Here is a 72089-nt window from a genome sequence, read left to right on the forward strand (position 1 = left end):
AACCTGACTTCAGATGAGGCTGCAGAGGTGCTATGTAGGCTGGTAACGTGCCTGGGTAACATGAATGCAACCCTCCTGCTTTTTAGCAGAATCACTCTATTTTAATTCAGTGATGAATGATAAGTGTCAGCAGGGCTGGAACAAGTGTTTTGCAATGTGTCTACCCAACACACGCAGTCACCGCACGCACGATAACCTTAGCAAACTGCTGCACGCTGTACGTGGAGGAACACCACGTTCTCTGGTTTCTCACGGCGCACTTTGAGCTACCTGCCTCTGAGTGGAGGGGAAATCAAATGCTGTGCTTGAGCTGATTTTCTGAGAAGACTGAAGGGATTTTTTTATTTGTTATTTTATTTTATTTTTCCTGTGAAAAGGCTAGGAAAGGTCTTTTTCTTGTAAACTGTTTCCTTTCAAAATTTTACTTGCTCCCTTTCATTGGGACATCCATGTGAAGCCTCATCTGAAGAAAACCCTTTTTGTGGAGCAGAACGGAGCGGCCACGTGGAGAAACAGGACCAGCTCTGACCCCAAGCTGGGCTTCTCTCACCTAACTTTATCCAACTGAAACCAAAGTGTCTCACCTAGCCCCACCATTCAGCCTTTTGCTGAAGATCCTGCAGGATTCCCGCACCTTCTCGGGGCCATTCCCTCCGTCTTCAGGCAAAATGATGGCTCTAGGGAAGCAGCCAGCTCTTTCCACTGGCCAGAGCAGCCCATGAGATGGGCTCTGTGCAGACCACCAGCCCAGTGAGGGCTAATTAGGTGAGATGAATCCCACGGTGAGGAAATTGAGGCAGCTCATGAGTTGCTGGAGTTTGTGTTTGCGGAGAGCTGGCACGTACAGAGCGCGGCTGGGCTGGGAGCTCACTGTAAAAGATGAGGGCTGAAAAGTTGAGCATTGCAAGAAGTCTTTATTATGATTATTACAGCCATAGCAAGCAGCTTTGCTTGAGATTGTCCACTGAATCAGGTTGTGGCATCCCATTTTGCACCTAAATTGTAAGATCTTGGGGAAGTTTTAGGTGTGTGAGAAATCAGCTAGTGCCCTAACCTGTGTTTTTAGACATAACTATGATATAAATCAGCAAAAATCTTTTTTATTATTATTTTTTTAATTCATTTTTATTCTCAGCTCCTTCTGAGGGCAGAAATTCAGTATCTGATCCCAAACAAAACCCTTATGTTTTGCGAAGCACACCAGTAGGATAAAACTGCAGTGCAAGTCCAAAATGACTTGATCCGTTGATTTTTGTTCTTAAATTTACCCCTAAAATTGCATAATCCGGCTACTCCTTGTTGAAACAGGATTAAGCACTTTAGAAGAGGTCTGTTTTGGGTTGTTTTTTCTTCCCTCCACAAGTGTGTGTTAATCTAACCTGATCAAGCCCCCGGGCCCCGACGGATGTGTCTGCTTTCACCACTTCGTGCGCTCTGTCTTTCGAGTCCGAGGGCACGCAGCCTTTAACAAGCAGTTTGTCAAGCATTTGTTAGTTCTTCTAAAAGGTGATTATTGCCAAACGCACAGTCCAGTCGCAGTGGCTCATTAAAGGCTCTCACGTGACAGCTGCATGCTGCATTTTGTGTGTACGAACCCAAGGCTGTCACCATATCGAACAAAACGCTAAATATTTACTGGCAAGGCAAGCCACGAGTATAAATATTTATAACAAGGTACAATAAAAAAGTACCATAAAACTGATATGTTATAAAGAATTTATGTGCTGAAACAGCCAAGACCATTACAAAAGATGTGCCATTTCATGATTGTATTATGTGCAGAGATTGCAGTGTTTAGGTGTTTAATTTACTACTATCTGACCTTCACTGTTGGACTCATTAATCTGTCAGGTGAAGGACCTCTAATTATATTTCTTGTAACATGGCAAAGTACAGAGAATCGTCGTCATATGGGGAATAGATCTTGAAGATTTAGTGTTCTGTTGCTCACGATCCCACAGGGCTAGAAAGTGGAAAGCGTATACAAAAAAGCAGCAAATATTTAGAAGGGGAATCTGTCTTCCTAATTATTGCGCTGAAGGTATCCAATTGGGCTGAGATAAGGGGATCATAAGCAAGAGGTAAAGCTGCAGTTTCAAGGTGGTAATTGATTTGGCTTTGTGCATGAAACTGCAAGCAGCCAAAAGCCTCCCAAAATCAAGCATCCCATCACGGTGTCACCGAGACTTTCCCACCTGCTGCCAGATCCCAGTCTCCCAACCTTTGCCGAGGTGAATCCAGGACTGTGTAACAATGGTTGTTGATTTTCTTTTCTGACTTGCAACTATTTTGTATTACCACCATGCTAAAGATCGACTGGGAGGCCTGAAAAATGCTCCCTATACAAGTTATTTAGTGGAGATAAGAAGCTCAGGGTTAAATAGTAACCTGGCAGGGGTTGGTGCAACCCAAAGTTTGCAGTTCCTCCTATATGGATTTTCAGCCCACAATTGTCCTTACAATAAAGAGTCCCAAAGCCCTCAGCTGCAGCACCCTTGGGAAATATCAGAGCCTGATCCCCTTTTCTTGTATTAGTCATGCTGGCCACTGTCAGAGGCAAGACACTGGACTAGAGGGATCTTAGACCTGGCCCATTTTGGGGTTACTTACATAAAGTCTTATATATGTCATTTCTTCAGGTGACGTTAATGGGCAGAGTCTTGAGCGTGCTCCCGGTTCAGCAGCAAAGCACGAGGTTTATAAAAAGAGTTAAAAAGAGGAAAAGGAAAGAAGTCAGAATCTGGCAGTCAGCTTTCCTGGACAGGTGGAAATCTAGATTTCTGGCTTGTTACTTGTGATTTTGGACCATAATAGTGTCCTTTCCCTTGCTTTTTTAAAAACATATTGCTTGATATTGCAGGCACATGGGGTCATCTGTCTGTGAGCTTATGATTTTATAGATAAAAAGCACAGCACTGATGTAGATACCTTGTTGATAGGATGAGATATCAAAAGTAAGCTTAATTGGAAAAATTGTTCGTACCTATTGCAGGTACCTTGGACTCCTCATCCCTCTCATTCTCGTCTTGTTGTTGCTTTGTACTTGTGGTTTCTGTTCTATATTTTAGGCTTTGGGGAAATGCTCTGTGGCCTGTGACACCCAAGGGTGGCAGGAACAGCTGTTGAGTGAACACTGGTGCTTACGATCTGGGGAGGCTGGCAACATTTCAGGCAATCCTAGAAGTAGACCCTGCCACCTGCCATAGAAGAATCAAAAAAAAAAAAAAAAAAAAAAAAAAAAGCCATCAAAAAAAGCCATCAAGACCTCTGGGAAATTCCTTCCTGGCCGCAGCTCTGACGAGCAGTTTCACTCTGAGGAGCTCGGGGTCGTGTTTTTACGGTTAGCGATGAGCACGGCACGCTGACAGCGCAATGGAAAACAGGTGCAGGGACTCGTGCATTCAGCTAGAGAGACCCTTCTGGGGGTGGGAAAACCTATTTCTCCTCCAGTCTCTTAAAGTTACATATTCACACAGCGCTTTTGTAGACAGCTGTGGAAATCCCTGCCTCAAAGAACTTGCTGTCTAAACCTTTTACTATAATGTGAATAGGAAAGTGAAAATATGTAGTGTCTAATACACAGATTTTTCAAAAGAGCTGTCAGCATAAAGTCTGTGGACTAGACATTCAGCCAATATAAACCGAGGTAGAGATACTGAATTATTCCATTTTATACCAGTGAAGGGTCTGACTCTATTATTCTCTATAAAGGGTTTGATCAATGTTTTCCTTTGGCTCAGCATTTGATTAATAAGATGGCCTAGCCCATAAAGCAGACTTTGGAACTGCATGATGTGATCCGTTTAATCAGTTTGTCATTTTTATTTTGGAGACTTACTGAAAAACAAAACCCTCTGCATAGCTATTGATTTAGTATGCTTTGCCTTGTATTCCCATGAAGGCAAGTGAATAAATATTTCTGATGCATAAAGTGCTGGAAGAGTGTTATCGCTGCGTTCAGGAACAATCTGTGTGGGAGGACTGTAATGTGCACCGTCAGTATATGGCTTTCGAATGCTAGCAGTGAAATAGATACTAAAATAACATTAATATGAAAACAAATGCAGAAACATATGTTTACATTTACACAAACATACCTCTGGGAGCCTCTTGCATCATGTTCATTTTTGGAGCTATTTAGATAGCATTGTTCCTCCAAAACCAGTTCTTCTATCTCGGGCTGATACGAAGCTGGAAGAGTTAGGCTGGTGATTATCTAAAGAAATGTCTATTTGGGCCCAGGTGCTGTCAGTGATTTTGGAGGAGCAGCAAGTGAACTCACCAGACAGCAGAGAAAAGCTCCACTAACCCAGCTTGGGAGTAGACAAAGCATCGCCATGAGAATGGGAAGGTTTTAAGCATGCTGCATTACAGAATAGCCATAGCTATTTATTTAGAGGCTGAGCTGGGCACAAGACTGGACGCCTCTCTGGGGGTAGGATGGAGAGCCCAGGAGGTTGCCTAGCTTGAGTCTGGTGTTTCCACTTGACCAGAGAGCATTGCTCCTTCTAAAGGGAGGGCTATGAAGAAACAGAGAAAATGAATGAAATCAGTTGGCAGGCTACAGCAGTACCAACACGAAAAACCGTCTACTTTTTAAAACATTTTGTTGTGGATGTTTCTTATGCTTTATTCTCAGCTTAACCGAAACTGCTTGGGGACTAGTTTTTACAGTTACATTACAAAAACTGATTCATAATTACTTTTGACGTAAGCTTATTAGCCTAGCTAAACATAAATAAGAGTTTCTGTTTAGATGTATACCGATTTAATAAAGTCATTAGAAGAATGCTACTCTGATGGAAATTCCTTACCCAAGACTATCACACAAAAGCAAACTTCAGTTGATTACTGAAGGCAAGCACAAGTTCTAATTAAACATCAGATTCCTTTTGTCCTGTAGCTTAATTTATTGTCAAAAATATCAAAAGATTGTAGATCATGACGTATGAATAAGTATCAGTAATCCCCTCTGTAACATCTCTTGCTATTTTTGTTTCTTGGAGCCAGTGGGCAGTAATCATAGAGCCAAGCCACAAGATACCTCTAAGTGGGCAGCACTAGCAGTAGTGCTGTCCATGATAATCGTCTTTGAAAGCCCTGGCTGAACACAGGTTAAGCTCTTGAGTAATGCTAACGTCTTTGGAAGGATTCTTTTGTGGGCTTGCAGCATTGAAACCTGTACTGCATGACTCAACATGTCTTTTTGCCATTTGCTCAAGACAATTGTGCTAAAGGGTGGTCACCTTTGAGAAAAGTGGCAACAGAAACTTGATAGCACTGCTTGAGCTGTTTCTGTAGACCTCCCCCACAAGACTTAGTTCTAATTTATGGGCGTCTATTAAAGGCCAGGGCACTTCTGAGAGTGGAGACAGAAGGATGGAGCAGTCTGTCAGGAAACAGCCCCACTGATACGGGGTGTCTTACTCTCTGTGGAAAAAAGCAATCACTCCTAGAAGGAGTTTTCTACATAATCTGGGTATCTGCTTTGTAGAGAAATGGGGCACTGCCACCTTCTCTCCACTGACTGAATAAGTCGTCTAGGATGACCAGAGGTAGATATTGTACTGCAGTTAGATAACATTAATACTACCAGTTGTTACTATGCAATTAATAATACTATAGTTTAGGCTTATACCTGAATAGCATCCAGGCATTGAACTCCAGGGATATCAACTGGAATGTAGATAGGAATTAGATGCCAACTTACTTCTGGATCTGAATTTACTTAGCTTCTAAAAGTTCAAAGATGGTATACCTTGAGATTAGAAATTATAGTATATTTTCAGAAATAACCTGGTGTAATTATTTCTGGAGCTCTCTGGAGCAAACATATATATTGATAACTAGATCTTGCCTCTAATACGTAGTTAATTTATTTTCCCGAGTAGCCACAATGAATTCAATTCAATTTGTGCAAATGAGGATTTGCATCCTCATCAGTGAAAGTTAGCTGCAGCTAAACTCTTGCTTAAAACAACCTAATGTTTTGGTGTGTTTCAGTTTGCAATCTTAACCCTGCCTTTTGCCAAAAGGTGTGGGGAATCAAGAAGAGAACAGGAAATTCTCTACTTGACTGCAGGTTCACACCCTTCCTTACGTTTCCTAACAGCAAGGAGAGGTCCAGACTGCTCTCTGCATTAAAAAATCCAATTTCCTTTTGTTCTGATGATAGTCTTGGTGGCTGCACAAACTTCTTTTTGGTTGGGTAGGATGTGCCTGGCATCTCAGCTGTTGATAAGGACACACATATTGGAGGACAGCAATAGTTTTGTTCTGGCTTTAAGAAATGTTGTTTTACCTCTTCTTGCAACTGCAAAGGCCCCTTCATTAAATCTGCCAGCTGCATCCTGCTTTGTAAGATCTGAATTAAGAAGCAGATGCATCCCACAACATGCGGGACGCATCCTGCACAAAGAGATTGCATTCTGCAAATACTCTTAAATGGAAGAAAAAAACACATTCCTGATAGATGGGCAGCAGGAAACGCTTACTCATTTTGTCCCATGTGTCCATCTATGGTCTCTGTCTTTCTAATGGGAATGAATACATTTGCATCTAAATTCCACAGCAGTTTTGCTCCTGAAGGGCTGCTGTTGGAACAGGCTGCCCCAAGAGGGGCCAAGGGCTCCTCCTTGGAGAGCTCCCTAAGCCCAGGGATGTGGGGCTGGGCACTCTGCTCAGGCAGGGGGGGAGAGGGGCACCCAGGGGTGCCCCCCACCTCAGCCATGCTGTGATGCTGTGATTCCATGGTCCCCATCACTGACAGCCTAAGCCACAACCTCAGATTATACAAAAACGAGGCAAAGGGTTTCTCTTGTCTCTTGGCACTCACAATTTTGGCGTAAGGCAAGCCTGGACAGCTGGGCAGGGGCAGCGGAGGAGGAGGAGGGTGAGAAACCCTGGCTTGATTCATGTGTCCCGGTGTGGCTCAGAGAGCAGCCCAATATCGGCGTGTTTAATCATCAGCTAATTATAAACAGTTGTGGAACAGATAGAGGAGCCTCCGTCAGCATCCAGATGGGAGTAGGAGGTGGCTGTGTGGTGTCGCAGGGGCAACTTCTTTCACTGTAATGGCTTTACCCCCTTGGCTTGCTTAAGTGAGAAATAAAAGGACAAAATATACTGCACGTAGTTCCAAGTAGGAAAAGGTAGTGTCATTGTCGGGTTTGGCTAAAAAGGGCAGGTGTGTTTAAACCCGCAGTCACCCTGCTGTCTTCACTGCTGACACTTGGTACCCACCAAAATACCTATGGGCAGGGTGAAGCATGTCTTAAATAGGAAGGATCAACTCCCCAAGTCCTGGGCAGTTAGCAGCTATTTAATACTCGAAGACAATTCTGCAATAGCTTAGGACAGAAAGTGAAATTTATTACCCTATTAGATTAAATGGCATGGGGATATAAAGTGCATAAAGTAACATAAAATAAATAAATGTAAGCACACAACTGGAAGTGCATCAGACTTAACGCCTTTTTTGTGCAAGCAGTTTCAATGTTTAAAATTATTATAGAAAAACAACTGTTTTTTTTTTAAATTATTATTATTGCTCAGCACTGTGAACAAAGGAAATATTTAAAGATAAAAAACATCATTTGATTATTAATCAATCGTACCCAGCCCAGCAGTGCTGAGCCACCAGCTGCACCATGCTGGGGCACACAAGAGCTCAGCTCAGACCCAGGAGGACGAATACGACCTCCTACCTGCGTGGGATAAAAATTTCCAATGAGATGTAAGTAGCTTGGCACACCCAAGAGCAGCCGGTTTATGGGATCTGATACGATCACAGCACACAATCTGCAAAGGGGCAGGCAGATCCTCTGACAAGAAGCACCTGAATGCTGCGGCAGAAGCGATGGTTGGTTGGAGCATGGTTGGTGCGTGCGGGATGCAGGGATCTGATCCGCTGCAGGAGACCTCTGTGATAAGTGATCTGTTTATTTTGCAAATACTGTGCTAAAATTCATTATGTTCCCTCTAGTCTATGCAGCTCTGTGCGCAGCAGTTCTCAGATTTTAGCTAAGAAAGTCTCTGCTTTTGTTTGACTGAGGTCATGTTCTCTATAGCTCGTGTTTTTATTATCCCCTTTTCAGCCTTATGCTCTGCTGTCTTGCTCTTTTGCTTTCTGTTCAGGCTTGTTTATTATAGCCATAATTATAATATCTGAGCAATGAAATGAAATGTAAGTTGACTGGGTTGCTCAAACTGCTATTTTTAATTAGAAACAAACAAAGATTTCTATATTTTTTCCCTTTATTTCCTCCTTATATCCTCTATCTTCCATTTCCCATAGCTGTTCAAAACTGAACTACCAGTGCTTTGGTAAGCTCATTAACCAATTCCTTTAAAATTTATCAGTGTATTCAATTTAGGGCTAAAAATGTGTGTACAGTCAATAAATACTTTTATATTCTTTTAAAAGGATTTTTTTTTTTTTCTGCCAGCTACCCTGATAAACTCTAGCTCTGTAATTCTAAGTCTACCTAATTCCAAGTTTCTTTATTTCATTTGCATTGTTAAAGGATTTCTGGAGTGCAAATGGGATTTTGGGTACTGAAAGCTCCAGGCACAGGAGCAAGTTTGGATATTTCAGAGCAAAGCAACTGCTTGCTCTCATCTTTTTCTACTGCATCTAAAGAAATGGGATTTCATGGGCATATTTCTTAGTTAATCAGGATTACACTCAAGAAACAGAAAAGTTTCTTCTTCTAATAGAAACATCTCTGCAGGAGCCCAGACTATTGACTAACTAGTCAGGACAGAGCAGCCATCCTATTCCACATGTGTTGCCTCTGGATGTGATTTTCTCATTGGCTTAATCCCTGTTGTTCCCACTGAATTCAGACTTCTGGGAGCTCATTATTCTACAGATGAGTCTGAGACACTTCTACTGTGAGCCAGGGAATCCACAGTTCTCACAACTCTACCGAACAGTCTGAAAAGCTATTATGGGCCACGCTTTGGGGATTAAAACAGATTTACATTATTGAAGGCTTGGTGGTAATTCCTAGAACATGGGCAGAGGAAGCACCCTGAGGCTATTCCAGCTTTTCTTGCTAAGGGACAGCTCCACCTCTCCCAATGGTGTGTTGGGAGATGCTGAGCACCACCTGAGAACAGGACCTGTTGGAATACAGGTCTTCAATTTGGTGTGGCAATGCTTAGATTCCCAACACCAAGCTCTACAAGCCACAGGCCCAGACAAATATGCAGGGAATATGTTCTTTTCCTAAAGAGGAATCCTGGTTGAAAAGAACCTCTCCTTCCTTTCTGCCAGCCTCCCTCTCAGTGGATAAGCTCAGAAATGGTAGAAGAACCCAGGTAATTACCTGCTGCAGCCTGGGATTTTTTGATTTTCAGCTTCACCAGCATCCCTCACTGCAGCAAGCAGAGTGGCAGCACTTCTGCTTTGAACTTCTTTAATTTTAGTTCATGTCTGAAAATGTGATCGTTTCTTACCAGAAATAATTATGTGGAAATAAATGGTATCTCTCTTCAGCTGGTGACTGTTATCCCTGTTGTGTGTTGGCTGGTGGAGCAACCGTTGGGATAATTTATGGTTCCTTCCTCAAGTATGTGGTCCCTAGTTCCAGACCAGAGCGCATCAGGGAAAACTCTGCTACAGGGCACAGAAGGATGCAGAGAAGGATTGCGTTTCTCTCTACCAGTCCATCTGGCTTCATCGGTAAGGAGTAGGTTTGAGTGATATCATCATCCAGCCCTTGTCCCACCTCTTCCTGCCACTGCCACTTGACATTTCTTCCTTTTTGTCCTTACCCAGAGTCAGCAGTGTAATTCAAATAGAACAGCTTTAGTTTGCAAAATCTGTTTGCTGGTGATAAATGGTGCACATGACGGATGGCTGTGGTCTTGAAGATGATGGAGGGTGAACAGCAGGGTGCTGCATGGATTTGTGCTAGCAGCAACATTATTTAATACTTTTATTAATGGTCTGGAAGGAGGTGTAACCGAGTACATTAACTAGGTCTGCACACGACACTGTGCTGGAAAGAACTGTAAACCAAGTGAAGACAGAGAAATAACACTAATGGAACCAGAGGTTAGAAATATGAGCAGGAAACAGAATGAGATTCTGTCTGGAAAAAGGCAAACTAATAAATCTGGGAATAATAATCCAAAACACAGATATTTAATAGGAGAGTGAGATCTGAAAAAACAGTAATGTTCTAAAAGACCTAGTAATGATGGTTATGGGTGACTAGGAAATGGTTGTACAATGGGAAATGGTGGAAAAATGCAATTTTGGTTTGTAGAGTAAGATCCAAATGTATCTTGCCTTGGCACAACGGCTTGTCCCTCATTGTGGGTATGAATTATACAATACTTTGAGCCCTTACCTCCAAGCTTTATCTGTGTGTAGAAACCCACAAGTAGAAAAAATGTCTTTACTCTTCATAGAAACACAGGTCTGCAGGGCATCTGCTGGCCCATTGAGTCCCTCTCTGCTCAGCCCCACATTCCTGTGCAAGGAGGGTGAACCAGAGACTGGCTTCTCTGATGGCAGTTTTGAGGACTGGTGATTTCAACATCAAGAGCAGAAAGATGTTAAGGAGAAACTGAAGTTATTTCCAATAACATGGTATGAATAGATAACGAGATGAAGGATAGAGCTTTTACACAGAACAATACAGACAAGAAAATGAATGTTTAATAGGACCATTACCTCTCACTCAGTGCAGCTAGTCTATAGGTTCCATTTTCTGACCCTTGTAATATTTGCATGAGTTAATTCCATGGCATAATTTGAAATCAACATGACATGTGGAAATGGATATTTGCCAAAGGAGGACTTAGCAACCCTGTAGGAATCCGCAGGTGTGAGCTGTTGGACCCACAGGGAAGGGATGTTGCATAAGCCCTCGCTGAGATTGTGAGAGCCATGTGAGCAGCAGGGTCACTGCCTGCTGTGCTTGGTAAAAGCTCCGTGCTGGGCAGCCAGTGCTCTGGCAATGGGAATGAAGTTATTTAAAGTGGTAGCTTGTTCTTGGTATCGATCATAAAATGGATAAGAATGTGTACAATACGTCTGCTATGAGCTGCCTCTCCAATGAATTCTCTGTCAGTGTGCAGAGCTGACAGTAATAAAATCAGGAGTTCCTACTTTTCCTAATGAAAACTTATGAACACTTCTGCTCCAGGCCCTATTTAGCAGTAGAGCTGCCCGTATGCATGGCCTACAGCATTATTTGCTGTGGAAAGGTCATCGTCTCGTGCTGGAGCCCACCTGAGTGGCTCCCAACCATCCTGCAGTTTGTGCTATGAGGAAAGTGGGAGGGTGGGATCCATGGGCTCACCTCCGCCACTTACACAAACTCCTCTCAGACCTGGTGGTGCCTCAGAGTTGTTGCATTTTTTTGTTTGTTTGTTTGTTTTACATGCTGATTATTAAGCAAAATGCAAGAATAAAAGGAAGAATACATTTGGCTTTCAACAGCAATGACATACCCTCATGAATCTCCTCACCATCCTGAGAACTGAGAAAAAAAATGAGGAAAGTGTCAGAAGCCAAGTCTATGTTGACCCAAAGGAGAGAAACAGAAGGGTCACACTGCAACATATCCCCAAATACATTGATATGTGTTCACCAACTCAGGCTAAATGTCCTTCACATGCTGTGAGGTGCTAACCACCCTGTAGAGCTGGGGAATTGCTCCCACATTGTACGGTAAAATAAATCCGTCTAGCCCTGAGTATGTATCATCTGCTTAGTCATGGAGTGGAAATGCAGCTACCTCTGGGGTGGAACAGAAAAACCACCCCATGTGAGCTTCCCTGCAATGTTAGCTCTCCAGGCTGGAGCTTTTCATTGCCCTGCTCACAAACCTATTATTAAAAATATTAAGTTATAAGGAGCTGTGTTTGTGTCAAAGGGCGACTGCTTGTACAGGAAAACCTTTGTTAGAATATTTTCCTTCAGTCAAATCTCTTTATTCCTAGAAGTTCTCTGATACAGTTGTTAAACAATGCTGTTTGTAGTAACATCACAATTCCAGGGAAAAATATATGGCCACTGTATGAAACACCTGGATATATCATATGTTATGAGTTTTGATTACCATTTCAGTCTGTTGTAGACAAGAAGGCCAGCTAGAAGCAAGCAATGTAAATGATTTAGTTTTGGAGCTTAGTTGTTAAAATAATCCCCTATCCAGTTATCCCTGGGTGATCGTTCAAAAAGGAAAAAATAGTCTTAATGAGAATTTGAAATCTAGGAGGAAAGTGAACAGGACGTTGTGTTATTCTCCTGGCATGAATGGAGAGGTTGACGTGATTGGCAGGGCTGGGTTTGTAGCTCCAATATGGGAACCACTACCTCCTGGTAAACCTCCTGAGACCCAGCTGATCCTCACTGTGTCACACAGGTCAACAGCGTCGGTCTGGAAGCCAGGAAGCTGCAGGATAAGAAAAACCTGAACAATGTCCTGTTAACTAACAAAAGCCTGCTTTGGGGATTTCTCCACAGATGTCCATTTTTGCTACCGAGAAAAAAAAAAAATGATATTATCAACTATGGCTGGGTTTCTGTGGCTGGGGCTCTGAGCCCAGTCAGACCCAGGAACATGAGCATCCTCATGCAGAGTGAATCCAGCCCTGCAGTCTGGGGCTCCCTGTCTGTGCTGCAGCCCATGGGAACCAAAGGCAATCAGTACCTTCCCTAAGTTCTCAGAGCATTGCAGGACTGGTAAGTGCATGTAATTACTCATGCGAGCATGTATTTTCAGGATCAAGGCTTAGCCTTTTAGCTACTGGGCATTCCTCCTCATTCGTATTCTTATTAAAAGCAATGATTTTATTAAAGTAGCATTTTGGCACCTGTTGTACTAGACATCTACAATTACCTGACCAAGGTGCAGTCCTGTATGGGGAAAGACCCTGGTGTGCACCAGCCACCTCCCTGTCCCAGCCCTGCCCAGGAGGGAGGCAGGGCTGTTCTGGCTGGTCCCCAGTATGGCAAAGCAGGGGACCAGTATGCTACCATGCATTTATTTTCAGTATAAGTATTCTAGAGAAAAAAGAAAGAAAAAAAAATCCGAGCCCCAAGCTTTTAATCACAAGTGTAGAGAGTGAAGCTGAGGCACACAGAGTAGATGTTTCCTACAAAACATGAAAACTACACAAAACCTGGCTTCTTTTATTAACTATTTATTTTAGGAAAGGTGGGTTGTACCCTCGGTGTAGCTATTTCTCCCCACTGGCTCTAAGCCTAAACCCAGGTGCAGGCAGCTACAGTGCAAATCTCTGCTTTTCATTGCATTCATCTTGCTGCATATTAGAAGAAGCAACTGAAACATCATGAGCAGGCAGAAGGAGACCCAAAGACGTAGGACAGCTACCAGGGCCTGGGAGGACTATCAGAGGTATCAGGCTGGGCTTCTCATTAATTCATCTCACCTAAGCTTTGCTTAAGCTAGCCCCAAACTGTTAACGCTGTGCTGTTTTTATGGAAAGGTGACTCTTGCTTGGATATTTCAGAGCAAAGAAGAGATGGAAGGTGGCAGAATTGGGAAAAGTCAGGTAGTTTTCTAATGAAGGAGAGCTGGAGGGTGGAGGTGACTTCTAAATACTTTTAAAGTTGTTCACAGTTGTCAGTGCAGACCAGGGAATCTTACAATATGCTAAAATGTATAATAATTAGTGGCTGGTGCATTGATTGAACCCAGCTCCTTGCTCCTGCTGTGCACCAGCACAGTGGCCTTCCCACATCGTGCAGCCCGACACACATTTTGGTGCCTGCCCTGCTAGTAACTGGACATCCAGCACTTGGTGTGCCCAGAAGGCTGCAGGTTGGGTTTTAGGGGAGAAAAGAAAAATCTCTGGTAACCATTAGTGTAAAAATAACCTCCAAAACTTTGTCTTGCTAATATCTGCCTGCACTCTGGCTCTTGCCCGTGTCCAAAACGGATGTGTTTTCTTGACCCTGGGATGTACAACTCACTTCCTGGAACTCATTAGAAAAGTTCAGCAGCTAACTCTAAAATTGGTACAGTTACAGCTTGAAAACAGGAAAATTCTAGCCAAAATCAGTTGGCATTGGCTAAATGATACTGCAAGTCGAGAGAACAGAATTTGGCCCTGATCCGAAGTGCTGTAGTCCAATCTCAGGGACCACCGAAACACTCATTTCTCAAAGCAGGACTCATGTTTCCCCCACATTCCCAGATGTAGCAGCTGGCTTGCAAAATTGTTCGGCATCAGGGCACGTATGCAGCCCATATATGATCCACACCCAGGTCATGCAGGTTAGAGAAAGCCAGGACTGATTGTCTACTGCCCCCAGCAGCTGCAGGGAAAAATAACATCTGCACCGACAGCTCCGAGCTGGTGGCCGTGCTTCACAAGAACTTCGCCAACGTGACCCGTCGCTCAGCTTGGGAGGGATCAGAGAGTAGGAGCCCGCTGTGGAAAATAAATCTGAGTGCAAGGTTTGAGTTTGTAAGCTCACATGTTCACTTTCAAAAGTTTCCCTTCCACTCCTCGGTTTGATGCGCGAGCACGGCAGAGTCACCTCGTGCTTCCTGCGGAGATGACTGTGTAGGGAAGGACCTTTGTAGCTTGCCATCAAAGCAGCAGACAGACAGCTGGGGAACATCCACATCTGGGTGTGCTGGTGTTTATTGCATACTGCATTCCATATAAATTCCATATGGAGTCAAAATCATTTTGGACTTGGTACCTCCTCCGAGCCAATAGCTTAATTAGGAGTGTTTTGTTTTGTTGTTTTCTGAAAGGAGAGCTGCAGTCCAAGTGCCTTATTATAGGTTTATACATTGCTGTGCTCTTAATATCAAAGCTTTCGTTTGGCTCGAGGCTCACTTCCCCGTGGGGGAAGGGTTGCTGTGCAACTGTAGTGAGTTACACAATATTTCTCCAACAGAAGAGCAAAGAGCGTGAGTTGGAGACTGTTGTGATAATGCACGAGAGGAAGTCAAATGCAAGTCCGTGCGGTAAAGGGAGCCTACGAATGAGATAACACAGAGCCTCATACAGATTGCAGTCTGATGGCCAGTTCCTGTAAAGCAAGAAACGGAAAATCAGATAAAATAGAAACATTCATGAGATGTCCATTTACAGTTACAAAATGGCCACTTTGACGATACAACTGTTGGCGATTGGATTCCAGTGGCCATCGCTTTGGATTAACTGCACACCCACGAGTAGCACTGAGAGGTCTGAACTGGTTGTCACACTGCACATAGTCAGAAGAAGACTCTGCCCAGAAATGATGGCAACCCGAGTAAATAAAAATGAAGAAGAAATTAGTATTTTTGTTTTTCAGGCTAAAGATGATAAAGAGAGGTTGTTTGGCTCTGTCTTGGTTATGTAAAGCTAGGAAATAAATCCAACCTGTCCTAGTCTCAGCCCACTACATTATCCTTCTCTGGGAAGTGAGGGTGACTACCAGGAGAAGGTTCTTGACAGTGGCTTTTAATTAGATGGTACAATATTTTTTTTCAAAGGAAGTAACAATCCATTTGCAAAGGCTTCTCCTATTAACACAAAACATTTTCCCCCTTACTAATATGTTGAGGCTGACACCAAGATCCTCCTTGTTTTTGATCTGATGTTACTCATGCTAATTGGGGTTATAGTGAATGTTGTTAGAAAGGATTATTTGCATGAAATAGTCAAAACAATCAAAATCAAACATTAAGAGTGGTGGAAGAAATCTTCCCTTTCTCTCTCACTCCCTGATCACCACTATAGGAATCCTGTACCTAGACACATCTCTGCCTTTGTTCTGTAGAACAGAAATGGGATCCAAGAAAGTCTTTCAAAATAAGCAAATATCCCTCACCAAAAAAAAAAAAAAAGCAGTGCTGAGATACTGTGTTCTCATTGAAATGTGCCATGCACAGTTTCTGCACCACACATTTACTTACAACCATCTTCACCAGAATGGAAAATCTGACAAACAATTTTCTGTGGGGACATAAGAATGCAGGATGGAAACATCCAAACTGCGTGGTCTTTAAGGAGCAGTCATGCATTGAACTAAAACTATATCCAATATTGTAGTATCTTGCTGATAGATGACATAAAACAAATTTGTTACTTAGAGAGGCATGTTGATTGGCTTCACACTGGGCATGAATGAAGAGAGACATCTAGACTCTCTTTTATCCAGATGGAATTCCTAAGTCAATCAAATAAACATAATAATAATAAGGTTAATCTGGTCTTTACTCATTCAACAGAGAAAAGAAGAGATGTGGATCTAATTACATAAATATTGTAAAATCAGTTTGCATTTATCTTTTTCCACATCTCCTTGGTACAGCCCTGGTTCAACATGCTTAACACAGTCCTTTTTGGTCTGAATGATTTAATTCTGGGTCTAAAACCATTCAAGATTTCTCTGAACAAGAAAATCTTGTTTTCTTTGGAACATTTTGAAGTAGACATAATTACAGTGTTGCAAATGTGATGCTCTGCTTAAAGAGCTGTCAGCATTTCGATATTAAACCTCTGTTTTCAGGGGTTAACAGAATTGCCAGAAAAAAAGGAAAAAGAAAAAGAAAAAGAAAAAGAAAAAGAAAAAGAAAAAGAAAAAGAAAAAGAAAAAGAAAAAGAAAAAGAAAAAGAAAAAGAAAAAGAAAAAGAAAAAGAAAAAGAAAAAGAAAAAGAAAAAGAAAAAAGAAAAAGAAAAAGAAAAAGAAAAAGAAAAAGAAAAAGAAAAGAAAAAGAAAAAGAAAAAGAAAAAGAAAAAGAAAAAGAAAAAGAAAAAGAAAAAGAAAAAGAAAAAGAAAAAGAAAAAGAAAAAGAAAAAGAAAAAGAAAAAGAAAAAGAAAAAGAAAAAGAAAAAGAAAAAGAAAAAGAAAAAGAAAAAGAAAAAGAAAAAGAAAAAGAAAAAGAAAAAGAAAAAGAAAAAGAAAAAGAAAAAGAAAAAGAAAAAGAGAAAGAAAAAGAGAAAGAGAAAAAGAAAGAGAAAAAGAAAGGGAAAAAGAAAGAGAAAAAGAAAGGGAAAAAAAAAAAAGAAGAGTGAAAAGAGGGGTCCATTTTTGCCTGAAACTTAGTGTTTAGGTTTTTTAGTTCAGGAGGGAGGTTTCCAAATCAAATTGTGCAAAATTAATTTGCACTGTAGGCTTGCAAAACTGTTCATGTCACTTTTTTCATTTTTTTTTTATTTTTTTTTTTAAGGAAAAAAAACAGCCCACAATAAAGCCCACTTACTTTGCTTGCTTCTACTGTACACTGCTCTTCAAAGTTAATGGCATTTCCATACAATACCCCCAATGTAATATGCCTTAGAGGCAGCATAGATTGAATAAGTGACTTGGAGCCAGGGACTCCCAAGTTTATAATTTAGCCGCTGACTCACTGTGTGGCCTCAGGCAAACCACGTAACTCGTATGTCCTCATCTATGGTATGGTCTCAATTTTCCATTGTGTTGCACAACATGTAAGGAGCTCTGCTCATGTTCAATAGGAGCTTAACCCGATGGTGAGTGGGTTACAGGGTGCTTGTAGAGGATTTGAGACTTATGCAGCTCCCACTTGCCAGGTTTTGTCTACTTACTTCAATCTGTAGGAGATATGTCTTCACTGAGCTGGTCCAGGTGGGCATTTGGTGGAAGCATCTCCATCTGCAATTTCTGAGTCATGGAGAGCAGTCTGTCTCAATGCTGGCACTGAAATAATTTTCTTCAGAACTTGAGCAGATCTGAGAGGTTGTTTTGGCTGAATGTGTAGGGTGCTATAAACTGCACCTGCTGGAAACTCAGCAAATGTTGACCATTTCTGTACATCTTCAGCTTTCCTTGGGTCTTCATGCCATGTCCCTTCATGTCTGAAATTTTCCTCTATCATAAAGCCTACTGGCTTTTGCATACAGAGGAGAGCCAAACTCCTGTTTTATCTTCTTGTCACATGGAGGACATGGACAGCTTGTGTAGACAGTAGATGATGGATAGAAAGACTTTTTCCTGAAGAACACTAACCCCTAAGAAATATTTTTTTCAGCATTTATTCAGAACTGAAAAAGGCCCCTTCACAGTAAGTACTGGCGTGGTGTAGACCTCTGTGATTGACACCACATTTGTGGGATCATGAGAGTAGAGCTATAAAATTAGAAGAGACCATTTTGGTCACCACTTCCAGTTGTTCATATTGCAAGCAAATGCACACTGGTGGTAAGTTCAGATGTGTCTGCAGAAAGGTCCCAGGCCACAACATATCCCAGCTTCCAACCCTTATAGCCATCTGCAGGCTTGTAATAAAAGACCTAGCATTGCAGCTGGGATGTGTCACGGAAGGAGAACAAGAAAGATTCGATGGGCTGCCAGCGACCTGGGCCAAAAACAGGGCAGACACAGTGAGACTGGACAGATCTAGACGGGCAGCAGCTCACAGACAGCCTTCCCCTCTCCTAAGGGACCTTTGTTCAGCCAGAGACAATCACAAAAAACAATGTGGCTTCAAAAAACGTCCCCTTTCTTCTTCACCCCATGTCTACACAAGCTGCCAATATCTGGTCACTTTTTGACCTCATGGAAACATTTGTCTTTTACAACATCTTGCAGTGTGAGCCCTGCAGACTGACTTCACATTTTGTGAAGATCCACGTCTTTGTTTTTCTTTTCTTCTTCTTGAATCTGCCACTTAACAAAGACCCTCTAATGTCCTCAGTCTTTTCCATATTGTCCACATAGCAGTGCTCATGGGGTCTCAGTTTCCCACCTGTGGAATGGGAATGACAGCATATAATGTCTTCTAGTATATACAGGGTAGAAACATAGGAAAATATAGGAAACATAGGAAATGATCCAGTATTTCCTGACAATTAACAGAATAGTTCTGTGTATCTGAGAAGATGCCACTAGAACAAAGATTTATATGAGTGTCCTGCCTTTAAACATTCATTTCCATCCTTATATTTTCCTAGACTAGAAACTGTTAGAAACTTTTTATAAAACATGATGCTTGCAGAAAAAATGTTTATTGTTAGTGTAAGGAAAAGAAAAAAAAAGATGACTTTTTTTGTTTGGTTTGCTTGGGCTGTTTCAACCCTAAGCTATATTTTCAGAAATTGCTTATTCACCTTGTGCAGGTTATTTTCTTATGGCTTTCGTATCTTATTGGTTGGGCTTCCTTGTTGGAGTGAATCTCCATTGTTTCATAACAGATATGGAGCTCTCAGCATGTACACGTAATGCTAAAGTAGATTCATGTCAAACTGGCTTGATCTACAGAAATTTTAATTTGTTTAGACTTGACCTGAACAATATTTGGATCATATGAACTCAAAGTTAAATTCTTTCCATCAGTTTCTCCTAATGGAAAATTGAAACATTTCAGGAAAATTAAGCTTTCCTAAGAGCAGCACTGTTTTTGTACAAAACAATTTGGTATTTAAAAACAAGTGACAACAGAACAAGGAAACAACCACCACAAAAAACACCAAGATGGGAAGTTTCTGAGTAGCTGTACTTGCCTATTCTCCTGACTTGATATGAATGCCATGGAGCTATGCTACTAAATCAAAATGCCATTTTGATCCATGGGAAACAATGAAGTTTTAATTGAGTATTACTTGCATAAAGATGTTTTTCTTCAGCCAGCTAGTCAATATTAACCGGTCTGCCAGCAAGTCTAACAAGGTGTGAGACAAGTCGGATAAAATTAGGATGCTTTACCAAAACCAGGGTGGGTGATAACCTTAAAAAGTAATACCTACAAGGCAGGAGACTGATAAAAACAAGTCATCCTCCTTTCTGCTGGAAAACATGTTAAATTGATAATGTGCACGAGATTGTATAGTATTTTATGGGATTTGCAAGGCCTACTTGGTAAAACAGTACAGCTTGAGATCTCTGGACAGAAAAATATTTGAAGGACCTGGGAAGAGCAACCTCAGACATTCAGGAACGGCTCTCCGGATGCCTTGTTGGGGTAGATAAATGGTGATATAGTTTGGTTGTCCAAGTCAAAGGCAGAGGCAGGAGGCTGGGGAGGTTTGTAAATTCATTCCTTGTTGGTTTGGAGGAGAAAGACTTTACTCATACTTAATGCATAGCTTTACTCATACTTAATGCATAGATGTAATAGTAAGAAGAGCTGAACATCTATAAAGCTCAGATATTGACTTTCTGAAGTATTAGCTGATTGGTCTCTTAGAGGTGACTGCAAGATTTCTGTACTGCTGAGGTGCTTTCATTTGAAGACTTCTGCAGTGTCACTAGTGCTGAAAAGACTTTACAAACATGACATTTTTTAGTCTCTTAGAGGTGACTGCAAGATTTCTGTAGTGCTGAGGTGCTTTCATTTGAAGACTTCTGCAGTGTCAAGAAGACTTTACAAACATGGCATTTTTTTACCTTTTGCCAAAGGCATTTCCAAAGAGGATCCCAAACCTTTCCCTAAAGCCCTTCTTGCCCATAATTAAATTCCAAGCTTCTCTCCTGTAGAGATGGAGACACAAATGTGCCAGTGCTGCCGGCTCTTTGGCAGATGATGATGGTACTGGAAGAAATGATTTTCCACCACCACTGCTCCATGGTTCTGCCTTTGCATTATGGCTGAATCCAACCAGCCCAATGGCACCAAGAAGCAGAAGCACTGACGGACCAGAGCTTCACTCATGGGTATGGGTGTCACCAAGCTACCTGGCCTGCTCTGAAAAAGAAGACTTTCTCTTTAATAACAGATGGTGGTAGTGAGACATGAAAATTAGGACATATTTTCATTTGATATTGGAATATCATGAGCATCAGTTGTTTTGGGAAGGAGTCCAAAGAATACTTGGAGAGAGTCTAAAACTGCAGATGAATCCACAGGTTTATTTTATTGGGTGATTTCAGTTCTGCCAAATATTTGTAGTGTAAAGAAATCATAAAAATTGCTGGTGGTCCTCGCCTGGCGGGTACTTCTCACATATTTGAGACAGTTGTATGAACTGTGACAAGAATGTTTGATCTATTAGCTTAAAAACAAATTAGAGTCTTCAAGAGAAATAAATGAAGTATAGATGGTAGAAATACATTTCTCTTATCTTAGGGAGACCAGGAATTTTTGCCCCCAGGCTTTATTTGCATTTAATTATCGCAGCTTGGATTTCCTCTACTGCGTGCATGGAGGTTTAGTCTGCCTCATTCCATCCCCTGTTCTGAAATAACATTAGTACCTGTTAATGATTATCATTGTCAATTATGTATTCTGGTTACATGCACATTATAAGAAATATCAGTTTGTTTTAATAAATCTTCAAAAGGCAGCCTAAACCTGTGCCTTATCTTCTTTCTGCTTTGTAATTTATTTCTTTTTATGGTTATGATATATGAAAGACACTGCTTGCTCCCAGGGACTGTGAATGGGTATCTACTCAGCACTTCAATACCAAGTTGACAGGCAGAAAGGGTTTTATTTAACATAGTTTTCCAAATGAACTGAGATGGTCATGTATCTCAAAGATACATAGAGAAAGAAGTGAGGAATACAGGTCTCAAAGTCCCAAACACTCAGTTATATGCATACAAGAAAACCTAGATGCACGGTGAACCCATAGATGGTTTAGATGGTTTAGTGTGAAGCGTACTAAGTAGCTGAGTATCTGATGCTCACAGCATAGAAATTCTTCTTCCTTTTTTTTTTTTTTTTTTTAGATTATTATTTGCTAGGATAATAATTGCACTGTAATCCTGAGCTGGCAAAAGACTGATTGCCTAACTTCTCATTGGCTTGTAGGGAACAAGAGTAGTCCCATATAAAAAACAAATCTGCATTTTTAGAGAATTTTGTTCTGAGGAGTTGTGCAAACTTGATGTTTATGCCATTTGCCCATGCAAATTTTCAGGATTATTTTCATTCGCTGGACAGGCACTGAAATGTCCACTCCAAAAGGAACACTTTAACCAAGCATTCTTTATGTGGTCTTCAATTAATAAACAGGAATATGCCTTTCTAACCCTGTGGGTAATGATTTTTCTGTTTGCTGCTACTGTATGTAACCTAAATGAATGGGGCATTTATATACTGTCCTTTCATCTGGGATATCAAAGCACTTTATAAATATGGGCCAATTGGTCTGATGTGCAACCACCAAATTGTGGCCTTCTCGGGGGTGGCATGCGGTTGACATTTTGGCTGGCAAAGCACATTTGAAAATCAGGAACTGTTGGTTTTCTCAGTTGGGCTATGTTTGGAGGTAGGGTGAGACTATACCTGCCCAACACCGGGAAGCAACACCACTGCCTACTTTCCAGCTAGGTGAAGTATGGTCTTTGGCTAAGAGCATAACCAAGGCATCTTCCATTACTGTATCACTAATTTTAATCCAGCCTGAGACAGTGGGTGTCAAAAATTATTACCATATGGTAAGCTGGTAAATTGCCACAAGAAAATGAGCTTGGTGGTCCCAGATTAGTTTCATATGGACAGGTGTCTACACCACAAAACCACCGTCATAACTGCTGTAGCTGCTGGGTTTCAGAAGGGAGGTCCAGGACTGAGCAGGCATTGGTAACGCACATGGTGCTTCTAGAGGTGGGGTCTTGAGGGCAGAGAGATGAAGTTGTTTGCATCTGTTGAGGTGTTTCTTGGCATGTGTGTCCACTTCAGTTTCCTGAGCTGTCAGCTAGTTTGTAAGGTGCTCTCTCTCATTATTGTGGCAAGTGCTTTCTCTTACCTTCGCAGAGAAGCCCTATGCCTCCCCTGCTTCTACCCTGTTAAACGACGGTCACAAAAAACTCAATGGGAAGTATGTATCAAAGGTATTAAGTTCAGACCACACAAGTGGTCTTTAACTTCTTTAGTATGTCTTGGAAAAGCCTCCAGGAACACGGGGTTGGAAGAACCTTCTGGGTCACTGATCCCAACCTCCTGCTATTGTAGGCTTTCACTTTGCATAATCCTTTGGAAAAGCTGACTGATCTTCAAAAATGTGGACAATCACAGGAAACCTCATAACGTCTCCATACAAAAAAGGTGGCAAATCTGTTTTGCACTTCTTTAACATGTTTCATTCAAAAATTGTAAAGAGTTTTGCAAACATGGAGTTAAGAATCGCCGTACCAGCAGGAAGGAAGAATTACCCTTAGATAGGGACAATTTGGATGACAGAAAAATCATGAGGCAGATAGCAATCCCCATTCAGACAAAGCTCTCAGTGATCTGAGGTCTCTAGCTCCATTACAGATATCCAAGTCTATTCAACCAAACTGATGAGACAGGCAGGAATTAAAATTGGAGTTACTGACTCCTCTTTTTACCTACCTTTTAACACACTTTCTGGATACTGGTGCTAAGACTAAGGTCCATCTTTGTTCAACGTATGTCACAGGGATTTCTTAAAACTTGTTACTTCAGGGGCTGACACCACTGCACAGTCCTTATCTCTTGTGCAGATGCTATATTGGCAAAAGCTAGTGACTCTGTGCTTGTGAACTTGTCTGCGAAGCATATGGAATTAACCATGCCTGGGAGGAAGAGAAATCCTGGATAACGAGGTGCAGAGGCCGGATGTTGATGCACTGAGGATGATCATCCCCAAAGCTGTGCAATGCTTGGAGTAAGCAACTGGGATGTCTGAATGATTTTATTTGCTTCTATGGAGAAAGAAAGTAAGAAAAAAATGTCTGAGTATGTTTTCTCAGGCTATGGTTCTTAGAATTGCTCATTTCACACAGTATCTCTGCAGCACATGTATAAAGAAAACTGTGAATTCAACCAAAATTCACATGCTTTCTCAGCTTTTCAGGATAATCTGGACTTTAGTGAAACAGCTGCTTGGCAAATAGGTGGTAAGGCTTTCTAATTTTCTGACAGTGGCTCTCCTCACAGTGCACCAGGAAGACTGGGGATGAAAAGAACTGACCTGCAGAGAGAGTACAAGTGCTCATAATGGGCTTTCTAGGCTCTGCGTGGGTACAGGACATTGCACTGGACTTTTGGCTTCCCCAGACAGGCCTGGCTGTACATTGGTGTTCCAAAGAGCATTGCCTGTTGATGTTCCCTTGGCCAGCAAGAGGGGAACTGCAACCCCTGCCCCTGCTGTGCCTGGCACACTAACACGCTTCCGTGCCATTGTACTTCTCTAAGATCAAGTGCATTTTCTTTGTGGTGCTCCCCAGCCACTTCTGCTACAAAAATACTTTTCCTTACTGAAATATGGCATGTCTGCTAAGAAATCTATATGAACCAGGATGTTTCCTATGAAACATTCGCATCTCACCTTTAGCTCAAGATGCTTTAGCTCAAGAAGCTGTGCAGAGAATACTCCCACAGGCTGAGAAAGGGAGCTGTGCTACATGGTGCGCTCAGCAGGACTGGCAGATCTTACCCCAAAACTCTTGGTTTCACAGGCATCTGCCATGACTTGGTTATGTATTTTTAAATCACTTTAGTCAGTTTCCTCTTTAAGATTTTTGTTTGCTTCTTTTTCTTTTTCTTTTTTTTTTCCTTTTTCCTTTTTTTTTTTTTTTCTGTAACAAAATAAACCCTTTTCTCATCAGAGTTATCTCATTCAGACATAGACACGGAGCTTAAGTGTTTTTCATTTAGGTCAAGTTAGGGTTGCTTGAACTGGGATGTGTGCTCATTAGGGGGGCATAAGATGCTGAGGTCTATCTCTATTCTGGAAAGCTCAACTTCATGCAGCTTTTTTTTTTTTTTTTTTTTTTGTTAAAGTGGAGCTTCCAAAATCCTGTAGACTCACAGATATGTTTTTAAACACTACTGAATTTGGGACTTGGAGAGCAAGGATAAATACCAAATTTGGGGTTGTCTCTTGACCAAAATTTTGAACGTCCTGAAGATTGCAGTGTTTGGATTTCATTATAAATGACAAAATTCAGGATAATGACAATGTTGGTGTGCACGTCTTGGCTGACTCACAGCAATGCTCCGCATTTGGATTTTTGATTGAGCCCCGTCTCTAATTATAATGCCACAAGGGCTGGCTGAGAGCAGTGCCTCCATTTGACATCGTATGCAATGTGTTGGACTGTGCATTTTATTCCAAACCTCTGCTGCTATTACATTGAAAGTATTAGCTGTAGTGTGAGCTATCTGGGGATTATATGGGCTTTTAGCAATCATTTCTGAAGGTGTATCCACTTTCATAATGCCCAGAGAGGTTGAGCAACAATTTTTTCTCAAAAGGGGCTCTTTGTCTCCATGCCCATGTCTCCAGTATAATTGACACCTACAGAACAGATGTATAGACAGATGCAGGGTTTTTCTTTCTTTTTGCTTTGGAAGCCTTACTGTCTACCTTCTAAGCTGGTATCAAGCATGACTTTGCTTGTTGACTCATGTATGGACTTCGGCAGCTGCCCCTTGGCTCTTCCACATCGCTGCTTCACCAGTCCAGGTCTCCTCGTGTTCCTGGCTGCGTTCAGGCTCCTTCTGACTTTGGTCTCTTGATATTCCTGACCTAGCACAGACTACCCAGCTGAATGTGTTCCTGACTTCCTTGTTAACGACAAAATGCTCTCTTTTTACAGCTCAGTTTCTTTCCATAAAGTTAATCAAGCAGCCCTCCTTTTACAGGGCAGCTGACCCTTTGGTCTTTCCTCCTTTTGGCATGCTTAAAGTTCCCAAAGCTGCCAGAATCCCCCTCTCTCCCTTTTTTAAGGCAGTCTCATGAGTAAAAAAGCAGCTCCCACAGGAATGAGAAGTTTCTTGGCATATAGAGGAACCACCCCCAACAGTGTGCGTGCATTGTGCCCTTAAAAAGCTTCCTCTTTCCATTAAAATACATCATTGGAGACATTGGTGTATTTCTACTAGAGATGAGTCCAAACCATGAGGCTGGATCCAAACATAGTCAAAGTATGAGGTTACTTGGGAGTCGGAGCTCAATGTATGCTTTTTGGCTTGAGCTGGTCTCCTGTTTGCGCAGTGCAACTCAAAGAGCATCACGGCGCTGTTGGGAAAGCTACTGACACAACTAAGAAACCGAGTGGTAAAGGCTTGTCATCAAAATCAACAAACCTGAAGGCAAACTGGAACCTGGTGTCATGAGTAATTGTGACCCCCTGCCCAGCCACATAGAGCAAACTTTCTCCTTTCAATATTCACCAGGTTTTATGAACAAAAACAAACAAACAAACAAACAAAAATATCAGTTGCAGATGAAGGAGGGCAAGATCTCCCTGAGTTCATCTTACTGGAAAAAAAGAAAAATCTTCTTTGGACTTAGTCTGCCTGCGTCTTTGCTGTGTACTGAGCTGCAAACGGTGGCTTTTCATTTCTTTAATTGACAAACACCATCCCCTAAACATTTCCAGGCACAGTCATTTTCTTTTCTCAGGTTTACTCAGTGGTTCTTACTGAGGTTTGCATTTTTCCATGCATTTGCTGAGAATATACGTGCCCCTATAATCTCATCTCTTGTGCTGTGAGAAGTTTTGATAATGTAATTCATAAACAACTTCATTTTCTGGGTCTTTCTCTTTTTTTGCAGCTATCCTGTCTTTGGCTACTTGCTCCTCCCTTTGCAGCAAACTGCCCTATTTACTAAATACCGCAGAGCTTGCTGAGCTGTAGCATTTCATTCCATTTGTCTCTCTTCTTAAGGGGCTGATCTGTCTTAAAGAGATTTTTCTCTTTTAAAAATAATTTTGCTGTGGTTTTACAGTCAGCATGGTTTCCCCCTTACTCCCCCCCCCCCCCAAAAAAAAAAAAAAAGAAAACAACGCAAAACAAAACAAAACAAAAACCCTGCAGGGCTATTTCTTCTCCTTCTCCCAAGATTATGCTGGTGTAACGACATTGACGCCAATGAAATTATTCCTTTTTCACCCTGGTATATAAGAGACAGAGCTCTGTAGGATGGGACATCATACTCAATACCTTCTCAAAAGTATGGCCGGGGACTGGGCCAGAAGGCAATCTCCACCTATCAAAGGGATCTCAAAGTGCTTTTTCATCTTCAATCTCTCAAACAGAGAATACAACCATCTGCCAGCAGGATGCAACTACCCCCAGGCTGAAATCAAGCAATGCATTTAACGTGGAGAAGAAGGCAAAAGGAGCACAACAGAGCCCTTTAGGAATGTAAGCAAGGAGTACAGTGTCCAGTTGAAATTAGTGTTACTATTTGCCTCGTGGAAACGCTTGGGAAGCCCAGCCAAATTCAGGGCTCCAGTCTAGAAGTGCAGCCACAGTGAGGGCAGTCTCTGTTCCAGGGCGCTTGCAGTCCCAGTGACAAATAGCAATCAGACCGCGGGCCAGCAAGAAGTTGAGCCAGGCAGAACTAAAATATCCCTGTTGGAGCGCGGTCCCATGAGACCAGTGTTATGTCTTACCAGAAACAAAGAGAAGAGCACATTTCCAGTCTCAAAGACTTCTCTGTCCCATTAAGGAAAACTCCAGACTACAATTAGAAAAAAAAAAAAAAAGGCAAGAAAAAGAGACACAGCCACAGCGTGCCAGTTTGTGTCCAAAATGCAGCTTTAAAAAAAAAGAGGGCATGGTCCCAGGAGAAGGCTGCTAGCAGCCTCTCGGGCTCGTGGCTCTTGTTACCTTGCTCGGGAGGGTGGGAATGTGTCCCCAGAGGGAGACTATCCCTGCCCCAAGCCCAGGGCCCCTGGGTAAATATTGACTCAGAGCAAGGAGCGGCTGAATCATTCCTTCCTGCCCCGCCGAGGTGTCTCCCTCCACCCAGCGGGTGTCCAAGCCCACCCTGCACAGCCCAAAATATCAGATGGGAGTTGGCACTGGTGGTATTCAAGGGACGTGGACTCTGACAGAGAGACAGGAGTTCCTCTGTGTAGGGCTGACGTGTTTGTTTGCTCTCCGAGTGGGTGAATGTCTTCTCCAGCTGGTTATTCAGGGGGACACGCAGTAGGAATGGTGGGCAGGCAAAGGGTCGAGGGACTGGGGAGCTCCTAGCACTGTTCTTCCACCCTCATCACGTGCTTCACGCCCTGTTTTTTGACTGCTGGTACACAGCTGATAAAGGCATTGTGCCACCATTAATAGCAAAGGAAGGGCCTGGGTTCATGAAAACTATGCCCTAAGGTACATTAAAACAGCAGTGTATTTGTGAGAAGGGGTAGGGAGAAGGTCCAGGCTCAGTTGTCCAACTATTGGCAGCTCAGGATTCAACCATAACGCGTCATGATCGTGGATCATATCCACAAATCTGTTCAGGTCATAATCTAAGGGCAATAAAGCAAAGCACGGGGAAGGCTCAGGACCAAGTTGTGGTGACCGCTGGCTGAAGCTGTGAGCAGGTGTCACGTACATTTGGGTGGCTATTGCCTTGTGTAATCGAACAGGACGTAGGGGAAGGCTAAGGCTGTAGTCGCAGAACAGGTCTGGGTTTCATTTAAAGTCTGCTGCAGATTTCTTAACTAGGTTCCTAACACAGAAATGACACCTTCCTCCTTCACTGAGCTGCACAAGGCTCAATGTTGGAAGGTTTCAAAACTGATTGAAGATCTCAGAGAAAAAAGAACAAAAAGTAAGAACAAAAAGCATATGCTAAGGACCTCTTTATATATATGGGAAGCACTGTATTTATATATTTCAAAACTGGGCACTGGGGTACATTTTCATTCCCCAGTACAAAGGCAAATACATTCCAAACAAAGCAATGTTGTTTCAACAAAGCAAGGGTTGAAATCTCTCCAGGGCTTCATTCTGTCTCATTTAGATCGGGCATAAGATCTTAAAGCAGAGTTTAGTGGTCGGCCGATCATGCTCCTCTGGGAAATGACAGAGTGGTAATTCAAAAAGGGTAGTGAAGTACAGCATTGTCTTGGTCTGCAGGACTGTTCTTCAATAAAACCAGAGGCTCACCCGGCTTACAGGAGGACATTTTGTTCCAAAGGAGCTGTGGCTCTTCATTAAACAAAAGAATTCACCTCCGGCTAGACTTGGGTGTAAAATGAAAATGTTCTTGGAGACTAAATGTCTTTGTGAAGACAGCATTTCCATGATTCCTGCCACGATTGCCTGGGCATATCTAGCAGCTGAAATGAAAGTTAGGACAAAAGGTATATCTTCGGGGCACCATCTTGCTTTGGACATGTGTTAAAAATTTCATTCAGACTTGGGAGGGGGTTTCAGTTCAGGCCAGGAGCCCTGAGGAGGGAAATAAGCGTCCTGTGTCCTGTCTGGCCATGGGCTGACACTCACCCACTCTGCACTGAGGACCCAGATTAGATCATGAGTAAGACTAATCTTTCAAGACTTTCCCGAAAGCCTTTCCTTGGAGTAAACAAGTTCTCCCACATCTGACAGAAGAGATTGGGAAAGAATCCCAGGGTATCTAAATACAAAGAGTTGTCAGATATGCCTCCTCCCCTCCGACTCTCCCAACGCACTCGGGTAAGTTCACAAAAAGATGCAGTAGGGTCATTCCGGGAGATAACTCATGTCCAGACTGGCATAATTCAGGTGTTCAGATATGGCTGTCTCCCATCCAGATGAACTCTGTAGGAAAGATACAGCCCATGCAGTTCTTCATTGTATGAACACTCGAAAAAACACCTCAGGCTGTGCAGTTTCAGGGGATTTTTTTACAAGATTATTTTCCTAAAAATGGCACCATCCCTCTGGGGATGAAGCATACTGGGAAATATATGAAAATTTAATGGATTCTGCAAGTTAGTTCCTACTTTTCTCATATATTTAAGTCAAGATCATTCCCTTATCATCTTCACATCTAGGGGCTCTTTACTGTACAGCCAAAGTGCCCACCTTCAGCTTGACAAGAAGGTTTTGGCCTGCAGACTCTTAGGCAGCACAACAGCCAAACTGTTCTTGTAGACATGCTCTTCTGTGCTATGCCTAGTCATAGCCTCCTGCAAAACCTCTCCCTTTCACCCAAAAATTGATGATAAATGAAAGCCAACTGCCTTGGTTCCGCTAAAGGTTGAAGAAGAGACTTACCACACTCTTTTTCATTGTCTTTTGCATTTAAGCACTGTTTCAAGAGCTTGAGAAAAGGTACAAGACAAGGACTGCTAGACTATCATCAGTCTTCTATGATATAAAATTCTTATATCGACTATCAGGCTTAGCAGAAGCCTTGTGCTAGGGCAGTCAGAAAGCCAGCGAAAGACATAGTCACCGTACTTCAGAGGAAAATGCTGCTGTTACAAGTCTTTGAGAAGGGCAATCTCACCTGCAGCATAACATGACACAGGTTAGGGGGAACCCAGTCTGGACGTAGAGTATTTAATTAACCAGCCCAAGAAGAACCATGCAGCATAGGCAACAGAGGCCTGTCCACTGCTGGTTGAAAAATGTCCTTGCTGGACTCTCCATAGGAACCTGAAATCTTATTGACTCATGTGTACTGAATTTCCAGACCTGACTCACTGGCTACAAAAACCATAGGATTGCATGGGGTGTCTCATACTTTTCCTGGAAAAAAAAAAAAAAAAAAAAAGTAGATGAATATAACTAGTTGGTTAATAAATATTTGAATTTGCTTTGAAAGCTTCAGAGCACATATGTAAAGAAATTAAACAAATCTCAATCAGCAAAGAAAAGAAAAAATGTATGGACTTTCAGGGTTTGTTTCTATAATGTTCCTGGTTACCTCAGACTCAGTTAAAGGTAAAAGAGACATCTCCTATCTCTCTCTCTCTCTCTTTTTTTTTTTTTTTTTTAAATATCTTAATACCTGCTGAATTTCATCTGATTGATAAGTTTACACTAGGGCCACACGTAGCAGGAAGTGGTATTGAGAAAGGTGTGAAGAGTATCACCAAGCAGGTGGTTTTGGAGAACGTGTTATCTGGCTCATTAGTATCAAAAATCTGCTGTGTAAATGGAAATACTTCATCACATAATGTAAAAGTAACCTGGGAAACTAATTCCTGTAGCAGTTGAAACCAAAACCTCTCCAAGGAAACAAGGAAAGGAAAAGAAAGGAAAGGAAAGGAAAGGAAAGGAAAGGAAAGGAAAGGAAAGGAAAGGAAAGGAAAGGAAAGGAAAGGAAAGGAAAGGAAAGGAAAGGAAAGGAAAGGAAAGGAAAGGAAAGGAAAGGAAAGGAAAGGAAAGGAAAGGAAAGGAAAGGAAAGGAAAGGAAAGGAAAGGAAAGGAAAGGAAAGGAAAGGAAAGGAAAGGAAAGGAAAGGAAAGGAAAGGAAAGGAAAGGAAAGGAAAGGAAAGGAAAGGAAAGGTTAAAGGAAAGGAAAGGAATAAGAAAATGAAAATGAAAATGAAAATGAAAAAAAGAAAGAAAAACAAAAAGAGAAAGAAGAAAAGAGAAAAAGGGAAAAGAGAAGAAAGAGAAAGAAATGATAAAAAGAAAAAAGGAAAGAAATGGGCAGTTTACAGTGTTAATAAGAACATAATAAAGGCATTTAAAAACACAATAGTACTTATTAAGGAAAGAAAACAGGACTCAGAAGAATTAAACGTGATGGAAGGGCTATCTGCTTGAAGATAGGAAAAGCCTTTTGGGTTTCTCTGTGGTGTAGCTAATGAACAGATCCAAAAAGGTAACGGAGTACCCTCTCTAATTCCAGTTGCAGTTCATGCATTTGTAGTCCACTTTATTGATCTTAAATCAAATTTGTTGGTTTGCCTTGTACAAAAGGTGACCCTAGACAGTGTAAACATCTCTTTGGGGCCAAAAAATCTGAATCATTATTGGAACATCAGGGCAATTTCCTACAGCAGACCATGGCATTACTGCTAATGAAGAACTGAGAGCAGCTTCCTTGGAGGCAGGAGTTGCTGACCATTCACTAAGGCTAAACACAAGAGCAGAGGGACTTCTGGTCTGATCAGCTACAATGCTTTCCTCCCTTTGCTTTTTCTTCCAGCTCTCTGGAAGTAGCCGACACTCAAATTGTAGTTTCAGAGGACCTAAACCCTCTCTCCAGCCACTTCTCCATCCTCAGCAAGTTGCTGGGAAGGGAAGCCTGCATGGGTGGAGAAGAGAAAATGCCCTTGCAAGGCTAGAGTGAGCACCAGCCTTGCAGCCTCTTTGTAAACAACAGATTTCCCCACTCTGTCTTATTTCTGTGCTGCAAAGGAGAAGGAAAGATGGTTTTCCCAGTTTCAGAAGATGCATAAATACAGGGGTAGAGTAAAGGAGCCATCGCAGGGCTGTGCCTGCAAAGTCGGTTGATGGGGAAGATGAAAGCGGGCTCTGCTCCTGGCTCCGCCGGGGGGCCCTGTCAAGGCATTTCATTTTTCATGTGTCTGGCCCCCATAAAGTGAAGCCTGTGTGAGACTTGTCTGTGCAGTGCTTTGAGCACAGCAGGAAAAATGTGTTAGGCAATGAACATTGTCACGAGGAATCGCAGGCTGCCCAACAGCATTACCTCTCCAATGTGCCTACCTCCTTTTTCCCCACTCCTCCACGCTGAGATGTCAGGGCATCCGCAGAGGCTCTGCTGTTGTAGGAAGCAACAGGAGCTGCTGAGCTGTTTAAGAAATCTGGATTTGTCCCGTAGGTGTCAAAGGAGGACCTCAGGTTCCTGGAAAATCTGGTCCCAAATGAGTGTAAAAATGCACATTTTGTCAGGAAGTGAATAAAGTCTCACTGAAATTAAGCCAGAGACAAAGATGAAACAGCAGATGGCCCATGACAAATTGTGAGAACAAATTTGTTCGCATGACATGGGAATAAGTATGTACTCATAACAGACTGTTACTCAAGAAATTTTGAAACAGCACAACTCCACAGGAGTCATAACGTGATTAGTCACATAAAGCCAATCCAGCTAGGCCTGGTGTACTGTACCTGAAAAAAAAAGAGAAATAGACCCCCTTAACAGAATGCAATAATAAAAATAATTTAAAAATAAAAATAATCCAAAGAGGTGCACAAGTTTATGAAGTCAGAAAGGCTTTCTGTTGGTCCAAAACTCATAAGCGATTTAAAATCTTTAGGGTAGCTCATGGATTGTTATTAGGATGCTCAGAAAGTGAAGGGCCAGCAGAAGGAGCCTTGCTGAAGTGACTCAACCAGGAGGTTTTTAATCTCACAGCAGAGAGACAGAGTCAGGGTATTTTTGATGAAAAGTCTTGGCCTCTGAAGCAGACTTTGCCACATGCTCCATTACAGCATGGTTCTGGTAACACAATTATTTCCAAAATCCCTTTTTTTTTTTTTTTTTTAAATTGTGGGAGTGATGGGTGAGTTTGAGTTTCATAAGTAGAAGAACAGTGCTGATTTTGAATGCTGTGATCTATTGATATGGCTTTTTTTTTTCAAATTAATATTTCATACCAAACCCCTGAGATTGAGTACCCATATTTAATTGCATTAAACCTTTTTTTTTTTTTCAATAAAGGTTCTAATATCTGGTATACATATATTCATTTGGGATGTTTCCATTATGCAGAGAAGAATAGATTCTTAGGATAGAAATGTGATTTGCTTTATTTAAAAAATACTTTAGAATAAGCTTGCCTAATACTTTTATGAATTAGACACGCACTCCTAAGCTCCTCACTCAAAACCATGTCAGGGTTCAGAGCCTTTATTTGTTTGGATTCTTAGAAAATTAGGGGCTCGACGCAATGTCTGAAACCAGACTGAATTTCTGAAATCACACATATGTAGACAAGGACCAGGAGTGCTCACAGTGATGATTTTATTCAGACCTATTTTAATGCAATATCCGGCAGTGTCTTTAACCTGGTGCTGGAATTTCATCCCCTCCAAGCCTGAATTACAGTATGAAGCCCTTCTAAGCCTGACTACAGACCAACAGTAGGAAGAAACGCCACTCCGTATCCAAATCAAAACTGAGCAGCACAAAAGGATTGGCTTTTGAGAGGCCAGATTCAGATTCCTAAGATGGAATTTGTCCGTGCAAAAGAAGTACCACCCTTGCTTACGCAAATGCTGCTATTGGACTTGCATTTACCACAGGCTGCCAGGACTTCAGTTTCACTTCTAACCAGAAAGAGGAGGCAGGAGTATATTTAGACTTTCTTGGGAAGCAGCTGCAATACGAAGTGGGAGCGTGTGCACGCACTCGGGCTCGCAGGCACACACATGCACACCGCTAGCTCGAGAGCAACAGCAGAAACTGAAGCAGAAAGGAGGGTGCACAAAGGCCTCCTGCAGTTGCTGCATCACTGGATGGACCGCATTACTCCTTTCAGCACCTGAACATCCTTATCGTCCAAATAGGTCATCTGATCAGTGCTGACTCACTTGGAAGAGTTATCACCTGCTGAACCTCCAGCTCATTTCTTGAAGCACTGAGGGGGCCTGAGCCTCTACTCTCTTGCACCTTACACCTTAGCTGCATGATTTTATGCCTTCCATGGGAATGCAGAGGCAATGCTGCCCACTTACAATTCTAATTCAATAGGAATTTCCTCAATACATTGATATACAAATCACCCAGCTCCCACCATTTAGAAGTTAGTTAGCCCAGCTAGGATAGCTGATTTATGAGAAGTGCTGGAGGGGAAGGGACACTCCAGAGCATGGTTGTCGCACCCTTTGTAGGGACCTGATAGCCTGGGACAGCTTATCCCCAGAGGTGCTTCTTTCTCTGCTGGAGCCCAGAAGACTGGCTTGCACTAAATGCCAGATAAATGGCTACAGTCAGATGAGCTGAGTCCCATGCAGCATGCCAGTCAGTGGAAAATCACGCCCTTGCTTTTCCCTCAAGGTTTCTCCTTCACAGACCTTTCCCTTGTTAGCTGACAAAAGACTGAGAAATCAGAGTTTGCAGCAATTTGGCTGCAAGGCAGATAAAATCAGTAGTCAAACAAAAGCAGCTAAGATAGCCAAGACTGCCTGAAAAGTTAAATTCATGCTCTTCTCATACAGACGAATACATTTAAAACAACTTTTGTTTCCCCATTCTCACAGGCAACCCATTAATCTTTTGGTAACAACCATCATCATGGGCGGGCAACCTAGCAGGAAATCCTCTTCTCTCTCTCATTACTGTATCACCTGGCTTATTTACAGTCCTATGAAGATCCTAAGTCATCTCAGAGGTGGCAGCGTAGAAGTACTTCCCTGTTACTTGCAAAAGGGGAACACAAAGATGTGAAGATGCTTTCTCTATAGGAGAACCATTGTAGGTCATCTTATTTTTAGGCATAGGATTTCTCTTTTGAAATTTAGGCATCTCCAGGACATGGTATCCATTGCTGAGTTAGTTATCCTAAGTTATTTCCATTTTCTTTATTGTCAGCAAAGAGATGAAAATACATCTCCTTGAGAATACAAGATGCAGTTAGAAAGGGTGCTAGATGGAATTTCTATCTAGAATAGAAGTAGATATTCTTATCTACGCACCCTTTTCCATGAAAGCTTGAACTGGATGATCTTTCAAGTTCCCTTCCAACCTGGGCTGTTCTATGATTCCATGATTCTCTATATATTGCTCATTCTAGCAATAAAGAGGTAATTCAGCTGCCCTGTTGGCAGAAGTTTGCTTTAGCATGAGATGTATTAGTTGCCAGAACTATTTAATACACTGACTGTGAAGAAAGGCCAGGAAATCGGATGAGATGTAGACAGCTATATTGTAAGCTGCTGAAGCTAAAGATGACATGAAGCCCATTCCAGTAAACCAGTCCTAAAGGATGAGACCAAGCTCCCATCAAGCTTGTCCACAGCAAGAAGAATTCTCTCTGAAACTATTCAGAGAGCTACAGACTGTGTGTCTAAGACTTCCCTTGGGGACCGTATATGTACAACATAACAAATGTAGGTGCTTTCAGAGAATTTCTTCACATTGACATTTACAGTTCAGTTATTTAGAAGAGTCAAATCCCAACCCAGTATTTCTGGGTCCTAGATTAATTTCCCTAACTGGTAAACTTCCTTTTCTTCTAAGCTAGAAGCCTGCCTTGAACAGTCAGTCTTTGTATGTGGGAGCAGGCACTGCAGACTACAGGCATCTGTGGCTGGGTGTACAACAGGATACTGAGTGATCATGCACAGCTGGGTTGTAATGTTTGGAGAAGGTTGCTGTACTTGTCTGAGCACCTTGTCTTCAGCATCTCTCTTCTCTTCAGGCATCCATCCAACCCTGCTTACCTACAGCTCTGTCTAGGTGTGGATCTAATACTTCCAGAAAATGAGCACGCACCCGAATGCTCCAGTTAAAAAGAATCTCTTTCTGTGAGAGCTGTACAAAAAAAATACCCCAGAAACAATTAAAAAAAAAAAAAAAACAAACAAACAGAAGAGTTGTGATGAGTTGCAACATTCAGATAACACAAACAAAATTGGAAGGGAAGGAAATATGTAGAATTACACTGTTGTATATGACAAGCAATTGTGTCAGGCTGCTGACATGTTTCATCATGGTTAGGTCTTCATATTCCTGGGCTTCCTCAAACAAGTCCTAGCAATTTTGTCCATGGAGAAAAAAAAAAAATTGACCCTAGCTGACCCTGTTTTGAGGATTTGGACTAGACGGTCTCCAGAGGTGGCTTTCAGGCTCAGCGATTCTGTGATTCTACAGTTCTCATACTCAGCTTGGGTCGCTGGATGCAGAGCAATCAGGTCAGATCCCATCCAGACAAGCAGTCGCCCTGGGTGCACGGGCTGCACTGCATCAGCTGCGTGCACACCCAGCTGCTGAGCGGAGCTGTGCAATAGCTTCCACATGTCCTGGATGTGCCGGGCTCCCTGCGCGGGTACCCAGACGCCCATGTGGAATTTCTTAGATGGAAGTATGGGAGCCTGATCAAGCTGAGCAAGATGTGCTTAAAAGGCTACATGGCATAAATAAATCTTAAGGGGGGATTAGGGAGATGACAAGGCTGTGGCTTCTGATAGGGAAGCCATGCTATGTTTGAAAAGACTGCAACTAAAAGGAAGAGCCTTTGGTGACCAGATTTTTGTCTCTATTTTTGTCTGTGTTAGTTACTGCTCCTTGTATTTTAATCCTGATCAGACTTTAACCATTTAAGAATCATTTGTGACACTTACTTGTCACAGTGCTAGGCCAGATTATCTCAAGATTCGTTGAGCTTCCTCTGCTCTCCAACATATTGAAAAACATTACACTTAATTTAGTTTGTTTGGCCAGTGTAGACAGGGATTAGCCATGCTATATATGGACCATAAACACTGCTCTGGTTAACACTACAGTTGAGCCAAACCTGAACCTTTCATCTCACTCTGCAAGCTTTGGTGGTTTGGATGGAAGTGGCACCTGGATTTGAACTGTGCTTTATTTTTGTTTTTGTTTTCAAAAACCCAAACCCAATCAATAACACTTTGGAAAACCAACATCCAGCATCCTCAGCCCACCTCTAATGAACAGGAATCGAGCGCCTGTGTAGGCAGTGGCTTTGTGTTGGGAAGAGAGCCAATACACAAAGGAAGGAAACTGTCTCAAGCAACCTGCAGTAACTTTCCATCAAATCTCAGTGACATAAGGGCATGCCGAATTTTGTGTCATAATCCCCTCCAAACAACATGTGTGTTTGTTTAGGGAAGACATGGTGGTCTCATGTGGAACAAAGATGGACTTTTGTAGGCTGCATGTCTAATTGGTTTGGTGTTCGAAAGACAAGGAAGAGCCTTCATTTGCTTTTGACTCACAGTTTCAGTTTGCTATCTGGAGTACCAAACCAACCTGTAATAAAAACAAATTTCTCACAGCATCAGATTTTTTAGATGCCAGAAATAATAATAGCATGATGTTAACACCTCAGTATTTGGCTTTCTTTAAGTTGTCTTAACCTAGAAAAATCTACTAATTTTTGTCTTTGTACCCACAGAAGTACTTCAAAATTTGCACCTAATTGCATCAGAAGTAGCTTTAAAATCCATCTGTCTTATGCAGACCGTTCTTGTAGCATCTCACCACCTCCTGTGTAATGCATTCCCTATGCTGAAATAAAGAGCCTGGCCATGGTATAGTAATTCCATGTATGCAGATCTCCGAGGCTGCTGAAAGGCTGATGTTTTCTAATATGTTTCTGGCTCTCAGAATCGTTGTAAAAGTAAGATCATCCTTACCATACAGTATTTACCAACTGGGCACAGTGGGTACAACACCTAGGACCATAGCGTGGCTTGCCAGGTTTTTGCACATCCCCCAGAGGCTACTTTATCATCTTACATGGTATACACTGGACTCAGTCCAAGCATGAATGTTTCTGATGACTTCAGGGAACGTTGGAGGAGGTCCACTGTACTGCTCATAGACTGGCATAAGTGTCAAGCTGGGATGCACAGCATCAACAGCTTCTTTCTCAGCCTCTGCTTTGTTGATTCACATAGCTGAAGCTGCTAAATATCTACAGACAGGGATCTGCCTGTAAGTTGAATTGGGTAACCTCTCATGCTTCCGCACAAAAAATAAAATTGTTGAAGAGTTTAAGCCATCCACTAGCTTTTGCTGCTTCTATTGTTGACCTGTCAAGTCAAATCGGAATGCTGAAAACTGGGACACTATGCATTAGCAATTAACTGCAGCTCCAGCAGCAAACATACAGCCCTCAGGAGAGTTGTATGTAGGCTGTATGTATCTCTCACAGGAGATCTGAGTCAGTTAGGACACTACCATCTAGCTCCATGACAGGCCAGGAATACACAGTAGGTAATTCACCATCTAATACGTACCCATGAAATGTCAGTCAGGACAGTGTGGAGTTCTGCCCATAGGCTTTATGAAGAATGAGACTGGAAGGATAATTTATATTTATAATGTTAAGTTGCATGTTTACCTACAATGGTCTCTTGGCTTCGTTTGTCTAGTTGGCCTACAGAAAGTATCACTAGCAGAAGTTCTCCTGTGCATTAAAAATGCCTAGTCCCACTGCAGTTAAAGCAAGCAACAGTCTGTTTATATATGTGTGACTCAATGCCCATGATGTATCTTCCTTGCAGACTCGGAGCCTTGCACACCAGATGCCCCACCTGCTGCCACTTCACCACCAACTTCTGAAGATCCTGGACCCTTCACAGCTCCAACGTCACCCTCCTCTTCCTCTGATCCTGGTACTACATCATTTTCACCACCGTTACCTGCCTGTGTCGCAGCCTTACATCCCAAACCGCCTCCTATCTCACCATCAACACCAGCTTCTGCTGGCACAGTTCATGCTGGACTCCATTCCGTCCCTGCACCCCCTGCCTCTACTTCATCCCTGCACCCTGGGCTTTACCTGCCCATGGTCCCACCTGGCGGTGCCACCCACCTCATCAACTGGCTGCCCTTCCTTGCCTCTGCCACGCTCGCCACCATTCGAGGGAAGGAGGAAGACCAGACACCTGTAAGGACGTGCTCCCTGGAAGGCATGAAGCGATGCAGCAGCACACCCCCGCAGCCCTCCCAGGATGGAAATCACCAGGGGGCATCCGGAGGAGATGGAGCTCCAGAAACAGCATCCCCGCCTTCGGCTGCTCACGCCGTGCCCCCGAGCTCCGAGCAGGCGTCAGTGAACGTGAGCGACATCCTGGCAGAGCTGCGGACCATGAACAGCCATCTCTCCGTCATCGCCCGAGCCCTGACCCAGCTGGCGGCGTCTCTGGCACCACAGCAGGAGGCGCGTGGCACCCCGCCTCCGTAGTGCCCGGCCCCGCACCAGCTCACCCCACTCAAGGTCTCATTAACTGGGGACATCACAGGGGTGACATTAACTGGGGACACCCCACTGGGGACCTCTGGAGGAAAGGGACTCTGCAAACCAGCCCGTACAGTCTGTGCCATTTCATTTCGCTCTCTGACACAGGCCGTGACAAACCCCACTGTTTGTTTGTTGTTTTTTTTTTCTATTTGTTTATTTCCTCCTTGTAAACGGCTGCATATATTAAAAAAGAATAGTTTTGTGGTCTTGTTAATAAAATTGTTTATGTTTCTTGTGTTCCTTTCAGATGTGCTTGCTCCCCTCCTCTCATCCATTAACCACATGAACGTTCAGAAATTGGTGAGGTCTTGTGCAGAAAATGTGGAAAATCTGAAGAGGTGAGAAATTACCCAAGACAAAATGCTCAGGGAGGTGACAAAACCCCTCAGAGCAGCATGGGGGAACACAGACAGGAATGTACACAAAACAAATCTGCAAATAAATTCCTGTTTCTCTCAGGCCAAGCTGCGTGGCGCAGCTCTGTTGAAGCTGGAGCACTTCCCAATGCATTAAGTCTCAGGGTAATTGTAATTACCAAGACAGGTGAAGGCTGTGCTAAATTATCCAAAATACAATGCGAAGTAGCTTTCTGGGATAAAATGTCCAAAATACAATGTGAGTTAGCTGTCTCAGCAGTATTTTGTCTGAAAACTACCAAACGTCCTCCTCAACTTCTCGTCCTTTGAGAGCCCGAACTGAAGGCAGTGCAGCACTTTGCTGGAGTCTATCAAATTTACATTCTTTTTTTTTAAATGGGCCAAGCTAATTTACAGCAATTAGCCAGGCACGTGTGGATCAATCCACCATGTTTTCACTATTGCTAAGCTGCAATGGCTTGCCTACAGGTGGAACCGAAGGCATGAAGCCTTGAGCAGTCCTCTTGGTGAGACATGGGGAAGAGCTCCTGAGCACCCATATCTCTCATCCTGCCAAAATTTGTACTCTGAGGAGCAGCCGGTGAGGTTCCCTTGGCAGCTGCCTGGCTTGGCAGCAAAAAATAAATAAATAAATAAATAAATAAATAAAATATTGTCCTGAAGATGGGCCAAGCACAGGGCCATTGGAGGCTGAGCTGGGCCACGTGGCTGATAAGGTCTTCATCCCAATGAATTAAAATGAACAAATAGCAAACAAGAGAAAAGAAAGCCCTCTGTGAAGTTTGGTACGAGCTCGCCTTAATTTACTTGTGCAGCCCTCAGATATCAGGATCTGAGGCCATCTCCAGGAAAAACCCAGACAAACAGACAGATCGCTAGATAAGATTAAAGAGGAAGTACTCTGTCTATCTGCAAATATTTCTGTTACAGATGAGCCTAAGCCACAAAGATTGAATGAATATACAAACTTCCCCAAAGCTCAGGTGTATTTGAATTTGAGGTTTTGGTTACTGTATATATATTTATATATAAACCTATCCATATTTTTGTGTCTGTGCCTGAAAGACAAAGCAACTGCCCTGTTCGATCATGTTTCTTTCTAGGGCTGATCAGATTTTTTTTTCTTCTGTTGTGTTTGGCAAAAAGCTGAAAAGAAAGACATTTCATAGATGGCCTTCCTTACCTGTCAGTGTTTCAAACAAAATGAGATGAAAGGAGTGTCTTAGAAACAGTTTGGCTTTTGATTTGGCTATTGCAGTTTCCATAGGGGAAAAAAATAAAATATAAAATAAAATAAAATAAAAATAAAATAATAAAATAAAATAAAATAAAATAAAATAAAATAAAATAAAATAAAATAAAATAAAATAAAATAAAATAAAATAAATAAGAGAGAGAGTAAAGAAAAGTTTTCACTTTCCCTCCTTTTAGTAGACAATACAGGAAAATGGGAAAATAGAAAAAATTGGAAAAGCTCTATGGTTGAAAACAGACAAGCAAACAAATAAACAGGAATCTTCTTTATTTTCAACCAGCTTTCCCTCCTTCAATTTAGCATGGTAAAAACTAAACAGCATATTCTCCCACTCTTGCTGTGTTATGACTGATAAGGACATGTCAGTGTAGTTTTACTTGATTTATCTTATTTTTTCCAGTTAGTGACCTTTCACAGACTACAATTGACAAAAATCTCAGTGGAGTTTTCTGGACCTGTACAAGACATGCAGCCATGTTCCTTTGTGCAGGCAGCTTCAGGAGACCTTACTGTGCAACTGCTGGTGCTTTATCAAACGAGGTTAGAGCTGGCTTCATTTAGGTGTATAACGGAATAAGGAACAGTTTACATGATGTCTGTAAAAAGTCCAGAAAAGTCACAAATAACATTAGATATTCAGCCACAAATGCAGTGCTCTTCTTTCTCAAGAAATGCCACGACTGCAATCCAGCTGGCAGGGAAGGAAAAGAGCTCTTCTCGAGCCTCTTCCCCAAAGAGCTGAGAATTCTGTGGTGCCACAGCCAAAGATATTAGATGCTGAACACCCTTTCTGACTAGACTCCAAGCTGTCTGGTCCTGCGGCATCCTGACAACAAAGCAGGACCAGTGCCTGTAGCCAGAACTAAAGATTTTCAGATTTATTTGGCAGCCACCACTGGCTCTCGCAGGGGTACAGCCACTGGCTGGAGAGACACCAAGGCAGTCTGTCCGTGGGTAGGGATCCCCAAAATGAGCGGTGTTGTGGGGCTCAGGGCTGACGTTTGCAGGATCCACTTCTCCAAATTTGCCTGTAGGGTTTGTGTGCAGCTCTGGGCCCTAGTGCTTTTCTTGCTGGCAATGTCAGGACCATCTGGGTGAAACCCAGCTCAAATATGTCCATGCAGTCCCTGGGTAGCCCCACTGGGGCACCAAGGGGCTAAGCAAAGGGGTGTCTTGCCCATGGGCTCCTCATTCAGTAAAGTGCATTTTATATATATATGGGTTTTGTATGCTCTTCTTGGCTTTTTTCTGCAACCGCCTAAATTTGACTTTGAGCTGCCGGCCCCCCTGCACCTTGCTGAGCTGCTGCTGCACACATGCTACTCCGACGGTCGAAACCTGGAGTGCAGCTTGCAAGCAAAATCTCCTAAAACATCTGAAGTGGGCAGCAGAGCGGCTGGAGAGGACAGAAACCCCGGTGCAGCTGGCGCTGTCGCCACAGAGTGTCACAGCACCTGCGGAGGTGGCACATCCCACACAGCATGCTCCAATGTGACGGGGCCTCGTGACCCAAGACAAACAGTGCAAGAGACTTTCCTCTCTTAGTTATTCATTTTGAATTTTATTCATTTTGATTTGGAGAACAAAGGGCCAAAATTTATAATGTTTTAGTGTGTGTGTGTGTATGTCTTCAATGTCCTGTGTAGAAATAACGTCATGGGCTCACACTCTGGTCTTTGATAAATTATTCAAAATCTCCTGCTGGCCTTCTCTTCTGGGACACCTTCAGTCTCTCCTTCTTCTTCCTCTTCCACAGCCTTGTTATTTGTGAAGGACAGAGGAAGCAATCTGTGGGGCAAGATTCATTTTACAATTGACAGATGCTACTCTGAATTTCTAGTAAAAACATCAGAAATGGGCCAGATGAGCAAAACTTAAAAGCTAGAGGCCAGGATGTTATTCTTAGAGTCAGGATGAGTGACTATCACATCCCCTTCTGTCTCCACCATCGAAATCCTAAACACACTGATCTCATGTTTCACAGCTGCCTTATAAGCAAATGTTGAGGATAGGTTTCATGTCACCACACTTTAATTATCAAAAACTTGGTTTTCTAGGTTCCTCTTCAGTCAAGGGGAGACAAGGGCTCTCAGCGTGTGATTGATCCTAGTCTCAGAAAGGCATTTATAATGAATAGGATAAATTGCCTTCTGGAAGTGTCCATCCCTCTCCCCTGACTATAGACAAGAATTTTAAGCCAGGTGTTTAACTTCTTGATGGCTTGAAGTAAATGAAAAGGATCCTCTGCTTGGTAATTGCAGTTCATTTCCAACCAGTGAAGCGTTGGGATATCACATTAATAGAGCCCTGATAGACGTGTGAGGAGCTGGAAGAGAGGAACAGGGAGCCCAGGAGAATAGGACTGACAGTGAAAATGGAAACCCTGCAAAATATCCAGCTCCAGCTCTGGGCCAGGAGAGTTATCCTGTGCCAGGAGAGCACCCGGAGGGACACCCAGGTCATTGCCTTCTCCCAGAGATTAAACTCCTCAGGATGCATGACTGGAAGCTGAGCAACTTTATGGCATTTGAGTGATGTGCTCAGTGTCTGCTGCTCCAGCAGGAATTATTTATGGAGTCAGCAGGCTGTACAATATTGTATGAGACTGCAACTCAAGAAGGTGGGAGAAATCACAGGTTTACCCAGGAGGAATAGGAGGCCGGGAGGTTTTTCACTTTGTTTTCTCTAGCACACATTGTTCTTCCAATATTTGTACACACATTCGCAGTAATGACACTCAAATCCTCCAGTAAAATAATTTAGGAAGAAGCAATGCAAGGGAGGGCATTCTTTTGCAATAGCCCAGCTGCAAGCTGGTGGCATGCAGAGCTTGGGAGTGAGCTCCTTCCTACAGACAAGATGGATCTTCAGCATGGCTTTGTCTGGGACACCAAACTCAGGTACCATCTGCAGAAGCTCCTGTGGAGAACCATCTCTGCCTACAAAGCTGTATGGCCAGGGTGCCTCCAGCTTCCTCCCAGACCTTTCACTACAGCATTTTGTAGAATCATTTGGGTTTCTGTTGAATTTATTTCAGTCTGTGAGGAGTCAGCCAGGACACCTGTATTGACATATTGGTTGCATTGCTGCACCCTTAACCGCAAGGTTATATCCTGAAACCACAGCTGCAAGCTTGGTCATATATGCTCTTTGGCTGTCATGGGGCAGAAGATCCTACACTAACAGCATGACAAAGGATACCCTGAGGCCATGGCTGTCCCTGCCCCAGGCACAGTGGCTGTGCTGATGCCTGGCTGTGCATCACTTGGGAGTGGGTGGCTCTGAGACCAAAGGCAAATGCTTCATACCTGTCCATCTGCTTGCATAACCTACAGGATGCAGCAGAAACACGGTGCTTGTATGGCCTCAGCTGGGGTCAGAGACCACTGAGACAGAGAAGCACTGAAGTAGGTTGCATTGCTTCCAGATTGCACACAAGTTGAATGAACCCCAGTGGCTGAGCTGGGACACTTTGCTCTCACATGACCCTACACACAAGTTAAAAGACACACTATTTTGTGCTTGCTTTGATGCTTCTGGTAATTTCCCACCATGGGAAATGGGATTTTTTTTTCTTTTCTCTTGCTGGAGTGTGGCAGACACTAAAGCTCAGCTCTCTGCTTGGCTGTGAACTGGTAGGCTGTGAGACACGAGACAGTTGGCACTGCTCTCAAAGGAAATAAAGGTGATGTACTCTGGGCCAGGTTTTCCAAAGGTGAAAGGATGAAACTCTGTTCTTTCTTCCAGATACACCAGAACCATGGTGCTGAGCAATGTTGTCCAGCTCTTCCTCCATAACTCTGATAGCTCTCTGCCTTCATTTGTTGTTTGATACGTACATTTTACATTTTCAGGGCAAGGACTGTATTTTTCTTCTGCCATGGTGCAGAGCTTAGTGTAGAAGGGGATTTTAAACACCGTAACGGCACCAGTAATTATTAATAGCAAATGATATCATGAAACTGAAATCTTCGTCCCAACAAAGAGGAATTCAGCAATGTAGAAGTTGAAGACAGAAAATTATACCACAACTTTTTGCTGGGGTTTGCTGCAGGCTGTCTCTCTAAAATAAGCTGGGCAGAAGCAGTAACTTCTCACTACTGCTTTTGCTTGTGGAAGTGGTTCCCAGACACTTGCTGTACATCGCATAATGTCGACATCTGATGTGATCCGCATCATCCCCATCTACCATTCTGTCTGGATTTCCCATTTATCTTGAACTTTGGCTGAAGTCTCAGTTTATTCAGAGACAGATCTTATTGGAACAGCCTTCACAAAGGGCTTTACTGCTTATAGCTCTCATTCAAAACATATTTTGTACAGAAAAAATGTGGATTTGGGCCAGCTGAAGCACTTGGAGACTCATGGTGAGAGCAACAAATTGCTTTTGTCACAAAACAAAAATAAGAGGCCCTGAAAAATCTTGAAAAATGCCCAAGACTATATTTCCTTATATTTATTTTATTAAATATATTAAAACCATGTCAGTAGTTCAAGAATTAATTGAAGAATTTTGTTTCATCCGCACTGCTACTTTATCTATTTCCTCAACATTTTTTGACAGTCCTTATTTTGCGATCAATAGAAAATGACATTTCTTCTCCCAGTCAGCAGAATCAAAACACCAGATACTTGTGTGGCTCTGCTGGCAGAATGCACTGAATTCTGAAGTTAACTTGGCCATCTCTGAGCCTAAATCCAGACCTCATAGTTTCTTCCAGATCCTCCAGAGTAGTGAAAGAGTTGGTGGCACAAGTCTGGTGTCCCACGGCCTGTGCTGTATGCCATCGGTGAAGTGGTATACGTGTGATATAAACTTCCATTGGACTTTGAGCTTTGATTGACCAGCCAGACTAATTTGATCTATTCCAGATGGGACCTGACTCCATGTGTTTTAGTTAATGGTGGCATAAGTTGGACTTTTCAAGCCATGCCAACCAATGTGATAAAAGCTACCAGGAGCTTATTCATTTCTTCCCTATAAAACAGGGCAATTTGTGTACATTTCACTTCAGTTCTGTATTGACTATCACTCTTAGGAGGTAAGGGTGTCATTATTTTTTAAACATACAGGGCTTGACTCAATCAGCCTCATTTGTTTCCTCTGATGGAAGAAAAGGGCCTGAGGTAGAGAGAAGTTAAGAGCTGACTAGGAGGTTTTAACTGAAGTAGTGGGATGAATGTGAGCCAAGGAAAATTTAGGCTGCACATCAGGAAAATTTTCCTAACAACGAGGTCTATTACTACGTGGAATGGTCCCCCCAGGGAAATGGGGGAAGCCGACTAGACAAAGCAATGAAGAACACATTGTAGGGAGCAACCTTGAAACAGTTGGGGAATGGACCAAGTGACCTAAGCATATTTTCCATCTCTAATTTCTCTGACTCAACCATTACAAGGGTACACTGTATAGTACATGACTCCTGTGCTCTGCCACATCAGTACTGCTTTGGGAAGACTTCCCATGAAGCCAGTCCTCAAGATGCAAAAGGCACCCCTGCCCTGACCTCTGGGCATCTTCCCTGGGGTCTGCCAGGTGTAGGTTGCTCTTGCTGGCACCTTTGGCTACCTACAGCACTAACCCAGGGGCCAACTGAATATTTTTGACCATGACTTTTCCATTATTCAAATTTGCTTTTCTGTGCACTTCTTTCCTGACTTCTTCCTCCTGTTTTGCAAATATTTTAATCTCAGAAGCAACTAAGTTGATATTGCACTTTTCTCTAAGGGAATCAGTTTAAGTTTGCTTGGCCACAGCTTAAGAGGCACATTCAAGCTATGCAGAAACCAGAGAGAGAAGTGGATTTTCTCAGCATCTGGTGATGCCCATGTGACAGCTAACACATTGGCAGACACCCAGGATCAAACCAGGAGACTTCAGAGCAAAAAGTTGAACTTAAGATGACAAAATAGCTTACAGTGCAACCGTGATGTACCCATTTTCCATATTGGACTGGACAAAATAATGAATGGATGTATTTTGTAAATAGTTTTACTTCAGTGAAAGAAAATGTGACTCCCCAGTAATGAGGAAAAGTTATTATTCTAATTTTTGAACATCAGGGGCCTTCTGTTGGAGTTCACAGGACTGTTTTATAAATATTTTTAAAAAGTTGATTCATTAAAACCCAAAGATTTCCATGGGAAGGACCAGTTTCGTTGCATTTCTCAAGGCAGAAACTTTGAAGTATTCATACTCCAAAAGGCATCTTTAAACATTTATTTAAAGAAACAGCATTGTGGTTTTGTTAAAAAGCAGTCTTTCTTTTCAAATTTTAACTAGATAGAGTTAAAAAACCACTATTGCCATAACTAAACTTTTTTTCAGAAAAAAAAAAAAAGTTTAATATGCCCAACTACATTGAAATTTGCATCTGGATATTTTTATCACATTTCAAGACAAAAAGAAATTCAAAATATCAATATTTTCATAGTATAGAAAAATATATTTCACTTATTTGTTGTCTGAACAGGAATTAGTTGAAAATTTAGGATAGATAATGAAAGGACTTTTCTGCTATCCCAGTTCTGAAGATATAATATTTATTCTTAGTTTAAATATGGTCCTGAAACATATCTTTTCCAAAAACAGTAGGTATATTATAGGATATATTCAGTGTACTGTGACTGAGACTGGAGGAGCAGTTTTTCTGATATAGATTTCATTTGTGCAAGTTGGATTCAGATTTTCTTTCCAGTAGCTTTCATCAGGGTTTAGCTCTGTAGTCTGAATTCACATCTGCTCTTCTGTGTGCATGCATGAATGCACTGACATCTAACAATGAAAGAGCAACTTCGTGGAAGAGAGGCAGCAGCCCAACTCTGTATTCAGTGAAAGCTGACTGCAGACCATAAAAAGTAGATATGTGAATGCAAAATAAAGTTAAAAAAGGCTTATAGAGAAAGTGATTACTTCTACATTAAAAAAAAAGGCTACTGAGCAATTAATAAGCAATGACTGTTTGGAAAATGCACTAGGACAAGACAGAACAAATATCCCTTACAGGGGAAAAAAATGTCCATGTTAGTAACACCTCTATCAACACCACTTTCGTTTTACCAGTTCCTGTCTAGCCAGGAACTAATTTCTTTACATTTACTGAAGCAGAGTAACCACAAATCAAACAGTAGGAAAATGATAACCTGCTGAACTCCATAGGGACCTCTTGAGTGGGTTTGGTGACATCTGACCTGTGCTTAGACAGTTGTGAAATGTCTCATGTGGGTCAGTCAATCAGGCTTTGCCCCTGAACTTGTCATTTTTTGAGACAAAGTGGGAATAAAAAATAATTTTAAAAAAAGGTAAAAAACACAAATATTCAAAAAGTCAAACCTGTTTAAAAATTATTTATGTGTAAAAGTTGGATATTTCTTGGAAGGATACATTAGAAGCCTTTAATATATTATGAGAATATAAAGCATGAGGGGGAGTACGTAGTGCACAGAGAAACACTATTTGTGGGAGTTTTTCAAAGTCATGTTCCATTGGCTCAGAAATCACCTTACTAAAATGAAACTTAACAGGCCAATAAATATAACACTGCTGAGAAAAAAAAAAAAAAAAAAAAAAAGAAGAAATCATACTAAACTCTGATTATGCTGACATCAGCTGGCCTATAAATTATCGCCCAATAAAAACTATCAAGATGTGAACAAAAATATCCCAGATCACCATTCTGGGAAGAAAAAACAGCTTGGAGCTGTTCCAGTGTAATAATTTATAAATATATATATATGTGTATTTATTTATTGTGATCATGTAAAGGTCTATCAATTTGGTCAGCTTCTTCCCTGGACTTCTTTTACACTCATTGCTCTCTGGAAGGAAATTTCTATTTTTAGGAGCATCTTGAGCATTTTTAACTGATTGAAAGGCATGATAAAAACTGTAGCCCATATCCTTGATCAGTACAAATCATTGCATATGCACCAAAGTCAAGGTATCAAATCTAATTTACATTAGCTAAACTCATTGCCCTGGTTTTCTTTGACTAGTTCATTCATCATTATAGCCAGTGACGGCATAGACTTGTTATGGTTGCACTGATTTCTAAGAAGCTTTGAAAGTCTGTGCTGACTAAAAGTCTGTCACATCAACAAAGATAATGATCTGGAAGGTTTCTGCTACTTCTTGGAAATCCCAGGGGATCCCCTTTTATGTTGCTTATTTCTTCAGCTGCATTGCTTTGAGGAGAGATTGCAGTGAGCACAGAGGATTTGTTTCTACAGCAGCAAACAGTGGAGACCATGTGAATGAAACAAGAGGAGAAAAGACACATTTCAATATGATCTGCTCTTTGTGAGAGATCTTAGCAAGCCTCTGAAGAGTACATTTTAATTTTTCCATTGTGCTGTATCTGGGTATACAACCCTTCAACAAGTGGAAAATATATTTCAGAGTGCAGAAAAGCTGTATAGGAGGCCTACCAGTACTGGTGATGAATCTTCCTAAGGAAGCTCAGAGCACTCTGCCTACTGCCCTCACTGCAAGCTTGCACAAACCCATCCTGGGAGGCAGGATGAGGGAGCAGGCAGGAGCCTGACTTAGGTGAAGGTAGAGGTTTGGTAGAGTCTGGGATCTTCTTGCAGGATGACTTGGAGCAAACCTCTTGCCTCACTTTGCAAAGCCACTGGAATGGCAATGCTGCCCGAGAAACTGATATTATTGTAACCTGAGAGCCAGCTAAGGTTCGTGGCTAACGAGACCTTTTCCTGGCCCTGTCACAAGAGCCAATACAAGTTGAAACATGTGGAACAGAGGTGGTCATTCCAACATCTGAAACTCTTTGTCTAATGGTGGCCTTAATTTTGTACATACCTCCTGTTAGATTTCAAAATTAATCTCAAGACCACATCTGCCCACGTCCAGTCTTCACAAGGCCAAGCAGCTTGGTGTATAACCCACACCTCAGCCCAGGCTACACGTTCCTGCATGGACCCATGTTGGTAGGTGCTTCTAGAGCACAACTAGCACACAGTTGTAGATGGAGGATCCTCACAGCATGGGATGGCAGAGAGGGATTTTGGTCTGTACAACAAGCTGGTGATCAAAATCATGGAATCACAGAATCATTAAGGTTGGAAAAGACCTCCAAGATCATCTGGTCCAACCATCCCCCTACCACCACTATCACCCACTACACCATGTCCCTAAGTACCATGTCCAACCTTTCCTTGGACACCCCCAAATGTTTTTCTGGGAAGAAAAACAGAGCTCCCATCCCTGCTCCACCTGAGAGATCCTGTCTCCCGGGAGCACCAAAGGGCTTTAGAGCATTGGAGAACAAGCACTCACTATTCCACCTGTTGAAGAGTAAAAGGAAAATGCTTTCTGGTTCTTCTTTAGCACAGTATACCTGGCATTCATATGGGAAAGAGATTGCAGGGTTCCCACCCTTGCTCAGTAGGTTTTCTTTAAAAAACAAACAAACAAACAAACAAACAAACAAAACTTTTTTTTGTTTCTATTTTTTAATTGCTATTTTGTTCATTTCCCAGCCTTACTCTCCTATTAGACCCTTTTGCTCTACCTGATACTTGCCTTCTTTGAATGGCTCATGAGCAATTAAGGTAGGGAGCCAATCTTGTGTCATACCTAGAGAGATCTGGCTGCTAATAAATAGGTAGCCATGAAAGTAGAGACCTCCCATATATCAAGGGATGTAGTGTAGCCTAGTAACCTTTAGTTAAACCCATAGGGGTTTTGTCAGTGGACAGCAAATTCTAGGCACTATCAGTTCCCAGACATGATAGCCAAGTGTCAGCAGGTGTGAGATCACTGGGGGACTGTTTAAGTGGTATCAAGGCTGCAGTACAGAGTGTGTCACACTGAATGTGGTGGCAGAGTAGGCTGTACATTAGGGTTCTGACCCTTCGCTTTCTGAAAAAAAAAAAACATAATTAAAGGAAAAATGATCATGAGAAATCAAGTTATCATCCGTTCCCTTTGTCTGAAAAATACCAACCCCATGTCACCAAAACCCTCCTACCATCATTTTAGGTGATGATTGGGAGCAGGAGTGGCTCAAACTGAGAGCGTGCCACCCACTGAGTCACTGGTACTGCTTCCTGTTGGCATGGTCCTCCTTTGGTAGGAGCTATTCTTCTGCTGAGCCTCCCTCACTTCTTCTTACCAGCAGAAAGCAGAAGTGATATGAGTCACCTCACAAGACCACCTGCTAAATTCTTCTCCTGTGGTCTTGACCCAGATGCCATCTGTTAATAATGAATGTAAACATACATGTCTTCAGGATATTGTTCAAAAGCAGTGATTCTTTCTTCAGGATTAATATCCTAAAGACAATCAATAAATGCCACAAATATGAGTGCCCATGTCCCAGAAACCCGCAAATTCTCAAGTTTATTGTCTTTACAGGAGCCTAGCCACTGCTGTTATTCATCTGCAGTGAAATAAAATCCATTTTAAGGAAGTCAACCACATATTAAATATTTTTTGTTCGAATGTGAATCAAATAACTTCCAAATTTTCCTTTAATAATACGTATTTAGGACTATTTTCCATCTTCAGTCCCCCACATTCTACCCCAAACTTAGAAAACTAAGGTGTCTTGTATTCTGGCTTCAATTTCCAGTGTCTTTCTAAATACTTCTTTCATATCATCAATTACTTGCTGAAGCTATGCAATGGTGACAGCCTGCGCAATGGGAAAGACAGCCAGCCTTGGGAGCTGGTATTGTGTATTTCTCCACCATCCTCCTATTTGTAACTTCTAACCAGAAAGAAAATATTCACCTCCTCCACAGTGACAAAGCCTGTGCAACACAGGTCTGTTGGGCCGATGTGCACCCAGAGCTCTGGGACTCAAATGAACCTAGAACTTTTGTAGAAATAGTAATGTGAGAGGAAGCAGAAGAAAAGTGGCTTTCATCTTTTATACTCATCAAATGTGGGACTGCTTCCAAATCAATGAGTACGTTATTCCCTGCCCTCAGTTTTGTCTTGCTTTATGAGTTACTACCATGAAATAACCAACTGAGACCCATAGATTTTAACAAACCAGTGCAAAAAACAATGACGTCTTTGAAAATTCTTCCAAATTCATCTACAGGTTAAATGCTAGGAGTATCTTGCCTTTGAAAATCCTTAAGCAAAGACGCCTTTACCTCCAAGAAATGACATTTTATTAATGTACATGCTTATGTGTGTATACATGTGCATGAATATATGAATAAATGTATAGATAACTATTATACAAATGCTTCTTATGAAGACATAAGTTTATGGAATTAAAAACAGTAACCTCAGTGTTATATCTCTGAACACATAATGTATGTCAGCATTTACTTAATCTGCACTATTCAAGAACATGTTTATCACCCAACAGCATTCCTTATTTTACACTCTTACTTCCTTTATATTATTTCAGTCAATCATAACTCCACAGGCTTTTATTTTTATTTTTTGTGTAAGTGGGAGAAGAAAGAACAGAAAGGGTATTTTGGCTGGTCAAAGTCTGATGTCTTTACTTAGATCTTACTCTCTTAAAACTGCTCAGGACTTCTACCTCCGGAAAGACCACAAGAATTAGCCCTACAAATGCTTTCCTCACTTCCAAGTAGTAAATGTATATCTTTGTTCTTTTATCTATTTGTTGCCAGGGTGACAGGCTTATACAGTTTGAAAGTACAACAGTAAGGCCTTAGGGTGTCACTTTAAGATAACCACACACTCGGTTTTGTGTTTCGCTTCATTATTTTATTTTTAGTTTATGCATAACAATGTGCTACTGAAAAATGCCTATTGTCAGCTCCAGGTGTGTTTGCCAACATTAAAGAGTACAATCACAACAAAAGAAAAGCCAGGAGCTATTCCACCTCCCACATGCCAAAATTAACAAACCGTAGTAAAAATTATAATCAACAATGCTTTCCTTCCCTTCCTCCCTTCTCTCCACCCTCTCTTCTCCCCCTCCCACCCACCAGCTCTCAGGCTGTCTTTCTGAAAGTGTGGATAAATGAATAACATGCTGCATGGATGTTCCGCTGCTGCTACAAAAACATAATTTTGGCCCTATTGTCAAACTATTGGCTCTCCATTGACAGTGTGCCTTAGGCAGATCCCCCTTTTCATACTCTTGCAGACTGAATTCTGCATGGTTATCTGACAGAGGACAAACCCAATCCTTTAGTCTTTCAGGGGTTTTGTAGACATGGAAATCTCCATGTTATCTCTGCAGTCTACAGGACTTCTTGGGTTTTTACTCCCATTTTTTATCCAGACCTCTATTTGAGACGGGAATTTTTTTAAAGAAAAAAAAAGTCCCCAGTTGTTCAGATTTTCCAGTGAAGATATTCCACCGCAGATCTTAAAGGTTGATCATGTGTCATACTACACTTTCAAAGTCTATTTTACTTAGCTTCTATAACTGCCACTCCCAGTCTTTGTTTGTTTTAATATTTTGCTGGTTACACTGATGATTTCTCTGTTTTCTCTGTTTTCTTCTCCGTGTGGGCACCACTTAACTGTTGTCAAATGACCTGTAACATTGCCATCCTCATACAGCACTGTGAGAGGTCCTTATCCTTTAACCGTTCTTCTGATCTGATTCTTAAAACATCCTCAGGGTTCTTCTTTGAACCTTCTGCATCTTTTTCTACTTCACTGTGGAAGGCTGGAGAGCAGACCCTGACACAAAAGTCCAAGAGAACTTGTCTGATTTCTACCAAGACACACACCAGAACAGGTCCATTTGCTATTCTAACCCACAATTTTGTTATTTATATCCAAGGTCTGCATCTTCTTTTTTTTTTTGTGTAACCTACTTTCAAACGAATCCAGTAGCTAGTCTGCTTTTAATGTCCGCCTTGTGTTGCCCTCACTTAAACTCATTGAAAAACTCCCTTTTTAGCCTGAAATTTCCTTAGGTTCTTAACAATAGCTGCTCAGATATGCATGCGCCAAGACCTGTCTGGCTGGATCTCAATGAAGATTCAGTTAAGTACACAGGCATCTAACCTCTACCTAAATCCCCAAGGGAAATGTGAAATATATATATATATATTTATTTAAATAGTGAACTAATCCTTCCTTCACCTTTTCCTTTGCGTGAAATAATGGCCTAGCCTCCACTCCTAGCCCCATCAATTGATGGTCTGTATAGGTGAGCTAGATTGGGACAATGGGAAGTGAATCTGGGATAGACCCATAATTATTTCAGTTGCTCTGACATCTTTAAACAGGTCTTCAGATTCATTACATACCTAAAGGTTTCAATTTGGCTTCCTCTTTGCTACATAGAGCTGCTATAAGCCTGTTGGATGTGGGCAAGAAAATGTTCAAAAGCCACTGAAGCAAGCATCAGAGTCCTGTGGCTAGCTCTATATGGCAGAGGAAACAGCAAAAGCCCATGTTTTAACTTATGCTGGGCTGCACACATTTCTTGTTCTACAGAAAATGTGCCAGTCCATCATTGCTGGACTAAACTCACAGCAGAACCGTGACACTAACAGAAACACTCAGACTTGCGATATCAGTGAGGGTAGTAAAGCAGTTGCAATGTCCACAGCTTCTCCTCCCATCTGAGTGGATAGTTTAAGTGTACTGAGGTATGGACCCACATGTAAAAGGTAGCTTGGCCCAGGCAGTGTTCAGACATACCAGTTCAGTGCGTTTTTTCAGTAGTCTATTATCATTGGACCGCCCCGAGGGCTTGGATGCTAACCCCAGCTGCTGCAGGCCCAAAGGAAGAGCAGTCCAACCCTTGTTTGGATTCCCTTCTGCTCTGCAAACTGTCAGGCCAGGGCATAAAGTTATGAACAAAATTCAGTAAAGCTAAAGAAATCCCGCGAGGCCCCAAAAACGTCTTTATCTGAGAAGGCCGAGAGCTATGCCATCTTCCACTGGCATTCAGCCACATGTGGTGAGCCAAGACAGGTGGTCCGATGGGTTGGAAGACATACTAAGACAGTCTGGTCTGCTGGACGCGTTGGCATGAGCGATTCACTGAATGGTGCTCTTCTTGCGCATGAACGAGTCCGGTGCGATACAATGGGGTACTGTGCTGCTGAAGAAGTTGTTCTTCGGGTGAGACATTACACTCATAAAACTCAGCGGAGGTCCTGACCACTTTGTGGGCATTAAAGATCGCATGACTTGTAGCAATGACTTTGCTGTCCTGGCCACGCGCCAGTTTGGAATGCTTTGTTTCACTGTGCTCCCTATACAGCGCCTATTCAGAAATGTTGTCTTCACAAAGTCTACATTTTGATGAGCTCATGTTAAGCTGCCCTTTCAAAGTAGATGCCAAAATGTAAAAAAAAAAAAAAAAAAAAAGAATTGTAAAAACAATTAGTGATGATTACTGATAATTACCTACACATGGTTGGTGTATCTAACTCAGAAAAATACCTTAGAAAGAAAAATGTCATATAAATATACACTATTGCTATGTGTCTGGCTGGGGTTTTGAAACACTCAGAGTTGCATGTATAGAATCACATGTAGCTGGTATTAGAATAAGAAGTGCTGATGCAGTGTTTAAAATCTTAAATTCAGATCAGGCATTGGATAAATTACTGACAATGCTTGTAAGGATATAAGATCCCTATGGAAAAAACTGCCCAAAAAAATTGAACGCGGTATTTAAAGAAGCTCCCTTTGACAAATGGAGCTTTGAATCATGTCAATCAGTGTAGGAGGAGATGGCCACCAAGTTTTCCTTCACCATTTGGAAGAAAAGGTCAGAAGGAAGAAGGCAAAGCCAGGCCAGTACGTCTGCTAGGGGTCATTTAAATACAACACATCAAGATAACATTTGCTTTAAACTTTTCATTTTCACAACCTTACAGTGAGAGTGGCTTATGAAGTCTCCCATTTAAAGCCTGATTTGTGATTTATAACAACACTAAAACCTCCCACAAAAGACAAATTAATACTCAGATGCTTTTTCAGCACCTCCTTTGAGAAAAAGTGTTTTGAGACACTGCCAAAGAGTGGGAGGCAAGTATTTCTACTAAAATACAAATGGGTGGCAAACTCTGGAATAACATTTTGGCATGACATACACACTGCATTTTTTGAGTCTTTTCTCTGTAAGGAATCTGAACATTTTGATTTAACAAATTAAACGTTCCCTAATAAAATGAGTTGGTCAAGGAAAATAAAATGTTAAGGATAAGTCTCCTTAAATATTTTTTGCACATTTGTGTTTAAAGCCCTGATCTGCCTCTCAGTTCATGGTAGTTCCAAAATAAAGAGTACTTTTTTTGGCTCTAGGCTTAATATTATATTACCATTAAAATTCCAGCTAAATCCTCCAGGTTTGTAATTAGAACTATGGAGAGACCCAGGAGTCACGAAGGATGCTGGACTTCAGCAGAGGAAATTATGGTACAATTTGTTGTGAGAAGTGTTTGGTGAAATTGAATGGAACAAATCAGTGAAGCAGATGGGGAAGGAGACTATGTCCAAAGATCAATTACTGCACGATCAAGTGTCATGAGTGCTGCCAAGCAGCAGTGCATTAAGATTAAATTGGAGTTCTAACAGATGCAAAAGTACAAAAAACATATGAAGGACAGACAAGACTGATGGATTCATACTGTAGATGACCAGTGAGTCAAATACTTTGGCTGGAGTTAAAAAAAGTGGGATTATTTGATGACCAGTTAGAGGAGAAAGGTAATCAAATTTCACGTTTCAAGGTATAAGCTGGTAACCACAGCGGTCAGTAAGTAATTTTTTCCTTCTCTGGAACATTGCAAAATTGGATGACAGGGTCTTTACCAGGGCTGTTCCCGCTCTGCTTCTCCCTCAGTCTTCTGGCTTTGATTGAAACATTGGGAGCGAGCCAATCTCAGACCTAGACACAAGCTGATGATGAAATGGTCAACTAACTACAATGAATTTTATTTTCTGTCAAAAGAGATGAAAACCAATACACACGAAGAGATGAACCTCAACAAAGTAAGAGCCCAGTTCTACCTCCCTTATTCTGGAGGGATTCTTAGTGTCTTGGGTAGGAATACTGCCCCAGTGTTGACTGCAGCATTGACATTTTACTAATGACAGATGAGATTTTCTGCATATGTAACCAGGCTGCCAGGTGTTGCTGGCAGCAGTGAAGGCCGGACTATCTACTTTTTTTTTTTTTATTTATTAAAATTACAAGATAAAATTTTTCAGACAAAATAGCCTAGAAACCTTAAGAAACCAAATACTTCCCAAAGGAACCCCAGCCAATATTTCCCATTCATAAAAAGTGAACCTATTAATTAAATGGCATTAAATCAATTAAAAAAAAAAAAAAGAAAAGAAAAGAAAAAAAAAAAGACGTGGTGAGTAAGCAGCAGATTTATAGTAAGAGAAACACTGAATACCCCAGTGTCTTGGCCGGGAACCTTCAGAATGGTTTCCAATGGTCTCTGGCGGACAAATGTCTGTGTAGGGTGCCATTTCCCCTGTTGCTTCACTTCACCTCATCGCATATCTTGCTGCTTCCTCTCAAGGTCTGAGCCAGGCACAAGGGTAAAAATCCATATGATCGTGTGCATACAGCTTCATCTGAATTAGTTATCTAGGCTATCTATCAATGGAGGATAAATCAGATCATTCTAGAGCACAGAGGCGGGAAGCTGACACTCAAATGGAGAACATTCTCCTTTACCTTGTGCCACCCAATAGGACCCCTCATAGCTGAGTTGAGGCCCACCACAAGTTTCCCGCTCATTACTACTCTTGCTCAGAAATGAAGACTGATGTAAGGTTGGGAACAGAGGCTATGAACCATGTCATTACATTTCAAATGGCAACAGAATAGGCATAAGCTCTGGCACATGACTGTCCAGATTGTGATATTGTTAGTACATAATCCACAATGACTTTTGTCTAGGCCAACTAGCATGATGACAGGTAGTGTTACGCCCTGATTATTGGTGTGGATCAAAGGTCTTTCCCAACTAAGTGTTTGGACATGGACACCTGGCTCTGGAGATGAGTTGAACTGTGGCATCTTGGGATGTTCCCCAGCCACTTGACTTGAACTTTGGCCTTTTTTATTTATTTATTCATAGAGCAGCTACAGAGACTTCACTCATGAATTTTAAATCCCCATCTACTTCTTTCTGTTGTAAAATAACATCTTGTTACTGATGCACCTGAGATTGATGTCAGTTATAAGAAAAAACATTCATATGAGCACACAGAGTGACACACAGGAGAATGAACTTTGTTCATTTTTTTCATTTGTTACACTAAGAGGAGCTACAGACACACATTCTTCACATCCCCACAGACTGCAGTTTTATCCAGAAAAGGGCCAATAAAATAAAATAAGCTAAATAATGAAGCAAAGCCACTTATGATGACATCATGAGGTATCTTTTGCTCACCTTCATGCAATGTCAGTAAAAATAATGTTGCTGACGGCCCTTGTAGTGTATTCCTCTTCATGAAAAACTGATGGAGATGTCTACAACTGGTTCTCAGCCTGTCTCATGATCTCAAAGCTGGTTTTAACAAGAGAAGAGTGGTAGAAAATATCCCCACAAAGCCCTTCCCTGAATGCTCACAAAGGAGGGATAAATATCAGCATGAAGTAAAGGGACATGACAAAATAGGCACAGAATAACACCCCAATATCTGAAAAACCTTCAGGACCAAGTGATGTTTATCTCCCAATTTGGCTGGAAATGGCATGAAGGAAGGAGGTTATTTTCCTCTGATGTTTAAAGTGCTTTAGAAAACAGATTTCAATTATGAACCGCTGATAGAAAGGAAGGGACAGACCTCACACTTCAGACAGTAACGTGGATGGTAGCAGAAACCTCAGTTAATCTGTGTATCCCAAGAAATTTTACCATCACTGTTTTATGCTATTCAATTGCATAAAATAAGTGTGCACTGAAAGCAAAGTTTGGCTTCACATTTAAGAAGGGGCTTGGGAAAGATCAGCAAATTCTATGCTTGTGAACATGATTTCGGGAGCTGGTAATATAACTGGAAGACAGCCACACACATAGCAGGGGAATAACCACAATATCATCATTGATGAAAGGGTGGCTTGATAAGAGGAAGCTGCAGACATCATCATCATTAATTAAACACTGAAACTGGAGAGAGGAGGGTTTTGTGGTTAAAGCGTTGGACTCAAACTCAGGAGATCTGGGTTCCATTGCTGGCAGCCCAAACGTGGACAAGTGCCTTAACGTCTTTCTTTTCCAGGTCTCCATCTGTAAAATGGGAACAAATCAAGCTCCTTTCCTTTGCCTGTTCAATGTGTAAATTCCTGGGTAGTAGGGGATTTTCCCCTGTGTTAGCCTGCAGCAACCAGCAATGAGAAAGCCTCATATTGGCTGGAGGTTCCAGGTGCTAAAGCCATACAAATCAATAATAAGAAATAATGGTATTGCTGATAGAAAGCTTCTTTTCCTTGAAAATTAGTTTTCAATTCATTTCTCTTCAGGACGAAATTCTATATTCTAACAGGCCAAGACTTTTTTTTTTTTTTTTTTTTTTTTTCTATTCCAATGCTCACAATGTGGGAGGTGAAAATAGAGTTCATAATGAGAACTTGATTCTGTGGGCTCCCAGTGGGAGCATACACATTGCAAGGTAAGTGTCCTGCCTTATAACAACTTTTCCTGCTACCACAGCTGTAACTAGACTGGTAGAGCAGAAATAAGGACAGACAATAAGTAAAAGGGCTGCATTTTACCTTTTTTTTTTTTTTTTCTTTCGAGGCCATTAAATGGGTGAGAAAATTACATGTGGAGTTACATGAGTTACATCCGCTGAATCTACATGAGACTTTATGGATTTCATGCATGGATTTCCTGGTAAAGCTTTATTCCACATATTTTCTAGAATGTCTAAATCAGAGATTATTTTTTCCCCAAGTGCCCTTCCTGACACTAATTTCATCCCTGTTTTAAACACCTCCAACACTGGGAGATTAATTTTTACCATCCCAGGAAGCATGTTTCCCCTCCTTTAAAAACCTTCTCTCTTTTCCCCATGAACCTGGCCACAAAAACAGACAGAGCCTTGGTTGTTTGTGACCTTACTTTATTTTATTGACCCTAAATATCTGAAGATAGTTCCTGAGCCGAAGAACCACATCTGTGTAATGCCTCCCTCTACTGGATTTATGTGAATGGCTAAAACAGCTAATAAATGGTCGCGGGTCACTGATAACATTGGGAAAAGATGCTTTTCTGTGCACATTCAAAAATGATAGCTGGTTTCCATTGATTTTACAAGGATTAAAAGAATGTCATGCATGCAGCTTGGCTAAACAATGGCTAAAGGGGATGTGATAACCATCTACAGAAAGCTGTGAACATGCTGGAGTTTGCAGTTAAGCAGAGTTTGAGTGATTAAATTAGGAAGGGCTGAACTTTGCGGAGTCTGGGGCAAGTGAAACTCTTGAACTTTTTTTTTTGAGGGAGTGAGGGATTTGGGAGAGTGGGTTGTCAGAGTCACAGAACTGGCCTCACTGCAAACTCCTTTTTTTCCACTTGTAATTCAAACCCTTGCTGGTTCCTTCTCCACTTTGAATTCAATTAAAAGAACATGTGTTTTTGGCTGCAGACAAATCCATGATGTACAGTGAGGAGGGTAGAGAGAACCATTTAAAATTAAGTAGTCACTTCACTGTGGTATCAACTGTTTTGTTCACTGAAAGTGGTAAAAATTCTGGTAAAAGACAGAGATCACTGCAGATGTGAGTGCAGACCTGACAGCATGGCTGTAGTTTGTCTGTATGTAACATCATGAATCTCTGATTCCTAATGAAACTCTGTACCATACCATGATATTAGCACTTCCTAAATTTTGCACGGATTTTTTCACTTCCTCTCCCACCACTCTTTAAGTTCACCACTGTGACAAATCTATTTAATTTTTTTCAAAAATCTTTATTTGGAGCATCTGGCACCACGACAGAGTCAGTGTGTGTGTAAAGCTCTGTATACAGTGTGCAATCAACAGGACTGAGTTCCTCAAACCATGCTTGTACTAGGGAGGAGTTTCCAGCCAGGTCTCACCAGCATCACCCGTGTAAGTACAACAGGCACTGAGAATATTATCACCGTCATTAAATTCAGAGCAGGGTATCTGTTGTGTAAAATTGAGCCACATTTGTATATAACGACCTTCCAGAGTAGAATGGGTCTTCACAAGTGCAGAGATGTGATTTGGTCCTCTTTTAAGCACTGGATAATGTTGAACTGTATCAGCAACTTGGGTACAAATAGAGATCACGGGGAAATGACACTTTACATGAAGCCAAATTATCCAGGATGCATCTGGCTCCCTTGGTAATCTAAAGTGAGATCATACTGCAAAAGAAATACAAAGAAGAAGAAGGAATATCCTTTTGTGGGAGAGCTTAATAAAGCTTACCTTTAACTACCAAGAAAATACTTTATTTTGAATGTGGAGGTGCCCACAAATGTGAAATGTGAAATGGCCCCCACGTAAATGTTATTTATCAAAATCCTTTAAAAAGAGCTTTCAGAAATTCGGGTGGCTAGGGTTTCAACAAACAGGAAAACAAACTGGCCAGGGCTGCTGGTTACTGTGCTGGATTGGTAAAACAGAGTTTCGACTGCCTGCAGCCACAATTCCCCCATGCCTCACAACTTGTAGAGAGCAAAGGGCTGCAGAAGCCGAAACCGTGGCAGGTCTGGGACACTGCTCTTGTTTTTCTCATTTCTGGGTCTGAACCATGTGCCTGAACAAAACAGACTCAGCAGTTCAGAGAGCCTGTCTGCAGCCCGGCCAGCCCCGGCTTCGTTCCCTTCCTTGTGTAATTTTGCAGGTCATTTTGAAATGCTGGTTGAGCACTTTTTCAGAACATGTAAATAGTTTGAGATAGGGGTGGAAGAAAAGAGAGTGAATAATAATAATAATAATAAAAAAGAGTAAGTCAGATTTTATAAATGTTTCTCAAATCATCTGCAAAGGTGTCCTCCTTTGATTGCAATCTTCATTCATTTCAGAAATAGCCGGGGATCCTGTGGGGATATCCCTTTTCCTACCTTACGTAATGTCCTTGCTCCAGTTCCTTCGAAACACACTCACACCCTCACTGGATCTATCCTTCAGACAGTGTAAGGAAATATCTCCTAAGGACTGATGTCCTCCAAATAACTTTAGGATCCGTCTTCCTTTTTTTTTTTTTAAATAAGAGGATTTAGGAAATTAAAGTAACGTTGACAAAAGCAGCGTTGTTCACACAGGGCTGTTTTGCCAGGAGAAGGCACTGTCACCGACTCACCATCAGAAGGATTTTGTTCGAGAACTTGAGCATCATCCAGTGCAGGGACGGTCTGCTGGGGTGGAGCTGGGGTGGGGAGCGAGGTGGAGGAGGATGGAGAAGGGAGAGAAACTGGCCAAGGAACAGCACAATGGTTTGTTTTGGTGTATGGGAGAGCTGGCTTTGTTAGTTCAATTTTACATAACGCTTACTTTGGCTGGATTTATGGGTGCATGGTATCCTAATAAAAGTCACAGCTGAAGAAATCATCCTTGAGCTTCTACAGGCCTTTGAATTTCTCTCTGGAAGTAACCTCCCCCTCGTCTCACAAAAGCAGCTGCAGCTGACAGCAACAGCCAAGCTCTCTCTGATGCCATTTCCCAGGCTGTCCCCTTACCTCAGCCTTCTTCCCAGGCGTGCTGTGCTAAGCCACCCCCCTCTGCAGAGCTGAAGCTCTCCTGAAATATCAGAGAAGGCAGCCTTCCCTTACCTAAGCCATGCAAAATAACCTTGACTCCATCTTCTTGACAAATTATGGATAAAAGATATGACCAGGGCCTTGGAAGGTGCTCTCCACCTTCCCTTTTCTCTGTCCATAACGTACATGTGTACACTGTCCTGGGGACATTCCTTTGGACCATCACTTCTTTGGGGAAAGGACCTTATTTTTATCAGTTTCTATGAAGTACTTGTCACGTAGTAGCAAAAGGTCTTCAAGCATGATGTTGGCTCTCAATGACAAATGCCTTCACTGGCACCCAAAACCACATGTGCTCTGCATATCCCAGCTATTCTCAGCTCTACTTTAGTTCCCTTTGACACCTAATGCAATGCAGGCAAACTTAGAATGCTGATGGTTTGGATGAACTGAAATATTAAAATAAGCTTCAGGAAGCCTAGATACAACACGGGCATAGACTTTCATGGGTATGTCATACTGATTATTTCAATTGTGGCTCCAAATAGATAAATTTAGGAAAAAAATGTCTAGGCACAGGGACAAAGCTGCTTTTAGCACTAGGAACTGTAGAACAAACATGTTGAGATCAGATTTTGTTGAGATCATTGTGCATTCATGGATAACCCACTGATTACCACAAATAAAAGAAAAAATATTCTGAAAAGAAAGTTAGGGTGGAAAATGTCTTTTTACATTATAAACTTTATTTGAAAGAATTGTTGAATGCCCTGATATCAGGCATGCAAATGAGTTAATAATGAGCCAAACAGGCAGATATTGGTATGATTCGAGGGGGCATTCTGTTAATTTGTTTGTTTTCTAACTCCCTGGTGTCCAGAGACGAGCAAATAATAGAGCTGGTACAGTGCATTGCAAGGTTTTTCCTTGTGCAAGTATCAGTCCTTTGCTGGCAATATCTGGTGCTTTATCTCATGTTTGCTGAAGTGAGCAAAACCAAGAAGAAAATAATTGCAGTGGCTGGGAGAGCTTTGTTAGCATTACTTATGACTCCAGGTACAGGCATCCTGGCCGTACCCAAATAACATTTCAGCTTTCTCTTACACAGGACAACATTTATCCTCCCTCCCAGGATTTGTGTGTTGAGTATGCTCTGGCTGATGATGTAAGAAATGAATTCTTTCATTTTCAGAAGGTCACAATTTGCATGCCACCCTACGTCCACTCAAGGTTGGGCCAAACTTTTCCATCAGGAACAAAATCAGTTCTGAAATTAAAACTACAACCCAGATTACATCCTGAGATGGTGTGTGTAGCCAGAGATGTCTCTGGGTCCTTTTGGCGGAGTTTCCTCTGGGTGGTCTTCCTACTATGGCTCAGGCTGCTCAATTACTCACATATTAAGGTATAGCACAAGTTGAAATCCCATGTAATCTCTTTGCTGCACTGTGCTTCCCACCTGCTGATAAGAATAGATAAATATTTAGCATCAGTTTTGGAAGAGCACCACATTATTTGTCAGAAAGACCCTTCAACAACTTTTTGCTGTTTTGTGAAAGATTCAGGATCTTCGTGACTCTATTTTAGGAACTTATGTTTTAATCAGTAATGCAGAAAGGCACAATGGACCCTGGTTTATTCTCCCAAGGCTGTGTTGATTCTGTAACATATGCCTCAGTAAAGCTTAATAAATAAATAATTAAAAAAATTTTTAGATGTATCTGGTCAGCCAGGTAAGGGTAATGATATAAGCACAATGGGAGGGATGTAGACACGAAGGGTTGGCCATGAAGGTGCCACCTTTCTGTATAAGTTTCTACAAACTGAAGTTGGGAAGCACCTTCCCATTGACTCCAGCACTGCAGGATATGGATCTACAATCACTTCTCTGATTGCAGACATACTTTAGTCTGTGTTTGCTCTCCTTGGCAGTGATTTGTAATGTGATTATAATGTATATTTACACACACACCCTCTTAGCACTAGCTGCCTAGCCAAACTAGGAAACGCTGCTGAAATAATAAAAGCAGTTGATCCCCTTCCTGCTTGAAGGTTAATGCTGCATGGTGAGTGAAAGACTTTTAAAAATTGTTTTATTAAGGGAATAAATGGAAACCAGGAGGTGTTTTAATGTCAGTGACTTCACAAAAAGCTAGGTGTGGGGATTTTTTTTTATTTTTTTTTTTTATTCTTTATATCAAATCCCTGTTAAGAACAATGAGTTTTTGTGACATCTCCTCATGGGAAAATAGAGAAATAAATCTTCCACTATCAGTGCTCAGGCAGGAGCTGAATGGGACTTGAGAACTTGGGATTTCTGATGAAGAGGAAGGAAAAAAAAAAAAAAAAAGGAAGCAAATCAGCCAGGTGTTGTGGGGAGTGATAGGTATTTATTTATTTATTTCTGGGGCATGTGGGGCTTAGAAACTTGTTAGTCCCTGGTTTGCAGAGCTTCATCTTCCCCTTTGGCAATGAAAAATGAAAGGCCATGTGTGTTAGTGGAGAAAAGGACACCCAATGCTTTTCCAACATTTCTGCTCCTCTGTGTGGTGACCAGGCATATCTAACCAGGCTCCTGCCATCCACGGTAGGACAGCTCCAGCACTGTGCCCTGGAAAGAAGGGGTCACCAAAACAGTGAGGTGCTGGCTGCCAACTTCCAGCCTGGCTGTGCTGGCTCAGGAGAGGCAGTGGGATTTTTTCCCACCCTGGAGTGAGTTCTGGGCAAAGAGGTGATGAGAGCCCCCAGTATCTTCTGTATTCATGCAAGGATTCCCCTTAAAAAAAAATTGCTCATTGTGTTTTCTGGCCTAGAGTCAGATTGCCTAAATAAAAGCACTTAAATAGGTTGCTTTAGGTTGCCCTCAGAAAGCAGCTGAGTTCCTGGTGGTCTCCTTTCAGCACTGACTGCAGGAGGTATCTAAGCCAGTTAGACTCCTCTGCCATCTAAGCTGAGTGTGCAAAGCCGGGCAGGAGGAACTTGGACTTCTACTGTAAAATAACATCATTCCACCTTCCAAAGTCACCGTAATGATCTACAAGATGAAGTGCTGAGATCCTGGGGTGACGCAAACCACGAAAGCACACGAGAATGCAAAGGTGAAATTACAGTTTAGGACCAAGCTGGTTGAACTTGCTTTTCCTCATCTCTCCAGTGCTGCCTGGTACGCTGCTGTGTCAGCATCCTCGATGCTTTTTGACACTGGTGTTTTTTTTTTTTTGTGGCACTGTAGGATCCAGCTGCTGAGTTCCTGGCTGCTGTGGGGACAAGGATTATGGATTTAATACACCCTCATGCTTACCCCAGTGTAAATCAGAAGCCACTCCACTGATTTCTTTGGCCTCGAGCCAATCCGACTCCTAATGGAGCCATTCATAAGAATCCCATTAACTTTCCATGGGGGAGTGTGGATACGGCCCTTGCCTTGGGAGGTCGCCGTCAGCCCAGTGGGGTTATCCTGTGAACAGGAGGGAAGAATCAGCCCTCAGGCCTTTCCTTTCTAATTCTGAGCATGCTGCCAGCGCTTAACCAAGTTAATAATCAACCCGCAAGCCTGGAATTCCCTTCTCAGCCTGCATGGCAGCGACCACTGAGAAAAACGGCTGCAGAAACCTACAGGACCTGAGCTGGCTGCCCATGGGTTTGTCTGAGTGCACAGTACAGTCTGTGGGATCTAAACAAAGGGAACAGCTAATTTCCTGAAGAAAGCTGCATGAAATCATCTCCTCGGTGCAAATTTTCTGTTGCAGGTGAGAAAAAGGGGAAGTTTTCAAAACAACAGTGTATTTGGATGTTATACTTTGCACACAAATTAACCTCTTTGAATAGGGTAATTCTGTTGTTATTATTATTTTTATTTTTAGATACATACTTAAAGTTATGGTTAGCTTTATCCCCTCCTGTGTTATTGTTGTTATACCACATATTAATGTAGTGCTTCTGTAGCTGGGAGAAGTATGGTTGAATTACAGTAACGCGCTACAAGCAGGAGGAAAGTGCTGTGGTTTGGCTGGTCCACTCCTAGATATACACCAGCACATCTGGACAGGAGATCATGTGACAAGTAGGAAAGCCAGAAACATATCCTGGATACTATAAAAAATGGGTTCTGTTAAATTAAAAAGGCTTTAAATATTGGCTCAGCTGGTTTCTGTATAGCATTTTTAGTAGTTTTGGAATGTGTTGCAAGATTTGTGATCACCAAGAACTTGATTAAATATTGCAAATCCATTGTGTTGTTAGTTTGTTCTCATGGGCTATGCGTGTCTTGCCAGTTCTCCTGTACTCTTGTAACACAAGACATGACTTCTGATTCTGGACGAGAACTTTGTGTCCTCAGAACAACTTCTGTGCAGAAAAAATATAAGAACGGAAAGGAAAGGAAAGAAGGAAAGGAAAGGAAAGGAAAGGAAAGGAAAGGAAAGGAAAGGAAAGGAAAGGAAAGGAAAGGAAAGGAAAGGAAAGGAAAGGAAAGGAAAGGAAAGGAAAGGAAAGGAAAGGAAAGGAAAGGAAAGGAAAGGAAAGGAAAGGAAAGGAAAGGAAAGGAAAGGAAAGGAAAGGAAAGGAAAGGAAAGGAAAGGAAAGGAAAGGAAAGGAAAGGAAAGGAGAGGAAAGGAAAAAAGCAAAAAAAAATCACTGCTTTTGTATAATATTTTGGACATTTCTAGGGCTATAGCAAGTTTTCAACTGCTGTAGGATGCTAGACATGACTCCCACTGGTTAAAATCCTATCTGTTGACTCATAGAAATTTTAGTCGTCAGCCAGACCAGTTGCTAAATTTCACTCATAGCTATTCACAACCTGCTATGAATTGTTGTTCTGCAAACACAGCTTTGTGGCTGTACATGCCATCCTACTTTATTCTTAAATGACCCAAATGTTCTGGGCAGTCTTGTTGCAGATCTGGACACAGCTCATGATCTGCTTCCTTTCCTGCACACATAAGCAACAATCTTACTGGAACAGACTATGATTCTCCAAGGAGCAATATACCAGTAATATTAATAAATAATTGTTGTGGCATCACAAAGAAAACCATCATGCAAATAAAAGTCTGGAAGGGATCCTAAGTGATCATCGTGTCCCACTTCATGCTCTGGTATTAACTCTCCGCCTATGCAGAGGAACAATAAGAAACACAGGAGTACACAGTTTGGCTACAGCATAAGCTCTTGGAAGATTTCAAGCACAAGATGCATACATGAAGTGGACATGAGGGCACATTACTAGGATGAGTATGTGACAAGGGCAGAAACATGTTAGGAAAAAAATCAGAGAGGCCAAAATACAAAATGAAATTAAAGTAGAAGTAAACACAGAGTCAATCAAAAAATCATTCTATAAATACATCAGCAGTAAGAAGAGAACCAAGGAAAATTGTTGTATTACCCAACGGAGAGGAAGAACTGTTGTCAGATGATGCTGACAACATAAATATGCTTAACATCTTTTCAATCAAAAAGTTCTAAGATGATCAACAATGAGGAAACTCTATTATTTACATATCTGCATATTCGTTGAGTCTGATGAACCCCAGTCTAGGATGCTGAGGATGCAGCTCCATGGTCTGTGAGTTTGGACGGGGAATGTACTTTTAAACAATATCTCCTAATCAGTTCCATTTACCGTGCTCTGGTTGGATTTCCAGGCAGGCTTAGAGTTCATGACGAAACTAAACAGGAATACATGCTTTGAGGGTGTTAATTAGTAGTTGCTAATGAGCACAAAGTCCTTGGCACCAAAATAGAGCTAGTCTGAGGAGAAGAAAAAAACAAAACAGAACAAAACAAAAAAAAAACAACAAGAAGCAGAGTGTGGTCATTGGAACTAACTGTTTTGTACAACTAATCCATTTGAATTGCACCACAGTGCTTGCACAAGCAGACATAGCCTAAAAGAGCAGGGTAAAGCAATCTTACAAATGTTTGCAATTATCTTTGACAAGTCTCTGGCAGAAAGGAGAAACTGATATTGGAAATAGTGCCTATTTTAAAAAGAGAAGGGATGAAAAGCCAAGGAAACATAGGTCGGTCAGCTTACATTTTATTCTCAGAAAAATTCTGGAATGAGCAAGTGAACAAATTATTATACATGGAAAATACTAAGGAGATGAGTAGCAGCCAGTAAGGATTTGCCAAGAATAAACCAATCTAGTATTCTTTCAAAACAGGAAAACAGGTCTTTTTTGATTGGGAAAAAATGAAGTGTTTCATAAGCAATTTTGTTTCACTTGCTATTCTCATAAGCAAAATAAAGATAAAGTCCAGGTGAAATTAGGTTAGGTGTTGGAATTATTGTATCTGTGGAGTAAGTAGGAATCTGCCAAAATCAGAAGATATCACTTGTCAAGAGATTTCCACAGAGGTCAATCCAGGCTGTGAAGTGCAGAGTAGGTACATTAAATTTGTGGAGGACACAAGGCTGGAGGAGACTGCCAACGACTTCCTGAAAGAAGATTCAGCACTACCATGAGGTTGTCCTTCTTGGCCTGTTCTGAGAATGACCACTCCAGAAAACACCTGGGGAACAATCCCCTACCTGCTACTCCTACCCTTGTTAAACACAAGGCAGAGCTTCACTCTTATTTTTCTCCATCCTCAGGATGGTGCCTGAAGAATTCACAGTCCATTGACTGCTGGATTGAGAAAGAGTCATGACTTAATCATCCTGAAACCTTAGCTCTGTCTGCAGGAGTACTTGCACCCTGCACTTCACACTTGCACACTGCACTTCACAGTGAAGTTCTGGATCAACACACTTACTTCATTTTTTTTTTTCTTTCCTCATTCAGGGAGAATTCAGTCCTGTTCTTATTCAATCCACAGTAGAGCTTCTGAGGGATGTGAACCATAGAATGGTGATGAATGACCAAGGTGCCAGCTGAACAAGACAAGGGTTGGGGATGCTCTGCCTTGTTTCTCAATGAGCTTGTGTGAAATTCAATGAGTGGAGAAGGGAAGCACGTGCTGAACAACACAACTATCTGTCAAGAGATTCTTACACTTAGGGTATCTGAGACATTACTTTTACACACTCCTTTGGGGAACCATCTCACACAGTGTATGTGTTATGGTTCCTTTTAGAGAAGCTTATGGGAATCATTGAGTTCCATGTATTAGTCACCAAAATGATTAATAGAGACCTAAAGGTTCACATACACATACTTCCATGCTAATGAAGCCCTCATGCTTTATGCATGAAGCAGAATACAAAGCTCCGGGAATATTTCTCCCCAATGTTCTTTCCAATGCTCCCATTTTTTATGCTGTAAAAGACATTGATTTATTTGAAATCAGCGTAAAATATGTACCAGCTCAATAAACCCCAAAGAGGTTCTCAGACTTTCTTGAGTGTCCTCATCAGGTAATAAATCATGGAAGCAATAAAGTATGTTAAATAGCTTAACCAATCATGAAGAGCAGAACCATCAAATGACTTATTTAAATAGTTGTAGGGCATTAACCAAATAAGAGATACTGGAGTGTTTGTACATTTCTTTCTCACACTTACACAATAAGTATGAAGATAGGGCAGTTGAATTTTGGAACATACATAAAAGATTACTAAGAAAAATATATCTCTTATCTTTGTAAATGTAAAGTGTTATATGTTTCTACATTGTTTTCACTGAGAGAAAAAGATTTTTCTCCTTGCAAAGAGCACTGGAAGGCAACTTGATAATCAAAGATGGAAGAATTATTCCTTTTCCCAAGATGTGAATAATCACCTGGGAGCACATGGGTAAGTCTCAGCTGGTGCATGGAAAACTGGGTACCATTCTCTTTTGCATCTCATCCAGTACCTGTGTCTACTTTTTAGCCTAATCAAGCTAACCTCTCTTTTGGAGTTAGGATGCCAGCATGAGTTTCTTTTCCAAGCATTAGCAGACATCTACATAAAGTAAATCCCTTGAATGATAGTATTTGAAAGCTTAAAAAAACTTTTCTATATTTATCTTTGCTACATCCCATAGAGGAAAGGAAGTAACCTTGTCACCTTATTAAAAAGGGGGGAACACAAGATAGAGAGACTAAAGGTTAGATCAATAAAGGAGCCTAAGCAAGCAATTTTCAGTGTTTGTTGCCAAAATTTAGATCCTCAAGAGCTTTAGTGTTGTAATCTAACATTACAAAGGCATGTATTTCCTTCAGAAATGTAGGAGCCACTGAAGGCAGGATGGGAGCCAGTTTACAGGTCAAGATACCTAGATCTGGTCAAATGATTTACTGTTTTGACCTCACGGACACTGCCAGTGAGATCTCTATCAACTATTACCGAAATTTAGAGATCAGCTTGCAGGTTGCCATCCACACTGACATGTCTTAATATGAACCTGAATCCCATCCCAGCAGACATTGCATCTTCTACAACAATTCCAAGGCCTTTGGGCTATGCACTGGCTTCACATAGCAGCCTAGAAGCTGGATCTCACCGGTGGACTGACTTCCTCTGATTTACAGCTTTCTCAGAGGAAAAAGACCCACAGCCCCTCTGTGGGAGAAAGGACTGTGTGCAGAGCTATGACCTGCTTGTGGCTTTAAGGAGCCTTCAAATGTTGAGCCAAGTCAGCCTGGGAGAAAGAGGTAAGGCTGAAGTTCTGTCCCTCAGTCTGGCTGTTTAGGGTTTAGTGCCATTTTCCATAGTGTGAAATGGGAATGCAAAGGTGAAGCCTGGCCTTTAGCTGTGGAAAAGGTCTACACAATTTTTGGACATAGAGTTTATCACTCTCTTCTCCCTCAGGATTCTCTCTCTTTGTTAGATATCTGATATACTTAACAAATAATACGTAATATGAATATTTAAATGTTTCTTACATATATTTTATATGTTAGTGTATTATAGGAAAATATATATATATATATTATATATATATATACCTGCATATATACTAGCCATAACTGGCAAGCAGGTTTTTCAAGTGGACACAGTAACCACTAGACAAGATCATCTCCCACCTACCTTCCTGCTTCTGAATTCCTGAATTTCCTCTGCCCGGAGAGCCCAGTTAACTCACTGCAGACATGAGTCAGGAAATAAGCTTAACACTGGCACAGATGATCAGAGAGTTCAGGGCTGAGTGCTAATTTGAGGCATGAGCTAACATGACACTGTAGATGTACTCCGGGAAGAGTGTGGCTCAGCAGATATGCAGCACTCTGCAGGGAGAAAAAGACTGAGTTGAAAGCCAGGGAGAGGATTCAAATGTGGGACTTTCCACACTTACTGTAAGTGCACTAAACTATGGGTAGTTATATTTAAGGAGACCCCCCCCCTATTATTTCTGTGATACTGCAGTGGTAAATCTCATAATAAGAAGG

General features: G+C 41.7%; 1 protein-coding gene across 1 annotated transcript; it reads left to right on the forward strand.

Annotated features, from left to right (window-relative positions):
* The first annotated feature begins 7886 nt into the window (after positions 1–7886).
* LOC310896886 (uncharacterized protein) lies at positions 7887–39734 on the forward strand. Its single transcript, XM_083829803.1, has 2 exons — positions 7887–9688; positions 38764–39734. The coding sequence occupies exons 1-2, from the start codon at positions 9640–9642 to the stop codon at positions 39444–39446; spliced, it is 732 nt and encodes a 243-aa protein (XP_083685929.1). The 5' UTR covers positions 7887–9639; the 3' UTR covers positions 39447–39734.
* Positions 39735–72089: the final 32355 nt, after the last annotated feature.

Source organism: Anser anser (genome assembly GCF_964211835.1).
Source record: "Anser anser genome assembly, chromosome: 3".
Taxonomy (NCBI): domain Eukaryota; kingdom Metazoa; phylum Chordata; class Aves; order Anseriformes; family Anatidae; genus Anser; species Anser anser.

Coding starts and splice junctions, on each gene's coding strand:
- LOC310896886 (XM_083829803.1), top strand. CDS start 9,640: ATGCAGAGAAGGATTGCGTTTCTCTCTACCAGTCCATCTGGCTTCATC. Junction 9,689..38,763: donor CAGTCCATCTGGCTTCATCG/GTAAGGAGTAGG, acceptor TCTTCCTTGCAG/ACTCGGAGCCTTGCACACCA.